Below are 72,089 nucleotides of genomic sequence, written 5' to 3'. Positions count from 1 at the left end.
TTTCTGAAATACTCAAACCTGCCTGTTTGGCACCAACCACCATGCCACGTTCAAAGTCACTTAAATCACCTTTCATTTCCCATTCCGATGCTCGGTTTAAACTGCAGCAGATCATCTAGGCAAGTCATTGTATAATAATGGTTTGTTCTGTCGACAATTGAAAAAAAAATATTGCGTAAGAGGGCTAATAATATTGACCTTAATGTTTTTTTTCCATTTAAAATTCCTTTTATTCTAGCCTAAATACAACAAATAAAACTTTCTCTAGAAGAAAAAAAATATTACAGGACTACTGTGAAGAATTCCTTGTTCTGTTAAACATCATTTGGGAAATATTTGAAAAAGAGAAAAAATTCTCAGGAGGGCTAATCATTTTGACATATTATATATATATATATATATATATATATATATATATATATATATATATATATATATATATATATATATATATATATATATATATATATATATATATATATAGTTGTTTATAAGTCATATTTTCCAGTAATGACAAATAGAACTGGACAAGTTTCAGTCAATCACAATGATTTATTTACTTCTTTTTTTAATTCCATGTTAGTGTAGCAACTGATTAACCTGCTATGACCACAGGGAGCATTTCTACCACTGCACAGCACATTTACTCAAATTAAAGAAAGAACTCCTTTCTGCAAACCCTTATAACATCAAACTACAGGAGCCCCTCATGTGCCGACCTGGTCCCTCTGTCTTGCTCCATCATCAACCTCTGGGTGAAACAAGAGCGGGGCGTAATGGGCGGCTCTCAACAAATGAGCCCCTGGAGGCAGTAAGCATATTTACTTATCCACCGTTTTGAAAAAGGGATGAAATAACCAAAACACAAAGAAGGAAAGGGCTGAGAGAGAGACTGAGTGAGTAGAAGGAAAGAGCGTATGAGTTGTCATGATGGCATGCCAAGTAATTTTATGCGCCACCATTTCCTTGTGTTTTTGTAGAAAACAGTGTGAATGTTACCCACAGGTCATGGTGTCATTGGAGTTGCAAAGAAGTGTTTTGTACAGCTCGCTGCTGCAGTAATGCCACCCGCATGTTTGGAGCGTTTTAACATTCCCAGCGTTGTTTGTACTGTAGCTCTAATTAAATCCTCATCCATTGCGCACACTGCAAAAAGTGCTTTTTTATCTTTTTTTAGTCTTATTGATTGGTGTTAAGTCCAAGTATCTAAAAATTTTTTACAAATTTTTTTTAAAAGTCTTGTCATCAGAAATAATACCAGGTTTTTGCAGAACATTGTGGGCAAAATGATATTTAAGAGTATGCAAGGATCAGCACTGCGGATTTCTGTCAGAGGTGGTACACTATCCTGGAATACTTTAATACCTTATTTAACCATACTAGCATTTAGGACACAAGCAATCTATTTTTGAAAACTGTTTAGATAAGATTGTATGCAGATTGGGATGCAGCATCAGTTTTACTCCTATCTCAGTCACATGCTATGCAGCGCCATGCATTTTATAATTTTAAACACAGGTTTCTGTCAGGGTACGCAGACTGGTGCCGCAAGTTAGCGGCTGTCTGTGGTGCCCATCAACGACTCAGGACACTAATAATTTTTCTGCCTCACCACAGAGCGCCGTCTGAATAGTTTAATTTTAAATAACATGCAAATGTGTGCAATACTTCCAATTATCATCATTGTGATCACACCAAATGTGCGTTTTGTGCTGAGAGGCACCTTTTCTAAATGGTTTTCTAATAGCTGTAAGCGTTTTGCTTCTGCGCCCTACGCTCTTCACTTTTTAACCGCCTGCTGCGCCTCAAATTTTTGTCGTTGAGGCTGTGTGCTCACTGTTGAAAAAAAAAGTAAACTCTGAGCGGAAAAAGCATGTTACGTCAGTCGCAACCTTTTCATTCTTCAATCAAATAAAAGCATTGGACGGGTTTCTGTTGAGGTGCCTGTAGTGTTTGTGTTAAGACGACTGCAGAGATTTTTAAAGAAGGAGGAGAGACTTGTGGTTGCTAAGTTTTCCGGTGCTGTATGACTCACAAATCTTAAATTTCACAATATTATTAAATTTTAAAATTATAACAATATCAGAAGCAACATTCGGGCACAATTTGCATCTGAGTCAGTCGTTGCCTACTAACATAAAGTGCACTGCGCTTCTTTTTTTCATATTAATAAAAAAGGCAGTGTGGTGAACTTGCTTTTTTGGAACGTTAAATCGCATTCTATGTAATCGGCCCATAACACGTACTGTAATATCAACATATTTATCACATCTAAAATATGTTACGTGACACAGATCTAATAATTAAATAACCTTATCTGAAATTTTTAGAAACAAAGCCAAATCTTCACATCTTGTCTGAGCCACTCATGTAAAAATTTGTATTTAGTATTATTATTATTATTATTATTATTATTATTAAATTTTTTATTTTTTTGCCAGTATATTTTCTATCAGGTCAGGTGTGGTTTTGATATCATTTGGATGTCACATTCAGTACAGAAGATGCTGACTAAACAAAATCTGATTTCAGTAATCTACATGTTTACAAAGCCTTTATGATTTATAAAATATTCAAGTGCAGAAATACTATTAGTGTCACAAAGTTCACCTGTTGTTTTTTTGTTTTTTTTTCCGCTTTTAAAGCTTCAAATGCTGCCAGTACATCATATTGCATTTTTGTGTGTCAGTCCAAAGGTAGAACAGCTGATGTAGATGTTTTACTAATGAACAGCTATGCAATCAAATGAGATTTTGCTGAGACACCGTCTGCTGTAGTGTTCTTGTAAATGTGGTCTGCAAACCATACATGTGCCCTTTTTACCTCTGGTTAAGCACTATATAGTAGACGCGTTGACTTTGAAAAGAAAAAGTTGGGTCTTGATCAAAGAAAACATGTTTCTTTTTTCTGTTGTGCCAAACATAAATTTGATAGAAGTCACGGAGAATAAAATATGTAAGGCTGAGGCTAAAAATTGTCTGACTTTCTGAGCCCCGTATACCCTGACATGTGCGGTTATGATTGTGGGTAAATAGATGAAGCAAAGCCAAACTGGTTTCATCACTTGGAAAATGAAAGTTATTGTACTAGGCACGTCTCCCTGGAGAGTTAAATTGCAGCTGCTGAAACTTTCTTGCCTCATATATTGAAGATTGTAAGTTTAGTTGTTGCTCAGAAAAGAATGTCTAAAACAATTGATCACAAAAAATGTCTTCATGCAAATTGGTGGCAGTGTTAATTATGGCACATGATACATTTGAAAGCAAATCTCTGCTTTAAGAATCGTGGATTAAGCTTACAGGAATCCTAGTTGCATTTAAGTTAGTTAAAGTGAAACTACAACCGAATTTTGGAAAAATTAAGTATACAAAGGGAGGCACTTTTTGCGCACTTTTAGCATGTTTTAACACACACACACACACAGACACATAGCTGTTTGACACTCTTTGCACCTACCAAGTCAGTGCAGATCACAGACAGCATCGTGAAATGCAGAGTTTTTTTCTTCTATTCAGCATGCATTATGAACTTCTATTAAATCAACAGTCCTCCAGCAGTTCATAGTTGCATCCAATATCTCGTTTGTCACGGGGGGCATGCCCGAATGAAAGTGCCAAACCGCAGTTAAAGTCGACAAATTAATATTGAAACACCCAAAATTACTTAAAACTCCGGAGGAAATGCAGATAGCGCAGTGATGCAATGATATTCATCTAAATATGTGCTATAACATGTAAAACGGGATCATGAAAGAAACATTCAAAAAGCAGATCATAAACACCGTAATCTTATTATTGTCTTAATTAGATTAAAGCAAATAATTTGATTACTGATGTCAATGTAAACGTAGTTACTTTAAGATCTTAGCTGTCATAATGTCAGACTGAATGACAATGAAGACGCGTCAAATACCAAGAAAGCTCTCGGAGTTTGACATCATTCATCTGTGACACTTTTACTAACCTGCACTCTAAAATGATTCCTCACAACAATTTTAAACAATCTGTAGCGGCAATTTTGCACACCGCATGTTTCAATAATAAAACCAGGAAGGTAAAAACCCATTTTGGCATTTCCCCACGATCATTTAAATTATCGCATGGATCGTGTCATCATTTGGCGCCCCTATTGTTTCGTAGACTGACGCTCATTGCAGTAGTTGTCACATTGCAGGACAGTGTCTGAAATCTTTTGACACTGCCAGAAAATCTAATCACAATAGACATTAAGTGGCTGTATGTGAACATGTCAAACCAGCGATCAAAGACCACAGATTTTAGCCCAGGATTTTAGGAATATTTTAGAATTTTAGAAATCGTCTCACATGACAAAATCGAGGCTGAAATCCCAAAGTGTGAGCAGGGCTTAACCGGTAACCACTGCCATCCCTAATAGGAGAAACGAATACTACGAAAGTCATTGTGTACAGGTTTCCAACAAGACAGAATTTCATTTCATACATTTCCAACACTATCACAGAATAATCTTTGAGTGAAGATAAATGATCAATGCCTTTAATGATTATTAAAAAGCAAGTTGACAGCTACTGGGAGCATTTTGAATCAAAAAAAGTCCAAATATATGTGTTAAAAAAATAAAAGGCACCAATGCATTGTCAGCCGCCACGGGTATTAAGTTTTCTTTGCCTCCAATTGTTAGTTTTTTTTACTTTGAAAGTGTTGTTCGTTTGCAAAAAAAATACCAACAATAACAGTCTAAAAATAAAAATATATATAAATAAATAAATTTCATTAATTTTCTTTTTGGTTAGTCACTTTATTAATCAGGGGTCGCCACTGTGGAATGAACCGCCAAATTATCCAACATGTTTTATGCAGCGCATACTCTTTCAGCTGCAACCCATCACTGGGAAACACCCATACAATAAATTACAAAATATAAATAAAATAAATTAAGAGCTCCTGAAGAAAACCCACGCGAACACGGGGAGAACATGCAAACTCCACACAGAAATGCCAACTGACCCAGCCAAGGCTTGAATCAGCAACCTTCTTGCTGTGAGGCGACAACGCTAACCACTGCACCGCCTAAATAAATAAAATCATATTTATACATAAATCAGAGAAAAATTCACCTACGTATAAGCTACAAAATGTCTTGCATAAGTCACACCAAATTTCAGATGATTTAAAATAAATTGCAGGATACTTAGGATAAAATTTGCATATACATTTGCATTACTTTAGAGTTGCGTCTAATGTCAAGCTGTTCTGTTTGAGCTACTGGAATTCTGTTTATTTGTCATTTTATTTGCCAGTGAGTCGGAACTATTTACAAGTCCACATTTTAACGGCAGCAGTATCCACATCTGTTTGTTTCCACTTGGTCCCTCTGTATACAGTATTTAAATGCCTGATGTGTAGTAATGATCTCTTGGAGTGTTTGTGAGGCCTGTATTTAACTCAACACGTGGCATGGTTTTTGAATCCACGGACAATTAAAAACATACATGTATGTCCACATTCCACTGAGGTCATCGGTCAACATTGCTGGCACCTTGTATACAGATTTTATATGTGTCCGCAAGTCCTTCGGAAAACCGTTTGGGTGACTTTTAGAAGTTATAAAGTGTCCCCCGTATGCAGTGTTCCCAAGCTGTTAAGACCCAGCAGATGTAGAAAGGCGCACTGTATGGCTGTGTACCCACCACCACTTCCACCGCAATCATTAGCCACTAGTGCACCACTAGAGTTTTGAAACCAGGTTGGAATTGGGTGGGTATATTCTCCACAGATGGGTGTTGATGGGTTTGCTGAGAAAATATTGTAAAAGGGAAACTGCCTGTTCATTATGGGTGGGGTCCATGTGATACTTGTCATGGTAGTCTGGTTGGGAATCTGGCCTTGGTCTGTTTTCCCTTAGCATAAAGGTGCTAGTGTGTTAAAACTAGGGTCAGCACTGACAATGTGGTGCTGATGTATGAAGTCTTACAACTTACAACTCACTGTGATGCCCTGCTGGAAAGCGTGTTGGGGTGACTGTCAGAATGAGGCGCTGATTTGATTTCTTTAGTTATTTGCTTATTTATAGTAAGCTTATGACTGATGTGTTGAATTTTTTTTGCGAATTAATTACTGAAGCATTTATCACAATATATTATTTTGGCACAATATTGACCTAAGCTCCTAAATTGTACTTTTGAAAGGTATAATAAGAAAAAATACTTACAAAAATATACATCTAGTGTAAAAAATGTTTCAAATTAAAGTACATCAGGTTACACTTTACAATAAAGTCCAACTAGTAAACAGTATTTAATGGATAAAAATTAAAAGTTAAAAAGGCATATTCAAATAGTTAATTCATTGTTTTTTAAGCATTAGCTCGACATTAATAGACGTTAGTTAGCAGTTTATAATGGCAGATACAAATACTCTGTTCTTGATCAATGAGCACATTTAAAATGTGCTTAATAATTGTACTTTCATACATTGTTACTAATAATTATTTTATACTCTATGTATTGCATTATTTAAGAATCATTTGTATTTAGAGTAGTTGTTTTTTTAAGATCATTCAGAATGAGTTAGTAAATGATTAATAAACTATTCAAATCAACATTTATATATTATTATTCTGGCATGTACTAATAGTTAATTTGTATGTTAAAAAATGCTTTATTAACTCAACCTTATTCAGTTTTGTGACCTAATCTAAAGTGTTTACTGTTTATGCTTCATTAATCCCTAATAAATGACAATGAAAGGCTTCGTATCAAGTGAACAATACATCTTTGCAATTCCATCTAAAAAGTTAAATTACAATAAAGTTTAAACATCGGTAAATAGCAGGAATGTCGAAATACAACATAACAATAAAATAATTTAACAATACATTGATAAAACATTTCAATGTTATTAAGTGACGTTTTAGCTGTACAGTAATTATATTTTAGTTAAGATTGCAAAGATTTATATGTGAGTCTTAAAATAAATAGCAATTAATTAAGTTGTTTATTTTCTCTTTTTTTCCTGTTTAGAATATAACTGAACCTTTAATTGTCATTTATGAGGAATTTGTAAAGCATAAATAGTTCACACATTAGGTCACAAAACTGGATGAATTTAAAGTAATAAAGCATTTATTAACACAAAATTAAACTATTACTATATCCTTGAATAATCAGATATATAAATGTTAAATTAAATAGTTTATTCATTTTGAAAGATCTAAAAAAAACAACTATTCAATTCAATTCACCTTTATTTGTATATGGCTAGATTGTGTCAAAGCAGCTTCACATAGAAGATTATAGTAAATTGAAAAAGTGTCAGGATTATGGATTAATAACTACTCTCAAATAACTGGTTTGTAAATAATGCATTTGTCAAGAATAGGTCAAGAATAGAGCATTTGTAAATGCAGTTAAATATGCTTACTAACAACTGTTAATGTAGAGTTAATGTTTAGCAGATAATAAATTCACTATATGCGAATGCTTAATAAATAATTCATAGTGTGTATTTATTATAAAGTGTTACCCTGCATTGTATTAGTTTTTAAATTACATTTTATGAAATGATTCCCTTTTATGGTCAGATTTCAGGCTGCACGGTGGCGCAGTGGGTAGCACGTTCGCCTCACAGCAAGAAGGTTGCTGGTTCGAGCCTTGGCTGGGTCAGTTGGTGTTTCTGTGGGGAGTTTGCATGTTCTCCCTTGTTCATGTGGGTTTCCTCTGGGTGCTCCCATTTCCCCCACAAGTTCAAAAACTGAATTGGGTACATCGTCCGTAGTGTATGTGTGTGAATGAGTGTGTATTGATGGTTCTCTTTCAGCTTGAAGGACATCCACTGCGTAAAACATATGCTGGATAAGTTGGCGGTTCATTCTGCTGTGGCGATCTCAGATTAATGAAGGGACTGAGCCGAAAAGAAAATGAATGAATGAATCAGATAACAACTACAATTTGTATGTTATTAGACAAATTCATTGAATTATTCACAGAAATATTATAAACTTATTGTACAGTATTAACATGAAATAGCCCTATAAATATTCACTGAATTTGTCAATAAGTATTTAAGCATGTAAAGTCAAGGCCCAGGGGTATGAAAAATTGCAGGCTTGACTGTAGTAGGGCAGATTAATGTGTAAAAATGTGAATATTAGAACTATTAAACTAAACAATCAAGTCTTTAAGCATTTTGCGCTATTATGAACACTACTTCATACAATGTGAATATTCTTTAAAAGCAATGTAAAAGTTGGTATTGGTATTTTAATATTTGATATCAATATTGTTCCTATTCAATAACACAAATATTGTATTGTATTGTATTGTATTGTGTTGTGTTGGAGTATTGTATTGTTTATTCATACTGAGGTAAAATTAACCAAAAATGACACCTTCATGCAACATATCAAATTTAAGAATTTGATGTGATTTCTACAAAATATGAGGTTTTACTAACTTGTATAATACTGATAATAAAATAAATAACATATATATTCACTTTCACTTTATCAATTACACATATATTCAATAAAATGTAGTAATTTTAGTCTGCCGAATTTATAGAAAGTGTAAATTGGAAATTAATTTAATCTATCATTTAGTGCGACGTTTAAAAGGGTTACATGGATGGAAAGATTAATAAATTACAAGACTTGCACTTTAAAAATGTGAACTTTTTTATAGCTTGAATCATTCAGTATCTGTTTCACTCGCACTGTACTTCACCTCTTTCCTGTAAACTGACTTCATTCATATCCATCCTGTAAGGTACTTCTTTGCATTACTCATTTTCAAAACCTCAGCTCAATCTGTTTCTGGTTATCAATCCAAGATCTTATCTTTTCAACTTTATAATAAATAACACGTGTCTGCAAATTAAATGCTTTTCAAGTGAACAGCTGGGCTATCTGTGATCTTAATTAAACTGAAAAGACTGACATAAACTTCAACAGTCTAACATTTGCTCTGTATTTCTTGTGTTTTGCATTGTGCTTCCAAATGGACAAACAAGTTAGGACAGAGGGTCACATAACAGCGTAGGAATGCAACGTTCATTACTGAGCACTGCGCTAAATATTAACACGTACATAAAGAGGAAACAGATTTAGAGTGTTTTCTTCAGAAAGTCTTTGTGAGCTGCTTTTACAGCTCCGAATGTAGGCTGTGGCTTCGCCTTTGGATGACCTAGCTGGCTTTTGTCATCATCTGTGATGGTTATGGATTCCCCAGACCTGAAATCTGGCCTAGTGCATCAGAAATCTGCTAGTGCACCTCTCTTGAATTTACAGAGAGCTTATTGGGATAGACCTGGCGTTCCCATTCTAATCCAGGCAGGGGACAGACTTTACACATCACAAATGAAGATGAAGGACTATCTGTGTCCCTGTGCGTGTATGTTTGTGCTTGTGTGTATTTAGATCATGCGTAACATGATGAATTGACCAGCTGGGACACTCGCTGAGACCCAAATGAAATATACAGGGTACAAACTTTTGGAGGGCTCTCAAATGAAATAGTTTATGGCTTAAAAACCATTTGCAGATCAGTCATCTGTAAAAAATTGGTTCACCCATCTGAAGTTACCTAACAAATCTTTGTGTGCTTAACTTTTAAAATTGAGTCAAATATTTCACAACATAAAGCAGCAGGCGGCCAGTTCTGTTTTTTTAAGTTCCATTTGGAAATGTCAACATTTTCTTATCAAATGTAATTAAGTATTTGTTATATTATTTGAATTTTCGTAACAAAGGGACTTTTTTTGCAGTTCCAACAACTATGCCTACTTATTGCCATGCACTGAAGGAACTAGGATTTTTGTTTCAGGAACACCTTTTAGGTGTACTAAATTAATGATTTAAATTGTATTAAAGGGCACTTATTTGACCTCTTCTTTTTTAAGATGAGTCTTTTGTATCTCCAGAATGTGTTTGTAAAGTTTCAGCTCAAAATACCTATCATTTTATATATTATTCCTTATATATTATATATTATATTGGGATTTTCAGCGCTGAACACACTGCAGGTGTTTTTGTTGCCTATGCTTTTTAAGCAAGCGAGTTTTCCCCACCCACAATTCCCACGTGTCTGTCAGAGCAATCTGCTCCTGTGTCAGATAAACAGCACAGTGACAGGCATGAAGAAAGTTATTCTTATTACGAAGACATGCTAATAAATGGCTGTCAGTCAATTCGGTGGGTGGGGAAACCACACTCCCACGTCATGTTGTGGTGGGGCTTAAAATGGGAGGGATTTGAATCCTATTTTAACGTCAGGAAATTTTCTATTACTTCAATTTTAATGTGGAAACACTGTACCTACACACAGTTCTGTCCAAACAGCTTACAAAAGATGATTTTCATCATAGGTGCCATTTAAATGTGCTATTTTCATGTGCTTTCAGATGTAGTTACATGTACTGTACTACAGTGAGCCGTAGATCGCTAAGAAGCTACCCAAACTGCTGTCATTATCACAGAATTATTGTCTTTGACTTCATTAGCGTCATTTTATGAACTGAACTACACATCCCAGAATCCTCAGCACTTCACACCTGAACCTTATGAACAACAGGTGTGATGTGCTGAGGATCCTGGTATGTAACAGTTGACAATTATAAGCTGTGACAATTATATGACCCTTTTTTAATGAAAGACAATTGTGTACATCTAATTTGAGCAGATGAGTTATGAAATTCAATAATAGCAATAGTTGGATGCATTGTGCTTTTGCCGAGTTTCAGACCAGAGTATGTTAGTGATGCGGGTGTTGAGAGGGCTTCATGTTTTTGGATCCAAAGCCTGTGATTATCTTAATTGGTTGGGTTTGGGCTGATATGATTATTTATTTATTTATTTTTTTGAATAGCTTCATTCCATGTTATGGCTTCTGGGGTTTATTAGTCAGTGCTCAGTCATTGTGTTGGTTATGTGTCACAGGAGGTGGTCATACTGTCAACAAATCTTGAGATTTCTTAACAGCACCAGAACACATTGTCATGAAAGCTGTTTGTTAATCACAGCTGCATCAGAGTTGTGGGAATGAACATGAACACTGACTGACATCCAGCAAAATTTGTAAGGATTTTGATTCTAGGTCATTCAGATAATTCTGCTTACTGACACTGGAGAAAAAAAAGGAAGAGTGAGAGATTGTAGTGTGGAGAGTTCTAACCTTCATGTGAACTCTAAGATGAGTAGAATCACAGATATGTCCTTGGCAAAGGTTCTCGCATCTCCATGTGTGTTGCATTTGTAGGGTTATGTTTGTTGAAAGAACCTCTCCTTTGTTCATGCTGTTGAACGACTATGCATCTTGAAATGTTGATGGTTTCTCTCACAGCTTCTCTAAGCTACATGTGACAGCGACATCCTCATTTATTAGTAACTTCGTTAAAAATAGCTACTCTTCATATAATATCCCGATGGCCGATACATATGTCTCCACTCTATTTTTAAGTTTTTTTTCTGTCGTCATAACTTTTTACCAGAGTTACCAGAAAAGTGTAGCCACATTAAGGGTCTTCGTCCTGTCTTTTTTTCGTCACTGCAAGATCATTTATTTGTTTTGCCTAACATCTGAAAGACATCCTAAGATTTGGTCAATCTGACAACCACTGAAGGGGAAAGCCTATTGGATCTTTCTGTCACTGTTGGTAAGGGGATTTCTAATGAACACAAGGTTCCCGTTCAGTGATGTGCTGTAGATGGAGTTAAAAACATGAAACTGTGTCATAGAAAGGACAGTCCGGTAGTTTCCTGCTGTTACACACTGTTGCTAGGAAGCAAGCTCATCTGCGGTGCACATTGTCAGTCTCCACTGCTGCACTTGGATGAATGTTTTTTGGAGCTTGACTTCTATAGAATTGGGTTTGGCTGAAGGCCATGTGCTACTGATAAGCACAGAACTCTTTCTCAAGAAATACATCTTTATTTCTGAACTCAAATGCATAAAATGTGGTATGATTTTCATGCAAATCAGAAAAGGATTTGTGCTGATAATTATCTGTCAGATATTATGGAGAGTGATTGACTGGTTCATGATGAGTGTGTTTCTGTTGTATAAGAATATACAGGTTTTCATTTAATTGTGTAAAATAAATAAATAAATACAAAAGGTTATTTGAACAGTAGCTAGTCTGTCTGTCTGTCTGTCTGTCTGTCTGTATATATGTATATATGTATGTATGTTCAGTATTATAATTTACAGTTGTACTGTATTTTTATGCAGTGGATGCCCTTCCAGCCGCAACCCATCTCTGGGAAACATTCACACACACTCATTAACACATACACACTCATACACTACGGAATTCCATAATACCAAATACCAATTCACCTTTACCGCATGTCTTTGGACTGTGGGGGAAACCGGAGCACCCGAAGGAAACCCACGCGAACGCAGGGAGAACATGCAAACTCCACACAAAAACGCCAATTGACCCAGCCGAGGCTCGAACCAGCGACCCAGCGACCTTCTTGCTGTGAGGCGACAGCACTACCTACTGCGCCAATGTGTCGCCTATAGTAAATGTATTAAATAGAATTTAAAATGATTTTATTTTCGTAATTCGTCGTAATAGCTGACAACTTTATTGCAAAAAGTGGTTTTAAATAAACAGAAGCATAATGTAGTGTACTTTGTGATTATGCTTAGTCTTTCCTTGGTGCTATTAAAACCACCACATCAAATTTTAAATTGCAAATTGCAATTTCATTATTAGATGATTAAATAACCCCTGATAAAGCCGAGAATAGAGTGGGTGAGCTTTGGTAATTTTATAATTTGATAAAACATTTGTAAACTATTTGATGTGTGAACAAAATAACAGCTTTCCTAATTGCAGACTTATTTCTTTTGATTGCAAATTTAAATCTTGCAAATATGTTGTTGCAGTTGTTTAACAAAATCACATCTTTCAAAATTGCAACTTTGTTGTCCCTGTTTTATTTCTTGTAATTGTTACTTTGTGTCTCACATTATAACTGTATATAGACTTTCACTTCACAATTACCTGATTTATTTTGAGTGAAACAGTCTTTTATAACATCCTTGTTCAGTACAGGTGAACAGATAAGAATGATTTTGATCTCGTTCTTCTGCTCAGTGACAAATCATAAATGAAGTGGCACAATTCTAGCCATACTAGCTGGAAAATGAGCCAATTATGAGTTAGCTGGGGGTAATTGTACATCCGCTGAACCTCGGCAGCTTCGGAAGGCAACATGCAGAGATAACTTAGACTTTGTCAGATTCTATTATCGATAAACCCACATCACCCAAGCATCATTCCGAAAGAGAGCTGCTCTCCGTTTTAGCCAGTTAAATCATTTCTACAGTTTGTTGTTTCAAACATGACCGTGACGAGGTCAAAACAGTGACTGCGATTGTGTGAGATCATTTGTGTTTTGCTTCGCAGAGTAAAGTGGGGAACGAAATCACTTAATGAACTTGAACTCTAGCAACCCTTGACCTTCTCAGAGGAGGCTGGACAAACAGAAAGGGTCAGGGATGTGCCGGTTGCAACCCTGCTGTTTTCTTTATCAGCGGGGAAGAGTGGAACAGGGGTCATCATGTCAGAGGTCGCAGTTCGTCGAAGAGGGAACAGCAACACATGTAAGCAGACATTAACACTCAGGCATATTAACTCGTGCACACAGAAACTGAAACTCGTGTAGGAGAGCAAAAGAAGGAACCAGAAAGAAACAAGTCCATAGGCCTGCATCTGGAGACCAGATGGCAGTTGAGTCATGCCTGGGTTACCAGGGGTTGGGAGCTGTCTGTAAAGAAGGAGAAGGGGGGCGAAAACACACACATGATTTTTCTCTTTCATATATGAGCTCTCGTTCTCCTGCTTTCCCCTTTTCCCTCTCTCGCACACCATCTCTGAATACATAAGAGCGGTGTTGTCTCAAGAGAGAGAGCCCCTGTGGAGAGGCAGATTGCTCCCAGGCGCTGCTGACCCGGGGCTAAACCCGACACCTGACTTACTGTGCTGCTGACGAAGAGTTCAGCTGGAGGGTGACACATACCACACTCCTCCATACAGAAAAAAAGAGAGAACGAGAGACTCTTTAACATGCAAGTACCTTCACTCAAATATAAAAATGCTAGTTTTACTAAGTGACTCCACTTTAATACTTTGGCATTTATTTGCACATTTGATTTGAGCAAAAACTTTAGAGTCCATGATTGGATGACCTCTCCACGATGGACATCCAGTGTTCTCCAGCCTCCGGCCCCTAGACTATAGCTCTGTACAAGAACTTTTTCCAGAGGACAAATGATCGTACCTAACTGAGCCTGGTTTCTCTCAAGGTTTTTTCCTTTACTTTCGTCAATTGGTGTAGTTTTGATCTTGCTACTCTCCCCACTGGCTTGCTTGGTTTTGAACTTGTGGAGCTGCACATCCATGGATTTGCTCTTCAGTGTTTGGACTTTCAGCAGTGAAAATTTCACCACACTCAACTGAACTAAACTGAACTTCAACTCTGAAAACTGGACTGACACAGTTTTAATTCACTAGAACTTTTTTGTGAAGCTGCTTTAACACAATCTACATTGTAAAAGCACTATAGAAATAAACATGAATTTAATTAAACCTTTGTGATGCTTCTCATTGGCAATACTTTTATAACCATTCCTGATGCTGTGTGTAGCTTGTGTATTTCTTAAAAGAAACATGTCAGAAAATGTTTCTCAATGCCATTTTTCAGGATCACAATGCCAATGCCAAAGGAATACAAGATCAGCAACCGTGGCCTAATGGTTAGAGCAGTGGTCCTCTACTGTACCATGTTCCTGGACCCCCCCAGCAGTGCACATTTTGCATGTCTCCTTTGTCTCACACAAGCATTCAGGTCCTGGAGTCTCTGCTAATGAGCTGATGATATGATTCAGATGTGTTTGACTAAGACATGGTTCTGGAAAACTGGGTTAGAGAGTTGCACTTGTCCTTGTAATCCAGAGAGTTGGACTTGCCTTCCAAAGATTGCAGGTTAGAGTACCTGCATTGACATTGACTGCAGGTGTTGGGAGTAAATAACCATCACTGTCTTCCTCAATACAACAGCTTAATGTATCTCTTCAGCAAGGCACTGAACCCTCCACAACCGTTGACACTGTGGTGAGTTGCTTTGGATAAAAGTGTATGATTAATGTACTGTCTATGTGCACAAGTTGACCTGAATTGAAAGTGTTTGTGAGTTGGTGGAGTATATTTTACAGAGTGACTCCACAGAATCAGATAGTTGTCATCTTTTTTTTTGATGATGCTTTTTCAGTGTGGCATTTTTTTCAACAACCTTTTGCGTTGCTATGATGCTATGTATTCATTATTGGCAAGATATTACACTGATAATAGGAGCACATCCACTACAGTATCAGCCTGTGAGTTGAACCAGTCTGTAAAATCTGCTGCAGCACATCTAAAACATTCAGTGGGACTCTGGTCAGTTGGTGGTCAATTAATTTTTTAGTATGTGAAAGTGAAACCTTCTTTCACAGTTTAATTCTAATGAATGTATGCAGGGGTGTCATGGTGGCGCAGTGGCTAGCATGATCGCCCTTTAGCAAGAAGGTTGCTGGTTCGAGCTCCAGCTAGGTCAGTTGGCATTTCTGTGTGGAGTTTGCATGTTCTCCTCTGTTTGTGTGGGTTTTCTCCAGGTGCTCTGGTGTCCCCCACAGTCCAAAGACATGTAGTATATAGGTGAATTGGGTTAGCTAAATGTAGCACATGTGTGAAAATGAGTGTATGGGTGTTTCCCAGTGATGGGTTGCAGCTGGAAGGGCATCTGCTGCGTATAACATATGCTAAATAAGTTGGCAGTTCATTCTGCTGTGGCAGCCCCTCATTAATAAAGATACTAAGCCGGAATGAATGAATGAATAAATGTGTGCATTGTTATCTTTGATATGGGATACGTCTTCCAAAGTGATTGTTCAACCTGCACTGTCCAACTCCTGCACTGTCTCACCTTAGTATCTGTACAGAAATGTGATGAGCACTGACATGTTACAGTATGTCTTCAGCCTTTTTTTGTTATGAAAGGCTTGTAAAAAAGACTAAGATTAATTCAAGCAAAATGAGCCCACCTACATATCACTGAACATGTTTTAGAATAGAGATTTTTTTTTGCAGTATAGACAAGCAGTGATATGGGGATTTGAAGGCTCCAGGGTGGAATATTTCAAATATTGACAAAAAATTACAAATACCTATTAGGCTTGTGGCTTTATTTATTTATTTATTTATTTTTATTTTTATTTTTTGGTATAAATTAGTTTAAATTTGTATAAATAATTTATATTGTAGTATAAATATGTAAAAAATACCAAACTGCGTTTGTAGCTCAAAGGGTGGTGAATCTACAACCTGTTTACTGTGGGTATGTTAGGGTCATGAATTGTGGCTAAATAAGGCTGGGTGCTGCAACAGAAAAACACTGACATCAACATTCCCAAAATTAAGATTAATGAAATCATTGTAGCCATAGGAGTAGGCATTTTGTGTGTTTGGGAAATGTACTGTAATAGTACAGCCTCTAGAAGAATCATTATGGTTTGTGATTTTTACTTACAGTACACCACATCAAGAGCACACTCTTATTGTGTTTCCATATTTACTTATACAGTGTGCATTTCATTTAAGGTTAATAACATTTAAGTAAAAATAATAACAATAATTAATAATAATTCCTTACCTTTATATAGAGATTTTCTGGACACTCAAAGCACTTTACTCCTCATTAACAACTAGTGTGTAACATCCACCTGGATGACACAACGGCAGCCATATTGCACCAGACCTCACACCAGCTGATCGGTGGAGAGGAGACCATGTGACCATGTGTGACCATGGGGATGGTTAAGACGCCACGATGGACAAAGAGCAGTGGGAAAATTTGGCCAGGATGCCGGGGTTAAACCTCTACTTTCAAAAAAAAAAAATTAAGGATATCCTTGGATTGGTCATGACCACAGAGAATCAGGACCTCGGTTTAATGAATCATCCGAAATTCGTCCGGCCCTCACTGAGCAGTATAGAGTCCCCATAAATATACTGGGACTTTAGGACCCACACAGAGCACAGGTTAAGCACCCCCTGCTGGTCTCACTAACGCAACTTGTGGCAGCAACCTAACTTTCCCATGTGGTCTCCCATCCAGGTACTGACTGGTTGCAGCCCTTTGCTTCAGTGGGCAACCATATGAGAGTTGCAGAAAACTAGCTGCTGGCAATAGCCAGGTGCGTGTTGCAATATTTTGATATGTAACATCTTATTTATTTCTTATATAGTTTATTATGAGGTTATTTTCATTTTTTTACAGCAGATCTGGCAACACTAATTAGTCTAGATATGCATGTGAATTCTGAGTTTGTCCTGCGTAATCTCTACACTCTTCTTTATGATCGTGCATTTGGTCTGGCTTCTACTTCAGTTTTCACTATGCTCCGCTTAGCATACTGTAGCTTATTCACTTGTTTTTACCTAACCTAAAAGATATCTTTTACTGTCGGTACTGTAGGTACATACTGAACCGGGTGACATAGGTCACAACCTGACATTAAAGAAGATCAAATCAGAAGTCTGTGGACAAAAAGTTTGTGACCTCTTTTGATGTTGAGCTGCATGCAGGAATATTTTGTCTAGTTTCTTTTGGCATGCCGTGTATTGTTCAGTACAAAGGTCAGATAACAGACACCATCTCAGTGTGTGATCTGATATGAAACTGTTTTATGAGGGAATAAGTCTAGGAGATAAAGTAATAAAGCATGAAAGCTTGCACAGAGACTCATACCTCGGCTTCTTAAAGGAACAAAATGAGTCTTTCAGATCCAGACTCCAGAGTGGCTCTCTGCTATTTCAAAGAATTGGAGAGGATTACAAGTGGTTTAAACAGTAATGTATTTCAACCTTACTTTTAAATGACCATCAACCAATGTGCTGCCAATATGAGAAAAGTTCATAAATTACACACTGGCTTTGACAAACTAAAAGAGACAGGGGAAAAAAAGCCTTATGATCATTTGGTTTAAAGCTTGGAAAAGCAAAAGAAAAGTCCGATAAATTGATTCAACATCACCAAAAACTTATTGATGGTGAAATAACTTCAAAGCAGAAACATTTCTTAGTTTTTTTTTGGTAATATTTCATATTTATGGAGAAAATGTGGAATGCTAACGATTTGCATAACAGTTTAAGTCAAGTAGCCTGGTCTAAACCATAAGGTTTCATAACTTGACCACAATACGTTTTTTCCTCATTCCTTTTCCTTTGATGTGTTTGATCTCAACTCAATTAGCAGAGCTGTGATTAACCAAATGCTATTGTCTGTTTTTTTTTTTTTAAAGGAAAAGGAGCGCTATGTCCCACCCTCTCTTTGTGTTTTATTTTAGATTACTTCAAACATCGAACAAAAATGTACGTTTCAAAGCACTTCATGGTACCTTTAAGCATTTCAGAAAGTTTTGTGATCATAATTTAAATGGATGGTAAACGTTTTCCTGGTTAGGCTGTTTGTAAACTTATGATTGCATTACATATTTAGAACCACCAATAAAATTAAACAATAACTGTCTCATAAGTTTCATTTCTAAACATCCGAATCAAACTAAATCAGCATGTTTTCACATTGCCCAAGCTAATGCACATGTGCACTCGAAAAGAACGAGATCACAACACCAACCTCATTTATGGCTGTTCTACAAATTATCATCCTCTGGATAATTAATGCTTCATCAGACTGCACTGGTCTTCAGAAGTAACTGGTAACTGGTCAGTTCTTTAGAAATGACAGCAACTCTTTGTTTACAAGTTTGTGGGAATTTGAGTAGGTGCTGTCATGTGATGTGCATTTGACAGGACAGGCTGCACATTGCATTTGTTTGTTGCAGATTACAAAATTAAAAAACTTTTGTTTTCAAGTGCACTTGGTTCATTTAAAAGTACAGATTTCAAACTTTATGTGGATATATTTCTTATGTCTGTAAAGCAAGTTTTCAATAAGATTCCAGTGTGTTTGTTGACCACCAAGCTGTTGTAAAAGCCCACGTCTGGACCAAGCTTTTGCTCTGAAGCAATCGGTCTAGTGATCGACGATTGGCTCCTGTACGAGTAAGCGGGGCTTAATTCACCATATTGACCATTACACTTTTCCCTATTCAAAATTATATGAGTGGTATATCTTGTGCATCCTATAGTCTTTGTTTACAATTACAATTTGAAGTAGTACTACTTGCCGTTAGAAGTAGTACTGTAGTTTTGATTGAAATCGGTATCTGAGGTTTCTGTACTGAATAAACTTAATTCGAAAAGTTCATTCAAAAAATAATAAAAATTCCAGAAATGGTAAGATCAACTTTGCTTTTTAGGTTTAGCATCTGTTGTGTCCCCAAAGAGCAAGAGGAGAACAAAATGTCCGAATCTCTTAAAAGAAAGTAGTAATCAAACGGTGGACAATTTGGTAGCGTATGCTCTGAACCGGCTCCTGCTGGACTGGCATGTTTGCATTTGTCAGCTCCTCAGGTCCAGGTATCAGTCATGAGCGGTACTATGCCAAAATCAATACCTGCTTCTTCTCCCCAACCAGCGATTCAGATTCCATATGGCTCAACCGTCTGAGACATGGCGAGAAATGAGAAATAGTTTTGTGCAAATATATAAATATATGTACACTTCTGTTCAGAAGTTTGGAGCTTTGAATAAAGTTTATAATGCTTTTGAAAGAAGCCTTTTATGCTCTAGGCTTTATTTATTTCATAAAACAATTGTGTATTAGTATATTTTTCAAAGTAATTTACATTTAAGCTATCTGTAGGATAGGACCCTTTTTTCCCCTATACCAGGGGTCGGCAACCCGCGGCTCTAGAGCCGCATGCGGCTCTTTAGCGCTGCCCCAGTGGCTCCCTGGAGCTTTTTCAAAAAATGTTTGAAAACGGAAAAAGATGGGGGAGGTAAATATATTTTTGTTTTAATATGGTTTCTATAGGAGGACAAACAATCTTAACGTTTTCTAATGCTGTAAATGTGTGTAGAATATTTATTTTCAACATTTCTGTCAACGAAGATTTGCGTCATAGCCTGCGACACACGGAATAGGCAGGTGGCTGTTGTAAACAAACCGGCGGCTGTGTGATGCGCCATGGAGCGTAAGCTGTCTTTGCCAAAGATGTACAGCCTGGCACGCTCTCTCATTTTCCCTCCCTTAGAGAATTCAAAGAAGCCCATTACGATCACTCACTCAACAGTGATTATTTACAAGGTGCGATCGTTGATATGCAAACTGCATTTGGGAGCAGATTTTGCGAGTGGCGAAAGGAAAAAACGAGACTGTCTTTCCTTGTCACACACCCCTGGAGATTGACCCTTCCTTGTTGAGCACATTCCCAGTAAGGGGCACGTTATGCATGTTCATTTTGATGTTGTTTTTTGGAATTCTCAAAATAAAAAACATCAAAAATCTGATTTCTTTACTGCATTTCTTTAATTTCATCAAAGCAAAACATGATGCATTAATATTGTAATGAAGTTAAACTTGAACATTAAACATAATTCATTGATATTGTAATGAAGTTAAACTTTAACATTAAACATAATTCATAAATATTGTAATGAAGTTAAACTCGAACATTAAACATAATGCATTAATAATGTAATTAAGTTAAACTTGAGACGGCATCGTACAGCAGAGTAGTCACGTGGCGCGTCATTCTATACAGGATGCACTGCAGGGAAAAAAAATACATTTAATCATGAAGGCTCAGTATGTATTTGTAGCCAACTAAATCATTTTTATAGTAGGCTAATATAGCTAATATAAATACATACAGCATGTGTTGCCTTCATTATAAGGCTTATATAAGGCTTTTAATTTTTTGCGGCTCCAGACATATTTGTTTTTGTTTTTTTTGGTCCAGTATGGCTCTTTCAACATTTTGGGTTGCCGACCCCTGCCCTATACATATGCAGTAGACACTTTCTTATAAACACTTGACATTTCTGGCAAAACGTTGTGTAATCTTCACACAGGTGAGTGGACCTGACAAAAAAAAAAAAAAAAAACCTGTAGGAGACATACTCCACTTTTCCTCCATGTCTGTGTTTATGTATGTGTATGACAAGCACAAAAAAAACGGTTAATCTTTGATTACTATTTGAAGTGATTTTTTATTTCTCATTTGTACGTTGTAAAATGCTCATCAAGATTAATTTATTTATGTATTATTAATTTGACCAGTGATATTGTGAAATATAACAATTATGATAGCTTTTTAAAAGAAGCTAGATACACTGATGGACTGAAGCCATAGTCACACTGCACTCTTCGCCATATAGACTTCCATTCCATATTAGAATTCCATTCTAGAATGCGACAGACTGGAAACACAAGCTCGACAAATTTTGCAGTTCGCTGCATTGCGGAGTTCAAGCTTGGTGAACTCAGACCTGCAAAATCGCATCACGTAACTGCATGAGACCGATCTAAGACCAAAACATGACCTCTCTGGACAGAAATGTAAAATATGAAACTGTCCCTTGTTTTTTTTTAATGTCCAATAGTCTTTTTTAATTTCGTCCCTTTTTGCAGCGCAGTATGACAGAATTTTTCATGCTCAAACTTAAGTGTGACCCAAAACTGTGAGTTTATTTTTTTCTCTTCTGTTGAGCGATTGATTATTGCCTGTTTAAATCACACAATCTTCAAATCACACTGCCCTGATTGATTGATTGATTGATTGATTCATTCATTCATTCATTCATTCATTCATTCATTCATTCATTGATTTGTATTGACGCACCATTGGGAGCCAGAAATTTTTTGGTCAAACACATTGATCAAAATACATATCCCTTTAATGCTGTAGCAAAAAGGAATATCAGCCAGAGTATAATGGGAAGAAATAACATATATAATAATATTGGGAAGGACTAAAATCCTACCTGTTTCAGAGTTTGATAAAAAAAGATTCACTCAATAAAACAAAGTGAAAATTTGTAGTAATTGGCCAGGAAGAATCACATGGGGCAAATGTTTGAATAAAAATGTGCTATACTTTCCCAAAGTCATGTTTAATAGCATCAGTTTATAAACATTGCGTGTCTGGAACGCGTGTTTCTCAGTAAATAATGGAGTTTAATATACCCTCTAAACGTGTGCAATATGTTCCTTGGTCTTTTACTATTCTGTTCGGTTTTATTTACTTGTTTTTAATTTTTTTCATCTCACCCAGGTGCTTGTAAATTCGCTCATTGACAGAACACTCAGAGCATAAACTGCTGAGCGGCTTTTTGAACTGCTGAGGCCCCTGAAGGCTCCAGATTGGCCGATTTAGACAGGATTTATTTCAGGTTGCTCCAAATTACACCATTTTTACACAAGGATTCAGTAAAGATTATTCCTTAAAAAAATCCATTTAGTAAGCAATCTCCCCTACCAAAGGTACACACACACACACACACACACACACACACTAGCATCAACTTTATTATGATATTAATTTTTTATAGTGTTTTTAAAGATTTTTTTAAATCAAATTTATCATTATTCACTGATCCCCATTTGTTTTTCTCTGCATGCCTTTTGCTGGAACTGCTAGTGAAGAGGAACCGAGTGTGGTCTAATATGACCAGCATATGTTTTCTTTAAAGAGAAGGTGTTTGTGTGATGTGATGCGCTGAGACTCCTGTAAATCACATCTTGCATGTTTGATTTAGAGTGTGGCTTTGCTTCTCAGTAGATTCCCTAAATGGGCCACGATAGATTAACTTATGAGGACAATTTGTATTCTATTACAAACATGATGGAGAAGAGCTGCAAAGAAAGAAAGTGATTTATTCGGAGGCCAGTATATGCTTTATTTAATCATCTGTCTATGGATGATTAGGTGAATAGGTGGCTACAATAAATTAGTTAATAGTTTTGCAACATGACTGCCAACAGTGCAGTATATTAATTAAATTTTTTTTGTAATTCTATGTATGTATGTATGTATGTGTGTGTGTGTGTGTGTGTGTGTGTGTGTGTGTGTGTGTGTGTGTGTGTGTATATACATGTGTATATATAAATGTAATTATAATAAATGTAATACTATTTTATATACTATTAATAGTAACACGATTCCAGCAAATCAGAAAAGTTCACTTTTGCCATTAAACATTCTCTATTGATATTTCAAAACTGTTTATTAATTTATGCAAATAGAATATTTTTAATATATTGTTACAAAAACATTCTATTAATTAGTTTGTCATAATCTGACTACAAAGACTTACTTTTTGACGTTAGTCTGGTGTGAGTTATGCACAATTGAATCAGTGGATTCATAAGAACGTTGTATTCATTTTCACATTTCACAACCATAATAGATTTAATTTTGTTTAACTGAGTAAGATCTTCATCCTAATCACATTGTGAGTTGACAGTCTTTAGCAACAACAGTAAATGAACATCTGATGCTTTTTTGCCTTCATAGCACAGCACTGTGTCTTTATAATTAAACTATGTATGTTTCCAGTATCAGTGATTAAGCTGTTGAATAGCAGACATGATGTTTGGAGAAAGTCACTTCCCTAAGTCATCATGGCCAAATGCTTGCACTTTGTCCATTGAATGGAAAGTTCTAGTCTATGTTATTCTTGCTCACAGGGAAAAGGATAGCTTATATGTTAAGTTATATTTAGGTCTGTATGAGGACCTTTGTGTCTTTTTAAGTGTAGGTGTACTTACTGATCCAAATTTGAATACTTATATTGTATATAATTTAGGAGGGGGAACAATTCCACAAGGAACTTTTCTTAGATGTGAAATTCTAGTTATAAATACCTTATTTGTATAGCATTTTTACAATGTAAATTGTGTCAAAGCAGCTTCACATTGAAGATTATAGTAAATTCAAGCAGTGTCAGTTTAGTTTTCAGAGTTGAAGTTCAGTTTAGTTCAGTGTGGTTTAATTTTCACTGCTAAAAGTCCAAACACTGAAGAGCAAATCCATCCATGCACAGCTCCACATGATTCAAGTCCCGAATCATGCAAGCCAGTGGTGACAGCGGTGAGGAACAAACTTCACCAATTGGCGAAAGTGAAGGGAAAAAAATAGAGAGAAACCAGGCTCAGTTGAGCACGACTATTTCTCATGTAGCCAAACGTCTTGTGCAGAGCTGCAGTCTAGGCACCTGAGGCTGGAGAACGCTCGACATCCATTGGGTAGAAGCTGCAGGTGTGAGTAGGTCACCAGCTGGTGTTACAGGCTGGCCCTTCAGGATCAATGCGAGGACTCGTCTGTCACTGGGGTCTTACAGGAATCAGTGTCATGCTCTCCACTCCTCCATGACCACCACCGCAGCTGTTCAAGATACGGCCTGGTCCAGGATTATGAAAGAAAATAATAATAAAAATAAATAAATAAATAAATAACATAAGTGCAGATGCTGTTCAAGTTATAATGTTTTTTGGGAAGTGGTCCCGGCTCCGGTTTCCCTAAATAATGCAGACTAACAATCCTAAAAGGATTTGGATTTTAAAAGCATTTGGATTTTGTGTCTGTGAATGCATATAGATGTGTCTTAATCTAGTTTTAAACTGATGGTGGGAAAATAATTCTCCTTGTTTTCTAGCTTGTTTTCTAATCCAGTTAACCAATAAATGTTACAAACTCCAAATGCCGTTGGTTCTGCAAAGTTGCAAATTGTAAAGTTTACCGTTTTTACCTTGCTCTTTTATTGGACAGTATTGAACCCACAATTTGAACATAATGTGCAGAATTTTATCCCCAAAGCTTCCACAGCAACAATTAAAAACGTAGGAAATGACAAAACCAACTGCATGGTTTTGGTTTTTCTTGATTATTTCTTTTGAGAACAAGCTGCACCATTGATACTCATGTGGACTATTATTTTTCACACAGACACTTGGTGTACATCCAGTGTCCATCAGCACATTAATTCTGATGTTCGTCTACTCATCAGCACTGTAGTGAGAGCAAGAGTGTAGTGAAGGTTCAGTGCACGAAATGTGGAGAGGTCTTTTTAAGGTGAAATGTATATGATTATATGCAACCTGCCAGATGGCCACATCGTCTCCATGCAGTGAACTTGAATTCTTTTGGGGTTCACCAAAGTTCACCTGCTCTAGACAACACCATTTATATGAATTGAAAAGGACAAAGTACAGGTTCACAACTTTAGAAGCTAATATCACATATCATGTAGAGCAGCTGGAAGGAGAACCGTGAGAGAAGGTGTCATTTTTCTAAGCGAAATGTACATCTATTTGTCAAAATGATTTATGGAGAATTGTAAGGTGTCCGGTCCAAGCGTTTGCCGGAATACCAGATTAAATGAATCCAGGAATGCAGTTTTAGCTTAAAATGGAGCAGCGAATAAGAGAAATGGGGAGACAGGCCGAGAAAGAAAGACAGCCTGCAATTCTATTTGTGGATAATTGACCGTAGGGCCAGAGATGGTGCATTTCTGAAGCTCGTAAAATGTAATATATTGTGCTCTGCTCCGTGGTGCGAGGTTATTCAAACAAACCACATGAATGCAAAGTTACATACCGGTAATCCTTCAGTGTTTTACTGGCAGCCTTTACAGAGTTCTCCAAGGTCATCAGCTTTTTCGGAGCAAACGAAAATAAGTGGTTGAGTTACAGGCAGTGAGAAGGGCAGGCTGGTGGGGTCCTGAGACGGGTAGGGGGTGAAAGGGGGAAAGACACGGAGCAGAATGGGGTCGCACATGAGAATACAGGAGTAGATGTAGTGGATCTATGGATTTTCCATTGTGTTTGTTATGCGCCTAGCTTTTTACCTGTCCAAATATGCAGATGAACTGCCTGATAAATCTGTTGCGTATTGTTTTAGCCCCACGGAAAAATGTGCCTCTGGAGGTAAGAGCAAAATAATGCTTGTGGATTTTTGCTCTGACAGATTTACCTCAGCGGACTAGGGGACAGTTCTAAATGCATAGAGCGAGCCAGACCCCCCAACCTCCAGGGTCTCAGAACCAAACCTGATATTCCAGGAGACGTTATTATTGTGTGTTTGCCAGCACTTGTCAAACCACCTAATTATATAATTATAATCATGCAAACTTGAAGTTAAACAAACAGTCTACTGGAGCAAGGCTCGAGAAGGCCAGGGAAAACGATTAGAATACATCTAACCAGCTCCCCTGCTGTGCTTCCTCTTTCTTGCTCTCTGTTACTCTCTCTCTCTATCACTCTCTCCTCAAGTATTCCAACAATGTGACAGTCTGAAGGTATTTATATCTCATTCTGCCTCTGATTTTTTTTCTCTCTTTCACTGCTCTCCCAGAATATTGTTATGATTGGCGTTGTGGTACTAGTCTTAGTGCAGCGCAATAACCACCGCGGTGTGTGGTACCGGGAAGTAGACGTGACACGCAGCAACAAGCTTTTCTTCACGTGCTTCTCCATTAGACACATAGAAGATGCTCAGAGATACTGGAGATAACTACATTTTTAGGATAGCTGTTAGGCTTTAGGGTTTTTTTGGCAATTTCTGCTCCTTGATGTCTATCAAATATGTGGAAGCTGTGGTAGAGCCAATGTAAATTTATTGTTGCGTTTTTTTGCTCCAAATTTATCTTCGTAGCCAGGATTTCAACAATATTAGATTTACATAAATAATTCAGGGTTCATAGGAGACTTCCTGTACAGCAGTAGCACTTGGGTAGAGATAACAATGCTGAACAGTTATTAGATATTGTGCATTACTGCATTTAGGTGATACTGTGACTTGGGGTCAAGACCAAAAGGGATTTAGGATACGAGTGTCCAAAATGAGCTTCTTTCAGATAATGGCAGGGTGCACCCTTGAAGATATGATGAGGAACTCTGGAGGTGCTGGTCCTTCACATTAAGGGAAGCCAGTTGAGGTGGTTTGAGAAACAGTTTTGGATGCCTCGTGGACTTCTACATACACTGCTTGACAAAAGTCTCGTTATCGATCCCAGTTGTAAAAGAAACAAATATAAACTTAATTGCTAGTTGATCCTTTGGTTAAAGGGGCAGAAGGTAGAAACCACATGGACCCAAGATTCTCACAGAAGTCAGTCACATTTGGTAAAGGAAAAATCATGGTTTGGGGTAACATGGTTTGGAGAGTTCTGCAACACTTTCTTTGGCATTCCAGATGACTTTATTGATAAGTTATTTGAGTCATTGCAGAGATGTGTGGATGCAGTCGTCCAAGCTCATAGGAGTCATACACAATATTAATTTCTATTGCACCATGACTTTATATTCTATACTGTACATTATTTCTGTTAAGTGACAAAACTTTTGTCTAAGCAAAGTCAGACCTTACTGTCCTAATTAAATAATTAAAAACCAAGGCAGGATCATATTTTATTTTGGTAAAATTAAACGTAATCTAGAGGGCTTTGCCTTTCATATAAGCCACTTCTGTACCAAATGATCAACAAGAAGTCAAATTATTATTTGTTGTTCTTAAAGCTTGGATAGGCGACAAGACTTTTGTCAGGTAGTGTAGATAGGCTGGTCCCACCAGGAGGAGGCCCAGGAGAAGACTCAGGACATTCTGGAGAGTCTCTCAGCTTGCCTGGAAATGCCTCAGAGTCCATGCTTGAAAAGATGTCTGGGGAATGAGAAGTCTGAAATTCCCTGCTAAGTCTGCTGCCCCCACGGTCTGGGCCTGAATAAGTAGCAGAAAATCAATGGGTAAATGGGTGGATGTTACTCACCAACCTGTATTTGGTACACTGCCTAGTACTTAATTTTGCCTTTAGAATTGTACAATTCGTCTAAAATAGAAGTTGTCATTGGATGTGACTGCTTGGTGACAAGTTTAGACTTATTGTTTTGAAGATGGTTTTAGTAGTTTCTCTATAATCAAAGGAATGGTTTTCATTACAATTGCCTAATTCACTTTAGCATATTGTGTGTACCGCTGTTTAAATCACAGTTGTTATGGGAGAGGCTGGCTGTACACAAAGTTATCTTTGTTATGAGGATATGACTACTTTGTTTTTTAATCTATTTATTGCCTTAGAAAAGTGACCTGTAGAGACCAGCAGTTTAAGGAAATTACAAGTTCTGGGAAACAGTTGTAGATGGACACATAGCTGGCTGTGCCAAACAGTCCAGTCTACCATCATCTCTGCAACGACTCCAACACAAATGTGTCTGTTTAGTTGCCGGAGCCTGTACGGCTAATAAAACTAACCTTTCCAGTACATACCAGTCTGCCTCACTTTAGGGCAGGCAGCTGCAGAAATCATTTTCGTCTAATTAAACCACTACTCTCTGAGGACTTTACAAAGGAACAAGGCGAGTGGATCCAACTCAAGACTAGCCGTATCCAAGGGAAAGAAAAAAGACTGAAAGGGGAAAGGGTGAAGAGGATTTAACCACACGAGCCCCCAGACAAGTACAGGTGGAAGCACCACAACTGGAACCTGGAAAAAGTCAAGATTATTTGGAGAGGAGCGATGACAGGAGACTGGCGTAATAGTGAGAAATGAGGTCTACAGCAAATAAAGTTAAGATGTGGTGCAGGGCTCTAAGCTCATGAACACTGTGGGCACAAATAAGTGAGCGTGTGTTTTTGTGTTCATGTGTTTGGTATTGGTTAGAAATGGAGCAGAAATGCTTCCAGTGTCTTGCTGCTTCTATCCAGTTATGAAATACAGGGAAATGAAGGTTAATTAAACTAAAAGGTTCAAACTGTGTGAGACTTAAACTATGTACCACAGACTGAGTTTCTCTGCCTTGTTTCCAAGTCGTTAAGCTCGTTTCCTTTGCCCTACTGGAATCATATGATGACCGGAGTACAACAAAAAACTGCCCATTTACCAGTCCTGCTGTGCAGAGTGCTAAGAGGTCAAAAGTAACATTGCGGTTCAAAGGTTTTTTGGATTCAGAAATTTCGAATGATCTCTGAAGGATCGAGAGACAAGTTCTTTGAACATTTCTATAAATGTACAAAGCACATCAAAATTGATACTAAGGCCCAATCCCAATTCTGTTTTTGTACCCCTTTCACTTCCCCTTGGCCCTTAAAACCGACTGTGAAGGGGAAGGGCTTTAAAATTTACAGCTAAAATCTACAGCACCTGCACACGTCATCATACAGTGTATGTCTTTGCGATCTCCTGCTTCAAATGAGATCAGACGATTGTGACTGCTGTAGTTATTCTGCAGATTTTACGCAGATTCTTAGCCCATCATTAATTCTGTTTATTTAATGTGTTGTTACGAATTAAATTAAAAATCCTTAATCAAAAAGAGTTTTAACCAAAACGTAACAAAATAACAGGGATTAAATATATAATCCCTGGTAACCCCGCACTCTCTCTCCCCAAAATATAAACCAAAGACACAACCACTGAGAATTAACAAAGAAAATATTATTTATTTACAGAAATAAGGAGCAAAAATAACATCAGGAGGGGTTCAGCCAAAATAAATGATAAACCAAGCTAACTAAATTAGATGAAACTTCCCTAGAAAACAAATAATAAAATAAAATACAGAAAGCTTACCTCCCTACTAACAAACACAGGAGAAAACGAAAATAACAAATAAAAGTCACCAAACCTCCCTACCATGCTCTAAGCCCGACAGGAAGACAGAAAACTGGGCTTCAATCTCCGGTTAAAAATTATCACAAAGGCATCTCGCAAAGCCACAAAGAGATACAAGCAAACACTCACTTTCTCCACTGAGTACAGGTGGGGAAATCGAGAGAGAGCGGGGAGCCATCGAACCCATCTTCTCTGCAGGTTTATATATAGCAGCCGCCAGTCCAAGCACCAATCATGATTCGTCCCAACCTAATCCGCTACACCTGCGAATACTTAGAGAGAGAGAGAAACACCACACACACACACACACACAAGCCTACACTACACTACAACTACTCGTAACAGTGTGTAAATCTATATAGAGTTTTTAAATTCATTTTAGTAACATTATTGACTAATGTAAAAATGCTCATCTGATTTATGTACAATGCAGTTTGTACAGTAATATTTTCTGTCTTTTACTAGATATATTATATGACAAACTTTCTTTATTTACCAAATAAAGTTTAATCTAATTGGATTTGCATTGGCGAAGCAGTGGCGCAATAGGTAGTGCTGTCGCCTCACAGCAAGAAGGTCGCTGGTTCAAGCCTCGGCTGGGTCAGTTGGCGTTTCTGTTTGAAGTTTGCATGTTCTCCCTGTGTTCGCGTGGGTTTCCTCCGGGTGCTCCGGTTTCCCCCTCAGTCCAAAGACATGCGGTACAGGTGAATTGGGTAGGCTAAATTTTCTGTTGTGTGTGAGTGTGTGTGGATGTTTCCCAGAGATGGGTTGTGGCTGGAAGGGCATCCGCTGCATAAAAACTTGCTGGATAAGTTGGCGGTTCATTCCGCTGTGGCGACCCCAGATTAATAAAGGGACTGAGCAAACAAGAAAATGCATGAATAAATGAGTGAATGGATTTGCATTTTAAACATTAAATAAAACTTTAAAAGATTTTTTTTTAATTAAATGTATTAAGGTTTTAGTTATGATATTCCCAAAATAATTCAGCAGAAATCTGCAGACTTTTACCATAATTCTCCGCAAAAATAGCAAAAAACGTCAGCAAATTCCATCTGGCCCTACCCATTGTGTATGTGTGTGTATGGATGTTTCCCAGTAATGGGTTGCAGATGGAAGGGTACCTGCTGCCTAAAACATACTGTATGCTGTATAGGTTGGTGGTTTATTTCGCCGATTAATTAAAGGGTCTTGGCCGAAAAGAAAATTAATGAATGAATGTATCTCGTATATTATTTATCGTATATTATAAAATCCATATACACTCATACACTAGACAATTTAGCTTACCCAATTCATCTGTACTGCATGTCTTTGGACTGTGAGGGGGAAACCAGAACACTCAGAGGAAACCCACGCAAACACGAGGAGAACATGCAAACTCCACACAGAAATCCCTTGTGACCCAGCCTAGGCTCGAACCAGCCACCTTCTTGCTGTAAGGCGAACGTGCTACCTACTGTGCAGGCGGGCATGTTTACATTTGAACATTTTCATGGTACACTACTGCGTGTCAAAGATGCCAGGTAAAATAATTTTAAGTAAAATAATAGATTTTTTGTCTTGAAATTAATTGTTTAGGTTGAATAATTCATCAATTAAATGTTAATCAATAGCAGTGATTTTTGTCATTAATAGCAGTCCTACACATTTATTATTGCAGCCATTTCTCACAGTTGGACATCACAACTGGATTAATTCACTACAAAATGAAAATTGATTTGCAATACGCCATGTTCATCGATAAACTTGTTTGTTTGTTTTTTTTTTTTGTTTTTTTTTTAGATCTTTTTAAAAAATTATCTTTAATATATTTTTTTCATCAGTACAAATTATAAATTTTACATATGTATACTTAAAAAACTGTTGTAACATCATGTTAAAATTATATGTATAAGATAAGTAAAAAATAGAGAAAAAATAAAGGGGAAGATGAAAAAGATAGGAAAAAAAAACTAAATAAGGGGGATTTGAGGTGTTTCTACTTGGGTTCAATTCCTACACTCTTGTTAAAGTACTCAATAAATGGATTTCATATTACATAGAAATTCTTAGTTTTATTTTATTAGTTTTATTATATTATTTTAGGCAAAGTCTTAGCTTTTCAAGTGGCAGGCAAGACATTTTTTTATAAATGCGGAGCAACAGGGAGGATCTTTTTGTTTCCAATTCAGTGCCAAAAGGGTTATAAATCTGATCACCGTACGTTGATTTCTAGCATCTAGCATTGATTCTGCATCATCACTGACACCAAAAATAGCTAAAATAGGCCCAGAGTATATTTGTTTTCCCACCACTTCTGATATTAACTGACAAACCAAAATCCAATAATTAAATTATTTAGGACAACTCCAAAACATGTGGCCGAGCAATGCCAGAGTTTGACTGCATCTATAAAATAGTGGGTCTACGGAAGGAAACATCTTAGAGAGCTTTAATATAGACAGGTGGAGTCGGTGCAGGATCTTAAATTGTATTAAGCCTGATACACACAGAACTAGAACTAACTTGTTCTTGTGCTTTCTACCATTGCCAGTTTTCAATTTCTGCTCCGAGATCTTCTTCCCTTGCCATTTTGAGATGCTCTAATGAAACATCACAATCTGACTAAGACAATTTATTATATATAATTGATATTCCACCTTTCAAAAGTAGATTCTGTAGAAACAAACTTTCTAATAGGGAGGTTGGAGGTTCAGAAGGAAATTATATAAAATTATTTTGAGCAAAATGGTGAGTTTGCAGATAAACATAGATAGAAAAAATGGGTATCAGTAGATCAAATATCTGCTTTTAGACCCTTTTTACAGTGTGTTCGGTGTTAATTATCAACTTATTTTTTAAAAAGAACAGTTTTTTTTTTACATTTAAAAAAAAGGGCTGTTTAAAAAATAAAAAGCTGTGGTTAGACACAGTGTAAAAAGCCCAGTAAGGAACTTCATCTTTCACCATGCACTGTTTTGTCAGACTGTCTTCAACCGAGGTAGACAGAGAGGCTATTCTGCACGAGAAGAGACAACATAATAACAGAGCACAGAGAAAGAGAGAGTGAGACACGGTGAGGGAGGAAAACGTACAAGACAATTATTCAAGAGCAAAGTTGTCCCTGTGGAACCTTCTCTGCATGTATGAAGTTTCACTTACCATCTGTCCCGCCTTCTCAGCCTGAGGTCCAGCTCCATTCTTCTCTTTGCAAAGAGTACCTCACACACGTATACAAACACAGAGACACGCATACGTACCCTCAAGAAAAAGGATGCTCCGTTTAGATTTACGAGCGTTGGCTACTGGTTTTCTCATCATCAACAGTAGGATGATCAGGGAGGTGAGGTCTGAAATAATCTCACAGCACACTTGCTCTTCATTGAGTCGAAAGGATGGCAGTTGCGCTCGCCAAAGGAGCCTCAGGAACGGCAGACGCATCCATCCATCAATCGCTGCCGACGGATGTCCAAGAAAAGCACGACTGAGCGTCTGGACAGGCCCTGGAAGATTAAGTTGGAGAAAGAAGTGACATGGGAGATGAAAAAGATGACGGCTGACATACAAACTAAAGCACTAAAAAAAGTTAAGCAGAAGATGAACTAGTTTTACTGGAACTCGGTTCAGTGTGTTATGATTCAAGCAGCTACTAAGTCTTACAAAACAGGCTTGTGTGAATGTGTTACCATAGTTTTTTCTATTTGCTAAATGTTCATATTATCAAAGTTGTTGCTGTCTGATTGTCCTGTTTTTTGTATGGAGAAAACAGATGAAACATTCTACACAATACAGTTTTGCAGATGAAAGTCAGAGATTTGGAACTCAATGAGAGTGAATAAATGATAACAGAATAATTTTTTTGAGCAAACTTGCTTCTTTTCTTGCACACAGTACTGAACACAGTAATTGCAGTTTAGATTTCCTTCGAGAAACCATCAAAGTCCAGCTCCACACTAGCCCAGCTGCCATTCCAAACATTCTTTTTAACAAAACTAATAACAAACGTCCTCTTTTCCCGTAAGCTGTGTAGACAGTTCAAACACAAAAGCACACACATGCTTGAGCCAATAACTTTCACTCTGTTTCTTTCTGCTGCTATAAATTGTTGCATTTTGCTTGGACTTTTAAAGAGCCTTTTTTAATTACTAGTCAAGTGTCTTTGGCAGTCTGTTGCTTTGACAGTAAGGAGCTAAAAATGTCCCTTTTGTTGATAAGCACAGTTATCCTGTGGTTTAACTTTTGACAGTCACATTTTATTCGAGAGAGCTTAGCTGAATTACCAAGAAAGAATTCTTTTTTTTTTTTGGACAAAATGTGCATTACTTGCAATTTTTTTACTTGTGACTTTTTTCCTCAAATTAAAGCCATGATTAAAGTTCCACTGCACATTTAATAAATATGTCTTGTAGGGCTGCACGATTCTGGCTTAAATGAGAATAACATTTTTTTTTTTTTTTTTTTTTTGCTTAAAATCAAGATCACGATTTTTTTACAATTTCATACATGTGTAAAATAAAGGTAATATGAGTAGGCTATTATTATTGTTAATTCTCAAACATATGGTAAAACAACAACAATAATAATAATGATAATATTAGGCACATGTGTAGGTCTACTGTTGGTTAAAATGTTACGTTTTGTACAAACTTCGAATGGTAGACTTAAATGGACTTTAAATTTGTCCTGGTTGTTAATGCACTGTAAACTGATGACATCAGAATACATATTCATTTTATACATATATTCATATATTCAAAATTCTAATGTTTTGTTGTTTTTGAGACATATGCTAGCAAACTGCCATTGACAAAATAATTTTTCTCTTGTAAAATGAAACTTTTGTCATTTATCAGATTCCTACGGAGACCCGTAAAAAAAATGTGAGAAAAAAAGCATAAAATAGGTAAACATTTTTTTAAAGTTTTTACGTTCCCTCGCAAATATGTTTTGCAATATCTCGCAAAACTGTTCAACAAATACTTCACTTTATACATGACAACACTCCCGTTTTTGCCGGGATTGTCCTGTATTTTACCATTATATGCTATTATTAGGTATTTTCCTATATTTCTCTCATAATTTTAATCTTGAATGCATGTTGAAATTAATATAAAAATGTCTGCATTCACTTTCTTTCCATTAAAGCTGAGCGTTGATCAGCGCCCGTCATATGCAACCTCTGAATCAGTAAATACATGTATAAGCGCTGACTGACTGCCAGATCAGCTGTACACGCCATTTAAAGAGGAGCTAAAATGCAGGACAATTTGGGATTCGGGTGTGTTTAAACAGACTAATACTCTTAATAGTATGTAAACATGCCTGGACGTCTTGCGTGTTTTGTTTTAAACACAACTAATTTCCTCTTAAATTTGCACAAACAGTTAAAGTATGCTTCCCCTTCAGATGGGGAACTCCAATGCAATTTGAAAACTTCCACTATGGGATATTTCATCAGATACCAATCATCTGAAAGAGGATCGGGCCAATGAAATGCCAATGAGTTGGCGCCGTCAGCATGCACAGCATGACAATCAGTCGTGCTATAAAGACACGGCTAGCGCAATGCTCGACATCCTTTTCGCTTTCAGATCCTTAGTGGAATACTCCATAGTGGAAGTTTTCACATAGCATTTCCGTTCCTCGAGGAAGGGTTACTTTAGTAACAGTAGCGTTTCGTTATGTATCAGTGCGTTCGTAAAGTGATACCTCTGTTATCAAACAAAACAAAATGAGAGATTCATTTACTGTTCACTTGTTTGATAACTAAATGGCGTGTACAGAAGCTGATCTGGGATCAGTTTATCAGGTTATTTACAAACTTTATTACCTGTTATTGACCGCCAGTTTCTGTTCACTAAAGTAGACTTTATTGGTGGGCACGCGGCCATCCCTAAACAGTGTTTCAGCTCACGTGTGATTTTGCTGCCGCAAATACATAATTGCATTTAGACAAAAAAAAAAATTGGCTGAATTAAACTTTATAAATACAGTATGGGACACTTTTAACACCAATTGGAGGTGTCCATGTTGCTGAGCAATGAATATAAAACAATGCTAAAAAAACTATTTTAAAACAATCTTTTCACTTTGAAAATATAATTGGTTGAATCACAGAATAGCTGAATAAAGATGTGTGGGGTCGTGTGTAGGGTCGAATCGCAATCGCAACTTTTTGATTAATTGTGCAGCAATAATGTCTTGTTTGTTTATTAAAATTGTTGTATTAGAATGTACATTTATTAAAATTTTCGTAATGCACATGTAATGTTTTCTTTACGGTTATGGTTTTAGATATAATAGTTTAGCAACAATGAAGCTTTTCTTTGAACAAAAAAACAACAACAAAACGTTAAAGTGGAGAAATACATTACAATGTCCTTTAAATTAATAATAAAACATGGTTCAGTGAAAAGGATCAAAACCTTCTATTTTTGTTCTTTACATTACAATAATAAAGTACTTTTTACCAAACCTTGTCACTCAAAGAAAGCAAATTCACACCTATTTCAGTAATAGTTTTACGCTTGAGACTAACTCATAGCTTCTCACAGTATGGGATTTTGTAACGTTTCATAAAGGAACTTCAAAGCATGAGGTGAGTATCCTGGTGTAATTTGGGAGCTATAATTGGCACAGTTAAAAAGTGAAAGCTGCAAGAAAACTAATCTTCAGAACATCCTAACAGCGAAGGCCCCAAACAGCCTATTTTGCCTGTGTAAATTCTGTTCATTACTCTTTAAAACCAGTGTGCTGTTTTATAAGTTCATTCTTGACCTCGGTGAATGCAATCAAAGTAGATATTAAAAACTCTTGTTAAATTACAACATTTTTCTCACCAAATATACAAATACAGTCAGTTGAACTTGACAAAGAATGAGGCACTGAAAAGCAAACTAGAAAATAACCAAAGCAGTGTGTGGTGAAGACATAAGGCAGCTAACCTTGTACTATATTGTGATTTAATGACTTCCAATGGGATTTGGTTGTTTGTAAGCTGGACTGATTGATAACCTTGAACAACTCCATTTTTGGCCAAATGAAAACCCTTGACAAAGAAAATGAGCCTCACACTCCTTTTGAGCATTTATGCTCAGATGCTTAAGTACTGTATAGCCATTAATTTGAAAAGACGTGTTTAACAATAAAACTAAAATCACCAGGTAACTCAATGAGTGCAACACAGTGAGCACAGGCTGAAAGGATATTTCTTTTAACCATAGCAGGAGAAGTTAGTCATTTCAAATCTGTGATTGTTAGAACTGGATCTTTGCAATGCCACTTAATCATTCAAGTCAAAAACAAATTAATGAAATGACTTTTGCTGTTGAGTTAGCAATGATGAAGTTCTCTTCATCGATTTTGCTTATTGTCTTTGGGATGCCAAAAGGATCTATTTTAGATCAGCTTCTTTTTAATATATGCAGTTGAGATCAGAATTATTAGCCCCCTTTTGATTTTTTTTCTTTTTTAAATATTTCCCAAATTATGTTTAACAGAGCAAGGACATTTTCACAGTATGTCTGACAATATGTATTTTTTTTCTGGAGAAAAAAATCGTATTTGTTTTATTTCGGCTAGAATAAAAGCAGTTTTTAGTTTTTTTAAAAACATTTTAAGGTCAAAATTATTAGCCCCTTTAAAGGTATATTTTTTCGATTGACTACAGAACAAACCATCATTATACAATAACTTGCCTAATTACTTTAACCTGCCTAGGTACCCTAATTAACCTAGTTAAGCCTTTAAATGTCACTTAGCTGTATAGAAGTGTCTTGAAAAATATCTAGTAAAATATTATTTACTGTTATTAGAAATGAGTTATTAAAACTATTATGTTTAGAAATGTGCTGAAAAAAATATTCTCTGCGTTAAAAGAATTGGGGGAAAATATAAACAGTAACAATTCTGACGTCAACCGTATGTCTCATTCCACTTGTTTGTAAATCCCAGCTCTTCTTGACATAATTGTCTTTGGTTCCCCTAAGCTGAGAGATGCTTGACAATCATTTTATTTTAATCTGACTATTGCTTGTCCAAAAATTCAGTTGTTGAGCAAAAAAGATTTATTTATTTTTAATCAATTATGGATCATCTTGTGATTAAATACATGTTTGTCTTTTAATGATTTTAAGAGAGTAATTCATGCTTTTAGTCTCGCATTGACTATTGTAGCTCACTATTGTCACTATTTTACTGCACGCTTACTGATGGTACAAATACTGCTGCGAGGCAGAAGACCAGTGCAAAGGAAGCTGATCATATTTACTACTGTTATACCCTTGTTTCAATGGCTTCCTGTTCATTTACGAATTCAATTTAATTTTTGATTGTTTGTTTTTAAAGTTCTTAATGGTCAAGCTCAATCATCTTGCAGATCTTCTTACTCCCTCTTCATCTTCTAGATCTTTAAGATTCCTGGACAGGGCTTTGTTAGCTGAGCTTCTCCCTTGTTTAAAAACTAAGGATATTGGGGCTTTCTCAGTTGCTGCCCGTCACCTTTGGAATCAGTTGCCTCTGGACTTCAGCCTTGCATCTTATACTACAAATGTTCAACAGAAGCTCCATCAGCAACATGTAGTTTCTCCCCTGTGTTTATCAACCAATCATCCAGCAACTTTCATTTCATTGAATATATTTAATTCTGAGAGCCTTGGATGTTTTGTTTTTTTGATTTTATTAACATGGCATAGCCGTAACTAAAATTACATTTAGAATAAGTGTTTAAAAATAAACTAGTTTTAATCTTCACTGTTGATGTCTTGTTGATAGAATCTTTTTTTTTTTCCATAATTGGCAGGACATACCTGTGTGCATACTTCAGGAATTTAGTAAACATAACAGTTCATACTGCATTTATTCCCAGGTTAAATATTCATCATTATTCTTTTTCCCCACAATCGATATTCAATAAACCTAAGGAGAGAAATAGGGAGAATGTAAACTGCCAAAACTGAAAAATGCCTTTTATTGCATCCCATAAATTAGGTTTAAACTGTCAAAACAGTTTTCATTTTTAGGAGCAGAAGTATATACAACGTATACCTGTACATTTTTGTTTCATCCATCAAAAGATCGTAGTGCGACTCTATAGGAACTTGTTGGAAATTCGAATATCTGTTACACTGCCTGAGTGTGTACTACATTTCAATTTAAACTTACTTCACAACTGTTATAAAAGTTAGTTCTAGTATGAACTAGAATACACTACTTCAGCCGTATTAAGTATAAGTTGTGTAAATGGAAGTTGGACATACCACATCCACCCCATTGTCATGATCTTCCAGCAACAATTATTACTTCTTCCTGTCATTTATCATTCTTCTGTCTATTGGATGAGCATTTCAGAATGTCAGTAGGTCATCCAGGTACTTCTTGACTTCTGGTTTTAGAAAATTATGCATTTCAACAAGTTATTTAAAAATTAATTATAAAATAAAATTATTTTATTTTTTCAAATTTCCTAACATTAGGTTTTTTTGCTATCCATTGTTGACAGAAAAAAAATCTCTGTGATCTTAAAAATTGTAGAATTAATCTACAAAAAAAAAAAAAAACATGATATTAAACCTTGGATCACGTGCATGCTGAATTTGGATCTGCTCAGATCATGCATAAATTACTTTGCATAGCACATTTGTCATTTTCTATAGACTCGCTCTGTCCAGATAATCTGAATCGGTAAATTGTTGACTATAGAATAGATAAAATCATATCACCTGTAAACTGATTTATTAATTAGTTAATTTAACAAAACACACTCATTCGACTCAAGGCAAGTTTATTTAAGTAGCGCATTTTATGCACAATAGTAATTCAAAATGCTTTTGCATAAATTCACCCTGCTTTGATTGAACTCTTAGAATTTCTTATTTACCTGATTCTAATAATCCAAGTGTTCTGTTAGGTTTGTATTCAGTGTGCATATATGTAATGTATTGAGGTCCTAGGTCATTTAGTGATTTATAGACAAGTAATAATACTTTAAAATCTATTCTGAGTGTAACTGGAAGCCAGTGCAAAGACCTGAGGACAGGTGCGATGTGCATTGATTTTCTGGTTCTGGTCATAATTCTGTCAGCAGTGTTCTGGGTGAGCTGCATCTGTTTGACTGTCTTTTTGGGAAGGCCAGTGCAGTAATCCACCCTGCTGCTGATAAAAGCATGAACAAGTGTCTCTAAGTCCTCACTGGAAACAAATCATTTAATTCTTGCAATGTTTTTGAGATGATAGCATGCTGATTTAGTTACTGCATTCAGGAATTAGACATTGTAGTACTATCACTGCTGTTGGTGAAATTTTCTGCAGAAAGCAAAATTAAAGGGAACTTTTTTAATTGCTGTAAAGTAAAACATAGAATAGTGTGCTTGGGAATGTAGTGAAGAAAACATTTACAAAAATAAAAATTGTACCTAAGCACTATACTTAAAAACAGTTTCTCAAATGAATATAGAAATATCATTCTTATCCTTGGAAAGCCTGGCAGCTTCTGACAACTTTGAGTCCAGAATGATTGAACGTTTGGCTAAAGACAAGCTTCCGCGTTACCCATAAGACACGCATTTCCCTTTTCTTTGCTCCAGATTCGCACAGGCCCAACAGTAGCCCTTCTTTCGCGAACTCATTTTGCGTTCTATGCACTGAAGCGGGGCAATTTCCTGCCTGCTAAACTTTTCTTCCATCCTCGCTTTGGCTCAGTCTGGCCCGGAGATGTGGAGTAAGGGTCACTCGCTGCGAGACTCCTGTTTGCCTTGGAGTCCCTAGGAGCGGTGAGCTGAATATTCAACCTTGTCTTCTAGGGGGAATGAATGAAAATACTGAAACAAAGACTAAATCAACAGTTACTCTACTTATTCTCTCTGTGGTACAATGAAACACATTATGTTTTTAGTTTTCCCTCTCCCTCCTCTCCACTTTAACGCATAGCATCTAGTGCTCCGTTGTCTCCTGCCGTCGTCGGACCCATTGTTATGATTGAGATTCTTTTCTCGCGGTGAACCCAGAGCGCAGTGTGATTCTTGGATGCCACGCTGCCAAGAGGAACAAGAAATAAATCTCAGGTCGGGTTTATTTTGTCTGCCGCCTGCGGCAAAAGAAAACATAATGCCTAATAAAAGACTTCCTTCTAGGGGGAGCCTTTGCAAATTTGCAGGTTATGACATATATTTTTTATGAGGGAAGGAGGCCAGGAGATTGTGGAGAAGCATGAGGTGATTCGAGGGGCAGGGCAGAGGTAGTGTTGAATTGCGGGTCTGTAGACTGATATCAGAAGATATGTTACGCTTTAAGATGCTTTATTCACGCATAAACGCTTCACTTTTCTGTTGAATGTGCATGCAAACATAGCACTTTTGATTTTAAAATGAAAGATCGATCGGGATGCACCCTGGGCGGTCTCAATTTTAAAAAGCTGAACTTTAAAACCCGGCAAAGAGACGTTTAGGCTTGGAAGAGTTCTAGCCGTTTATCAGAGTTGAGGTGAGTCTGGAATCTCAAGTCCAAAAACAGTATTCCTGCAATATCTCTCCTTGAGAGTTCACACTTATGAAAAAGGGCAATGAACCAAACACTCCAGAAAGGTTTAAACATGATATTTTAAACATTTATTATACACTCCGGTCTTTAAATTTGATACCCCTTCTCCAAATTCCAACAAATGACAAGGCTCAGTTCAAAAATGGTGCAAATTTTATAAGCCATTTCAATGTCGGGCCACCCATGTTTCCACTGAGAGTCTATTCAAGGCTTCAATCACATATAACGCATCATCAGAAAATGAGGGCTCCGAGTCAAAAACATTTTTGTTTTACATCTCCCCAGGTTGCTATGAACAGGAATACATCTTTCCAACAACCTGGTGGTTTCGTGTCCATGACTACTGACTACCGAATACAGTATTTTGTTCAAACATCACTGCTGTATGCAAAATTATGCAAGTGCCAGGAAATATTTGATATTTATGTCATGCTAATGTCCTATGTTTCTACATTTTGATGTCATGTAAAACTCAATGTAATTCATTCATAAAATCATCTTTTACCTTATTAAATGTAAAGGTGGTGCAATTTTGTGATTTTTTTTTTTTTCATTCTTTCTTTTTTTTAACCACAAAAAAAAAAAATCTTTATTTTTAATTAATACAATGCACTGGTAAATACCAACATTTGAATTAGAATAACACACGCAAATACTGTGCACAAAATTAAACATTGACTTTCTGATGCAACATTTTTTATTTATTTTTGCAACTTTATTAAACATCTAAAAATGTCCTCACAATTGTAATTGCAAATCTTTCATAAATGCATGCATGCCTACAGATTTTTGTTGCTTTTCTTTTACTATCCTTAGTCAAAGTGATGTTGCATCTCTGTTAGAATGATAAAGCAGCTAGGATTAAATAGCTATAGTCTTTATTTGGACCTCCACCAGCAAAGCTCCATCCAAGTGCTTTTTCTACCCTGCAGACATGCAGTAAGCCTCTTGTCTTTTTTAAATGTCTTACCCCTACTGCCTGCATAGTCCATTAGCCGATAGTTACCCTCTGGTCCCCCGGCCCCCAGAAAAAAAAAGAAAAGAAAAACTTTGCTGTCCACATTGTGGAAACTCTTTGGATGTGTAAAGTCTGTTCACCGTGCTATGGTTTTTCTCAGTGGAGAAGAAGTGGCCTGGATATGCATGAAAGCAAAGGACAATGTTTAAAATAAACATTCAAAATAATCATTTTAATCACCAAAGGTTTAGGAAAGATTTTTGAAATGACTTGAAGAAAGAGTAACTTCCAGAGTTTAGTCCCTAAAGTTTGTGGGGTGCATGTGTATGTATTTGCATTGCCCTAATTTCTTTTCTGTTTAGGCTTTCATTTACTGGTTTCACTAGACCCAGATGCTGTACATTTTTTAAAGGATATATTTATGGATGGAAATATTTCCGTTCTACAACTATATAGGCATCTAATGGCTCACATTTTAATAGCACTTGGCATACATTGTGTCGTTACAGCACAAGAAACCAACCGTGTCACTTCCTGAACAGAATTAAGATTTATTATGACCAAAACATGTCTGTTTTAAGTTATACTGAATGGATAACTGTTATATTAAGAAATTTAATTGCAATTTTCTAGAACTTTTACATTAGAAATTCCTGTGATGTTAAAAGCTGAATTTTTAGTAATAATCCTGTTTTCTTTCACTTGATCCTTCAGAAATCATTGCTGATTTTTAATGTGCTTAACATACAGATTTAACACACTGTACTTAAATATTAAAATATTGATTCATTTTTCTTCGGCTTAGTCGTTTATTAATCAAAGCTCCCCAGAGCGGAATGAACCGACAACTATGTTTTACATAGCGAATGCCCTTTCAGCCGCAACCAAGTACTGGGAAAATATTAAGATATATTCAAATGTAACATTTCCTAAATAATTAAAAAATTCATCCTGACAATTTGGTAAAACTTAGGGCTAGAAGGACAATGGCAAAGTATTAAGATGTAAAATGACAGTTAATTATTATTTGGATACTGTGATCTTTAAATAATAAGACTTTTGGTGTCATCAAATGATTCTTGTTTTATTATGCCCGACATTCATTCATTCATTCATTCATTAATTTTCTTGTCGGCTTAAGGCTGATTTATACTTCTGCATCAAACACCGGCGTATGCTACGGCGCTGACGCATAGCCCTTTGCCGTGGCCGTCGGCGTCACTGACGTGCACCTCTCAAAAAATTTAACTACACGTCGCAACAACGTGTAGCACAAGCTCTGTGATTGGTCGGCTTGGTAGCGCTGACGAGTCTGGGCGGGACCGAGAGCTGCGCGAATGGCGCGAACCCAATGTAGCGATTGTTTACAAGTGTGGAGTCCCGTGAAGGAGCTCCGGATGGAAAGTTTTGTTTTGTGTTTACCTCATAGTTAAAGTTGTTGCACGTTGCATGCGCCGTGGGTTACGCCGGTCACTTGACGCAGAAGTATAAATCAGGCATTAGTCCCTTTATTAATCCGGGGTTGCCACAGCAGAATGAACCGCCAACTCATCCAGCAAGTTTTTACGCAGCGGATGCCCTTCCAGCCGCAACCGATCTCTGGGAAATATGCCCAACAAAATCTTTGCAAATAAGCTGTTAATTCACTGAATAAAATTTTAGTGATGTATTTAGTGTAAATATTTTGTCAAATTTATGATAGACATTATTATTTGCTAAGGAAAATAAACAACACACATTCAAGTACTGTAGATAACATTTTTAAAAGGCATTTTTAAAGCTTTCTTTAGCAGCCTTACCCGAATTTAAAGTATACAAATGTGCTAATTGGGACAAGTCATTTTTTTTTTTTAATTTTCAATGGGGAGGTGACAGACATATTAATGACAGCACTAGTATTGTTTCATTATTGCTTTGTGTATAAAATTCAGGAGCCAACAAAGGAAATTGAGTGGAGAGAATTCCAGGCCAAAAGTCTGCAGACGAGTCGTGCTCCTGGCCATGTGTTTAGCATTAAGGAGACATTTCAGGACAGCTTTCTCTCTATTGTCACTCACCTACAGCTCCAAACAGGCCACAGGAGACGGGAAGGCTGATGAAGAGGCAAACTGATAACATCATCATTATTGTCTTTATTTAGTGTCCTCCCTTGTCCATGCTTTGTTTAAGGAGGGGTGGGGTGGGGTAGCTAATAGCACAGTGAGACATACGTATATATATAGGGTAGATTGGGAAAAAGGTGAGGAAAACCATTTAAAGTCTAAGGAAAGAATGGTGGCGACGAGACTCATAAAAAAAGTCATTTTGAATAAGATTGCAAAAGCATTTTCAATGTTTTGATGGATTCCGTAAAATACAATTTTTTAAACCTGTCATATTTGATCAGATGAAAGTGTTTAATCACTGCAATGATGTCATAGTCTGGCCGTCTGGTATTTCATGTCAGTCTGAACCACATGACTGTGGTTAAAATGGTTCAAAGAGAATCTTTTTTTATGCATTCTCATTTATATGTGAATATACGTTAGTTTTAATCTCAATTTTCATTATGTTACATTAGTCAACAAGAAAGTAACTCTTGTTGACATTTTTGAAAGCACTATGTTGTGTCAGAAATAATGTATATCAAAATAAGTAAATAAAAATATACAAAATTACAAAAAAAAAAAAACGACTAAAAATGTAAATGAAGTCACTTTGTGAAACTTCAGATGAAACTTTATGTAACGTCAGAGACCCATAATGGAATATGAAAATAAGAGGTTTCCATTACATTGCACTTTATGAGTTCTCACTTAGCAAATGATTGATTATAAAGTATGCTTGGCATGCTGTCCTGGGAGAGAGCCCTCAGGTCATAAAATCCTCGAGCCCGGGGCAGTCTCCTGTTTGCAGGGCAAGAGGGGAGTTTGAGCTCAGGTAGGTCTCAAGAACTTCCCTGCTTATTTATGGCTGATGACAAATTAGGGATTGCTATGGAGAGATATACTGCTGATTAAGAGCTCATCTATAGTGCTGATTTTGTTTGGTCAATTCACCTGCCGCAGGGACTGTGGGAGGAACCCGGGGGAAACCCATGCAAGCTCAGGGAGAACATTTGGTACAGACAAAGGGCAAAAATGATACATTGTAGCCGTTTTCTGCCATTTTGGTTTCTTTTCACATCCCACTGATTGCTTTGGTCCGAACCAGTTGAAAAGAACTAAAATGTAGTCATGTGACAAAATCCACATCACTTATTGGCCAGATATCATCGATCGTATTTCCTAAACTGCTTTTTGTTTGGTCAGAAATAATGTGTGGGAAAATGCCAATAGAACTCTCTCAAGTAAACAAACCAGCAGACACAAAATGCCACTTTTTACTATGGAGGTACGACTGCGCTGGCTGATTGTATCCCTGGTCATAGTATACTATATATTTTTTATACATCACTTAGTACTATACATTCTGATAATGAAGCGAGGCTGCAACTGGAAAACAAGGTTTTAATTCAATTCAGGAGGAGGAGTGAATTAATTTAGCTAAACTGCGACATGGTCATCTTCGGGAAGTATTACCAACAATCCATCAGGCTATGTTTTTCCCTCCCTCTCTTTCTTTCTCTCTGTTTAAAATCTTTGGTAAAGCGCTGTGAACAAATATTTTTACCCCACACCCTATAATGCTGCCCAAACGAACCACACCAAGAGGGAAAGCGAACTTTAATGCGATTCAACTGAACTAAATAAGGCAGGTGTGAAAACACCCTAAAGCTGCAGTCACACTTAACCTTTCTCCCCATGGACTTTCATTCATACACACGCGAATGCGTCAGACCGGAAACGCAGGGTCATGCGTTAAGTTTCGCAGGTCGCTGCGGTGCAAAGTTCAAGCTTGGTGAACTCTGACCTGCGAAATCGCATCACTGGACTGCATGAGACCATTCGAGGATCAAAACATGACCTCTGGACAGAAATTTAAAACATGGCACAATCGCTTGCTTTTTTTAATGTCTAATAATCTTGTTTAATCCCGCCCTTTTCGCAGTGCCGTACAACAGAATTTAGCACACACAAACACACTGCAGCTTTTAGTAAGATACTCTGAATATTTATAGTTAGGAATCATCTGATTGGTGAATCATGTGTCAGCTAATGTGGGACAAGCCATGGTCAATTATAAGCACGTGATCCTCTCAAAATTAGTTTATAAAAAACTTCACTTAAAAATTCATAGCAATGATGATCAATCAATATTCATATAAATCCCCAAAATAGGAGTTACAAATTGCCAGGAGATTGCATTGGTCTATTTGAATCCTTTATAAGTGAATTAGACAGCACAGATTGCTTTGGGTTTTTACTTTGAAGTGCAATACTGAAAACACTGCTGTTAACTGCCTGCAACTAACTTAAAAAACAAACATTTTAACTGCTAATCACATGTTAACCGAATAATAGAAATAATATTGTTTTCTTTTTCTGGCATGACTGCAGCATCATTCTCACACTTTATGTGACCCATAGTTTAAAAACCACTGCTCCATAACAAGCCGGTTGGATTTGAGATCAGATTTAGAAAAATGTACCACCACAACATAGGCTTTTCAGCCGCTCTCAACAGGATACAGCACAGTTAATTCCACTAGAGTCCACTGCGCTTTTTAAAATTTATTGCTTCATTAAGACTGCGAGTCCTCATCCAATCATGTTGCTTTTGTCCCACAATAAGTGTCGATTTCACTAACTCGTGGAAAACTCTAGATGTCCGGGTATTTAGCTTTAATTTTTCTGTGTGCAAGTAATGGCTTTTGCAGAAGTCCAGGACTGTCATTATGGGCAGATGGAAAACCACATTTACTTAGTTGTAGCTGGGTTAGGCCTTTGAACACTGGTCAGGATGCAGATATTGAGGGAACACTTTACCCCTCATCATGACAGATGGATTCAGGGGATTCTCAGTCATGGACCATGTGACCTGAAGTCCGCAGAAGAAAGATGAAATAAGTGAAGTTGAAAAGAGGAATGCTTTGGCAAAAAGAAACAAGTCAGGGCATTTTTAAATCGCTGTCAGCACCTGACAGTTGGTTGGATCTACCGCAAGAGCAGGCTCTGGGGAACAGCTTAGTCAGGCTTGTGAAATAGCTCTGAGAGAAGGAATGGAAGAAAGAATGGCACAGTCACGGTTATTTCAAGAATTCAAATGTGAGACAGGGAGAACGGCTCCAAGCCCACACCACAGGGTGACGAATTTGAGAAGCTCTAATCACAGTCAAAGAGACACAGAGGGGCTGCATTCCCAGTGGTCTGCCTCCAGAGTGACCTCAAGAACTTACGAGAGGAGAAGTTTGGCTTAGTCAGGTAAATCCAATCCATCTTTTGACAAGTGTGATACGTGCTGGAGAACCCTGGCTTGGTTTCTTTGTAGCATCACCGTGTTCATAATTATGGTTGGAGGTGCATTCGAGTCGGATGCCAGAATTTATGGTTTGGTGAAGAGCAAAAAAAAAGCTTTGATAATTGTGTGTTTATTTACAAAGCACTTAATAAAGAACTGGAATATAACAAAGCGACACCATGGCAGCGGTTTCATCATGTTTTACTGGCAGCACATGAAGCCGATTGTATCATTTTCACGTGGCAGAGATGCAGGCCCACATTATACTAATCGAGATTGACCACCTACTGACAGAAGAGGCAGCCACATTGGCTGAAACAGAAGAACTGAGACAGAAATTGTTCAATTCCAGTCAAGCCCTCGGCATTTTGGATCAGGCACTGCCTCTGTTTATTTAAATTTCAAGTCAAATACATCTGTTTCAGAAATCATATTATCTTAGAGTAAGGTTTCCAAATCACTATCGCTTACATGAGGTTATCCAACAATTTTGGCGTCCCTAAATAGTAACAGTACACCCAAAACAAAAGGAATGTCTCATGAATGTCTGCGACTGCTTGCACTCTGCTGAAATCTTTCTTGGCAGGGCTGAAAAGCAAATGTTTTCTTCCTGAGACCCCAAAAATGTCTAGACTGGCAGAAGGTTGATGTTACAAGAACAGGACTGGGGTTGAAAGAGCTCTGCTGAATTAGCGCATAAACGTATTTGCCTTCGCTCCCGGTGTTTGAGGGAACAGTTAAACTGCTTGGTGGGCCGCATTATTATTATTATTTTTTTTTTTAAATTTAAATGTGTTAAATTAAATGCATTTTAAAATATGTATTTAATGACTTTTTAGACTCTTAAAGAGCACTGATGTTGTGACAATATATACTACAGTATATTGTGTTTTTGACATGTAAGACTGATAAAGAAGCATGTATTAATAAGAAATTAAAGCATGGGGTGTACAATAACCTATAAAAAAAAAAAACTCTGTTGCTCGCACTGTTCAAGAATAACCAAAATCAGAAGCTCAGAGCCTTACATCATAGCACTTCACATGCCTTTTCAGTTCTATTGAGCTTTACTGCACTTTAAATGTATGTCTTGACAAATAATGACTTATAGTACAGTACAAGGCTGGAGTGGGATTCCTTTTCAGCCCTGGAGTTTCAAGCCTTAGACGGGCCCACTTGTTCATGACTGACTATATTAAAAAAAAAACGTCATTTCCAATTCAGTTTCTAATGACACTATCACATCTTTAAAAAAAAAAAAAAAAAAAAAAAAAAAACAGCTGCTTTACAACTTCAAATGTTTAACAACCCAAACAGTATTATACGTCTTAACAATAAAAATGAAAAAAAAAAATAATAATAATTACTCAGGTGAGATTTGAACTCAGGTCAGCAGCATCATACCATGTGCTGACCACTGGACCACAATGGCGCTGTTTTGCTAGAGCATTTGGTATAAAAAATAAGCATTGCACTGGTACCTGCAAGACGCTTAACCACAGTTATTTTCTATTGATGGCTTAATCTTTTTCTCCCCTATTTAGATTTCTGATCAAGTTATGTCAGAAAAATTAATGTAGTGAATCATCTGATTTTCATTGAGCAGGTGTAATATTCATAATTATTAATTATTCAAATTGTTATTTTCATTAAGGTGCTGCTGTTTGGGGTTGAAGGATAGTTACAACATCATTAACCTGCACACTGCTTTTTGCTCACGAGGGCTGCAAGAAAATAAGTAAAAAGAGCAGAGCTGCGGCAAAATAATGAATAAAAAGAGTGAGGCTGTGGTCAAATAAATAAATAAGTGAAAAAAGTGCGACTGCTGAGAGTGCAAGCAGCTAGGGACACCGGCCCCTCCGGCCAAAAAACGGACCGGCCCACCGGGAATTCTCCCGATCCTCCCGATTAGCTAATCCGGTCCTGGTACAGTATATGCAGTTGGTTATATATCATGTGAACATAAACTTGTGAGAATAAATAGATCTCTTTTGCATAGAGACACCTAATATACTTAAAATGGAAAGTTTTCATTTATTTATACTCAAGTGGCTCTAAATGTTTATAAATTTTATGTTCTGTTGAACACAAAACAAGATATTTTGAAGAATACAACCACTGGCATCCATAGTAAGAACAAATAATGATTATTTGTTGGTCAGCGGGCTCTATGTTATTGATCCCGGCGCAAAGTTTAAAGCACATGTTGCAAAAGCATTAAGGGCATGTCTGAATCCACTTTTGCTATTTTAGGGATGGAAAAATATGCTCTTTGCCCTGGCGCATGGTGTAACAGGGTTGTGCTTGTTCTCTTAATGAGTTATGGGTGTGTTTTGAGCATAATGTGCATTAAACAGATCGGAGTCTTATCTCCCATTGCCTTTAAGAGTCAGTTTTGTTATTTACATGGCAGACTTTTAAACTGAGTGCTTTGCTAGCAAGAAAACAGTTAAACAGACTAGGTGCAGCGCAAGGATGAAGAACAAGCCAAGTGCAAGTTTGTCAAGTGCAAAGATTTGTTTTTAAACTATTTCTATATTCAGTTTTAATTGTCAGCAAATAAGTAAATAAACAATAATAATGAAGTGTGTTTAAAAAACTGAGTTATGTCCAAACACAAGTCCTATTCTTTTGCCCCATTTAATGATGCATAGGCCTCCAGAACCCGACAGGTGGACAAATCTTGGCTTGTTTTTATTTAAACAAACATGCATATAATAAATAATACTGCTAATAAAAATAACATTATACAAATGCAAATTGTGTTTGAACCCACATACAGTAGGCGTATAACTAACGCGCTCTGCGCTGTACAATAGTGTGGTCCATTTCAGTTCTTTAAAATAGCTACGTGCCCGCGATGCACGTTAACACACCTCTATTTTAGACCAGCTCACCCATGAGTGTAAAGAAATTGCGCCAAACACAGCTTGTGCCTTTTAGCGCCAGGTGTATGATAAGGCCCAGTGGCTGTTGTTTCCCCAACATTCTTCAGTACTGTATATGTTTATTTGGGATCAACACAAGAAAGAAGCTCTAACTGGTTTAAAACAAGTAAAGTGTTATTAAATAATTACAAATTTCATTTTTGAGTGAACTATCCCTTTTATCAACATAAAAAAATTGTTATGATGAACTGATTTATTTATGTAAAAATGTAACAACATGCTATACAGTAACTATTCTGACTTTATAAATAATAATAAGTGATCCTACCAAACATTTCATAAATTCCAAAAACTTCATAATTCCAAAAATTATTTCTAAAAAAGATATAATCTAGTTGTCTGAATGATAGTGGTGAAGTTTAAAGATTTTAAAATACCAGTTACTTAGTACAGTAATCCTTAAAGTGTTTAATGTTATCAAACGATTCTCGATCTAAATCTGCATGACAAGATTTAAAGTGTTCACTGAGTGAAGTTTATTTATAAACAAATTTCGAGAGGATCACGTGCTTATGATTGTTCACAGCTGTTCCAACTTTAGCTAATGACTGATTATCCTATCAGACGATCCTTAACTCACTATAAATGACCAGACTTTTCTCATATCAATATTTTCGTCTTGAAGAAACCCCCCCACCCAACCCTACTTTCCCTCCTTTCAAACGGGATTAGCGCTGTTGCCTCACAGCAAGAATGCACCTGGTTTAATTCCTTTCCAAGCCAGACGGCATTTCTGTGCAGAGTTTGCTCGTTCTCCCCGTGGTCGCGTGGGTTTTCCCCGGGTCCTCCGGTTTCCTCCCACAGTTCAAAAACAAGCGCAATTAATCCAAATACTTTAGCTAAACTCTGAGTACACCTTTCAGCATCCATATCTGACACTTAAGTGGGGGAGTCATCGAGATCTACCTGAGCTCAAACTCCCCTCTCGCCTTGCAACGGGAGGGAGCCCAGGGCTCGAGGATTTTATAAGCTCAGGGCTCTCTTCCGGGACAGCATGCCAAACTAGCTTTATTATCAATCATTAGCTAAGTGTGAACTCTTGAAATGGCATTTTAGTTGGTTTCTACTGTAAATCTTGTCAAAAATGGATCAAAATGTAACACGGAAGATACAATAAAAGTCAATGGAGCCTCATGTTGTTTTATTTCGTAAAACAGTCCATACAAATATATTTTAGGTTTTACTGGAGATAGTAAATCATACAGTTTTGGAACAACCTGGAAGTGAGTAAATAATGACATAATTTTAATTGATCGTGAAAAGGCCTAAATATCCAATCTGCTTGTATTTCTTCATTTATATCCCATTTCTTGAACCATAGCATTGACATCACTCAGCAGCACAGTCAAATGTTGTATGCTTTTTTTTTAAAGAACTAGTCTTTGACGTTTGTTTGAGATCTTTCATGGGCTCTTTAGAGAGAAGCATGCCTTGCGGTAGTTGTTTAATTATTGTTGTCTCCTGGCTCTTCTGACTTGGCTCTGGAGGAGAAAGATCTGTTCTGGTGTTCACTTCCCGGCAGAGGGGTGAGCCCGCAGAAATAGTCGGCAGCTCGTCATCCAGACTCTGGTTATGCTGTAAAGTGATTCATTAGTCTGTCTAACCTCAGGGCTGCTGGGTACCCAAAGATGGACTATCACATGTCTTGTACATACGCTGCCTGTTTCAGCTTCATTTAGGATCAGGGGCTGACTAACCAATTTCCTCTTAACCATAATCCTCATTTTCTTGCAGGTGTGGTTTTACGGACGCAGCATGACAGTGCTTGTGGTGAACTGGTACTGTGTGACCCACAATCAAGTCATGTTAATGAATTTCATCTGAATATATTCCATTCCTGCTCAAACGTTTTGTGGTTCTTCAATGTTTTATTCAGCGAGGGCACTTTAAATTGATCAATAAGGGATAAAAAGGATTTTACATTCTTTTTACATCATACATTTTCACAGAATGATTTCTATTGAAGTAGTCAACAGTTTTTAATGTGATAATATTGATGAGAAAGTCTTAAATGATGTCTGAAGGACCAGAATACTTGAGTAATGATGCTAAATATGATACAGTTCCATCATAGGAATAAATAACAATCATTGCTATTTATTATATTTTTTTTCCATAAAATAAAGCTTTGTTGATGTTAAAATGGCTTATTTTGTAAAACTCTATGAGGTTTGATTTTAAAACTTTCCTACTTGATTTAATTTTGACCTCAACTACAGTATATGTATGTGCTTGAAGTGTAATTTAAACCCTTCATTGCACTTCATTTTCTCTCGTTCTCTCATCATAAATATATTACAGATCGAAGATTCATTTCATAGCTAAAATGATTTAATATAGATTTCTTTTAGGTAACTACATTAATTGTGGTAGAATACAGATAGAATGTTTGTAAAAATGTCTATTACAAAATATTTAGTTGTGATGTAGTACCTATTTATATATTTTTCTTGACAATTGAAAGATTAGTTCATCTAAAAATACAAATTATTGCATGTTGGAGCACACTTCTTGAAGCTAATTCCAGCAGCGGGGGGTGTAGTAGCTGAAAGTGGATTTACCCTCCTTTGACTGAACTCTTGGAATTTCTAATTTACTTGATCCTAATAATCTGAGTGATCTGTTACTGTAGGTTTGTTTTTAGTAAGCATATCTGGAATGTATTGAAGTCCTAGGTCATTTAGTGATTTATAGACGAGTAGCAATACTTTAAAATCAATTCTGAATATAACTGGGAGCCAGTTTAAAGACCTGAGGACAGGTGTGATGTGCTCTGATTTTCTGGTTCTGGTTAGAATCTTGGCAGCAGCATTCTTGATGAGCTGTAACTGTCTGACTGTCTTTTTGGAAAGGCCAGTGAGGAGTCCATTACAGTAATCAACCCTGCTGCTGATAAAAGCATGAACAAGTTTCTCATAATCTTCACAAAGCATCTAATTCTTGCAATGTTTCAAAAATGATTTTAATAATTACTGACCCTTGTGTCATTTTAATCCCCTGAGGCCTTATATCATCTTCAGTACAGATCTTCTTAGTTTAAATCTTAGAGCTCATCCTCCATAGACAGCAGTGATTGACGTTTAAAGGAAAGTAAAGGAACCAAAACATTAAAACAACCTTGTTTGCTATTGTCTTCCATATCAGATAAGAGTGTCACTTTACAATGAGCCATACAATGCTTGTGTGTTGAGTGTCTGACTAAACAACAGTCATGGTTAAAAAAAAAAAAATTGGGGAACACATTAATGTTCTAGGAGCAGTTGATGAAAATGTTTTTGATTTCTTTTCTGGACTTTAAATGTGTCTGGTACGTTGCCTATGTGGAATCAGGAAGCAGTTTTAATCTACAACATATTTCTATCATGACAACTGAGAGAGTATTATAGTAATAAATATGTACATGGCAATGTTGATGTGTTTGGTCCTGGTAGTATAGATATGCTATTCTGTTGCTGCTGTATTGATCTTTATGGCAAAGTAAGTACAGTCTTGTTACTGCCAGCATATTCATAGACATGCAGTCTGAGAATGTAACTCAATGCTTGTAAGGAAACTTGAAATAATGTGTTACTTTGTTTATGATTTTGAATTTATTTATTTATTTTTTTTATGTTGTGTTGTGTTTTGTATACGGGTTGATTTGATGAATGAATTACGTTGTTTGGGGACTTTAATTATGGTAGTGTATTATTATTTAATTATGAGGGTCTCTGAAAATGCACTGCACATTGCTAGCATAAAGCAGCACTGAGGTATTTAAAGTGATGAAGAGCTAGCCCATTGGCTGCTGAGTCAACAGGAACCAATCACCTGCACCATGTAGTTGATTAACTTTATATTAATTTGTATTCCGAAGATAAACGAAGGCATCGGGGGATTAAAATGACATGAAGGTAAGTTTCATTTTTAGGTGAACTAACCCTTTAATGCTTTTTATCAACCTCATGCTAACAAACCAGCTCCAGAGAATGGAGAGGATAGAAACTAGTTATTTGATTCATATTTTACACAATGTGTACTGTATTTGTGCTTTAAAAATAACAGCCTTGAAGACTAGGTGGCTTGTAATCATGTTTTGAACATATGTATTGATTTATTTATTATTTTGGCTGCAGTAGTACAGTTACTGATTAATTCGCTCATTTATTTGATTGAATGCCAGTACAACTGGTTTCCAGAGGCTTCTGTTTGGTCTGAAAGATTTCGTTTCATGTGGCCACTACTGAGCACACTGGCATATAGATGACATGATGTCATTTAGCCGGAGCTTGTGGTGGTTAAGTCCCGATGTGCTTTAAGCTTAATTGATTTGCTCATTCATTTCTTCTTTTGTTTCATTTAGATGCCCAGAAGTGAACTTTACAATGAGGCATTTTTTATTTTATTTTATTTTTTATTTTGCCATTGGTTTATACTGTTGTAAGATGTGTAAAGATGAGAATCCTGCATTCTCGTGTTCGCAGTAATAGAGAAGCCAGTCAGAATATCAGTGGTGATGCAGGCAGACTTGTGGCGACTTTTTTCATCTGAGCCCTGTTTATGATTTAAGAAGCCCTAAACTGAAGATGACCCAAAGAAGCATGGCTTTACCAGAACCAAATCAAGGGGCTAGATGGAGGAAAAGTTTTTTGAGTAATAAGTCAATGTGAGCACATTTCAACAGATCTGTTAAACTATCCATGCATGTACTGGCATATGTGCTTGTACATGTATTTTACTTATAGACATCCCAATCAGAGATCAAACAGAGATAATAATTTTTATGCACTTTTTTGCTATGTCGGAAATCTTTTTGGGTTATTTTTATCCACCGTCTATAGGTAAATCTGGGTTTTTGTTTATATTAGAGACACATCTGATGCTTGTATTTGCACCAGCTCTGTGATGCATGTCCACAACTTCATGCATAGTGTTAAATTAGGCTTTGCAGTCTCTGTGTTCAATCCTTTACTTTCATTCAGCTGAGGAAACGGAGCCAACCTCATGGGGTCAGACACAGCAATATTTCAAGATGGTGGCACCCTTGTGCTTAAAGCTATAGTAAAACATGCCATTTTCTCCAATATGTTACATTAATCACGTTTGTTCAATGTATTTTTATTAAAGCGGAAACCAATTGACAAAATTATGAAAACTTGACTGACTGCCTCACTTCCACTTTAAACAAATGTCAAATTTAACTTTTGTATGTACTTCTGCCATATGTGGAAATATTTGAGTGATGGTGTCCTTGTTGGCATTTCAAACCATCGTAAACGACCACTTTAAATTCTGGGTAAAGGAATGTTTAGGTGCAGGTTTAGCATCTCTTTTGCACCGATAACCCCACATTGTAATCCCAAACATCCAGCATAAAATTTTGACATATTTTTTAGGAATGGCTACTGGTTTCCCAACAGTTTTCAAAATATCTTCTTTTTGTGTTCTTGTGTTAATTTTTTAGGCGAGCTATCCCTTAGCTCATATATCTACTATTTACAACTATTAATGTCCCAACTAGATGCAAAGTATTTACCAGACTCAAATAGTTATCCATTTGGTTTTCAAATCAAAATTTTTGTGGCTAGAAAATTAGGGAAGAAATAAGTTCCCGCTTACTAGCAAAAACTGATTAAGGGTGGACTGCATATTTTGGCTGCAGCAGTTAATCAGGAAGACTGTGCTTTGTGATTACCCTGTTTAATCTACTTGCTAAATGGTAAGGCCTGTTCATATTAGATGAATGAGAATAGAGAACAAAAGCGTTTTTGTTAAAAGAAAATAAGAAAAAATATTGCTCTTATGGACAGATGACTAGAACTGACAGGTCTTGCTTGCAGTTGTTTGCTCACTAGCTCTCTCTCTCTCTCTCTCTCTCTCTCTCTCTCTCTCTCTCTCTCTCTCTCTCTCTCTCTCTCTCTCAAATTCAAATTCAAATGGCTTTATTGGCATGACTGTAAAACAAATCACAATGTTGCCAAATCAATAACAAACACAGAACATTCATATAGATAAAAGAAATATAAGTAATAATAAACAAACACATATACATATCGTTATATTATACATATATGTTGTCATAATAAACTAGTTAATTAAAAAAAAAAGATTAACAAAAGTAATAATAAATGGTAAGGACAGAGAGCTTTGATAAGGGGATTCAGCCTTTTTCTCTTATATGGTGGGATGAGGACACGTACTGTGCTGCTAGGTGGAGACACTTTTCATTTTCTTCCAAAATATAATGGAGTTTCTCCGTAATTGTGGCTTGCTGGAATTGTGGTAGAATTAGAGACATTTGTGTGAAGTAAGCATCTCTGATGCTATGATATCTGCTGCAGTGAGTGAAGAAATGCAGCTCATCCTCCACAACTCCAGCAGGGCAGTGTGGACACAGTCTGAGCTTTGGGCTCCTCCAGCTGCGCTTGTGTCGGCCCGTCTCCACACTCAGACTGTGTCCACTCAGACGGTACCGGCTCATCAGCTTTCTCTGATTAGGGCTCTTAATGTTGGTCAGATACAGGGCCAGTTCATAACCAGGTTTAATCTGTTTATTTGTTGTATTTTATTTTGCCAGTTGAGTTTATGTTGGGACAGGGTTTGTGAATTTAGTTGGTGTTTTTTTTCACCAGATCGCTGGCCGGATGTGCATTTCTATATATGAGGGCTTGCTGATGGTAGCTCTCTGGGCTGGAGTCTGACAGATGGAGCCAGAACTTCCCTGCTCTCTTCTGGATTTCTAAGAGCAGAGGGAACCTGCCTAGTTCTGCTCTGCAACCAAGGCTAGGTGTGCTTCTGTGAACTCCAAGGATGTTTTTGCAAAACTCCAGATGAAAGATTTCAACTGGAGTTTTTTCCCAAGATTCATAGTCTAATTTAAATGTGGGTCCCCAGAGTTCACAGCCATACAGCAGGACTGGCTTTACAATGGTGTCAAATATTTTCAGCCACAGTTTAATGGGTGGGTTAAACTTAAAAAGTTTTTTTTAAACAATAAAAAGCCCTGCGTGCTTTAGCAGTCAAGTCTTTTAGAGCTTGACTGAAGTGTCCAGAAGCTGTGATTGTCTGACCCAAATAACTAAAATAAATATAAATAAAATAAAAATATCTCTCTCTCTCTCTCTCTTTCTCTCTCTCTCTCTCTCTCTCTCTCTCTCTCTCTCTCTCTCTCTCTCTCAATTCAATTCAAAGGAGCTTTATTTTCATAACTTGCCAAAGCATTACTGATTACGTAAGCAATTAATGAAATCATAAAGTGTTTACACACACACACACACACACACACACACACACACACACATATATATATATATATATATATATATATATATATATATATATATATATATATATATATATATATATACACACAGTATGTAACAATTATAATCCTGATAAATATATGTACTGTAAAATAAGAAAGAAAAGACTGAGGTTTAAAAAAAAATATCAAAAGAGAAAAAATGTATTGTTAAAATGTAAGAAAATAAATACAATACACTACATTCATTCAGATGGTTTGCAGTAGTATTTCTAGCTAGTTCTCTCTCTCTCTCTCTCTCTCTCTCTCTTTCTAAGCAGTTATTCTGCTGTTCAATCACAGTCGTATTTGTGTCTGGGGACCCAAAGTCCACTGCCATGAAATTCAATTAGTGTCTTCAGATCCACAGACCTCACCTTCTTTTGATTATCATTCTTCTTCGATTTCTTCTTCATCTCGAAGCTCTTTTGTTCTCCATTTCATCCCTCTTAGCTTCACATTTGTCTGTGTGTGCAGTCCAAAGCGCATTTGCACAATGTGCTGGGAACTCAGAATTCCTGTGCAGGATTTCGTTTTTTCTGTCTGTCTTTTCTGAAGCAGAGAATGTCTGAAAGTGCTGTTCAACCACATTGTCATTAGTTGGTTACATCAGAACAGAGGGAGACTGGAGGAGATTTTCTTCAATCACGGGCCATCTATACCCGGCAGACATGCTGACTGCAGCTGTGCTTGTCTTCATCTGGGAAGCGTTTTCAAGAGCTCCGCTCAAGCCCTTATGCCCTAATAGGCTGATAATCCATACACGGTTATACAACATGCGATTTGGCCGCTTGCTGTGTGTTTATTATTTATGATTTTTCTGGGAAAGGAGTCACACCGCAGAATGTGTTGTTAAACTTGTGCAGATGGAGGGGTTCCTGTGTTTCAGCATTGATTACTCTTGCATTGATTGTTCAGCACTGATTGAAGTGGAACCCCATGCACGGTGACCTTACACTCAACTCCAGTAAACAAACGTTGCATGTGTTTTTGCAAAGCTTTCAGTCATCGTGCTCTCTGATGATGGAGAACTGATTCTGTCTCGCCGTGATATTGTAGCATATTTCCAATGCCTGTTCGAGCTGTTAAAAAAAAATGTACAGTTACTCATGAAAAGTGCTGTTCTCTCGACTCATGGTTTATAGCATACAAACAATCACAAAAGTCATAGATGGATATATTCATGCATACAAACATACATACATACAACCACAAATCAATAAAAGTTGGGACATTATGGAAAACGCTAACAAAAAGGAAGACTTGTGTTTGTTTGTTTTTTTTCAGATAATACAACAACACATTATTTAATCTGTTCCTCATGATTTTATGTTTAATTTTTAAATAAACACATATTCCGATTTTGGTTATTGCAACTTATTTCAAAATAAGTTGGAACAGTAAAATATTTGTTACTTTTGTAATGTTGCCATTCTTTTACACATTACTTAAAAATGTTTAGGGACTAATGACACCAAGTGATGAAGTGATCAAGTGTAATTTTGTCCCGTTCTTTCTGTTGGAGTCAAGTATCTGTATCCTCTTCCTCTGCAGCCAGGACTTTAGAATGTGTTCAGAAAGCGGTTTTGCATTGTCTTGTTGAAATATGCATGGGTGTCCTTGGGAAAAAAAGGGAGCTTATTGTGCTTTAAAATCTCTATGTACTTTTTAGCATTAATGGTGCCATCACAGAAGTGCAAGTTACCTTTGCCAAGGGCACTGACACAACCCCATATCATGACAGACCCTGACTTTTGTACTTGTTGCTGGTAACAGTCTGGATATAATCCTTTTCTTCTTTGGTCCAGAGCACTCAGCGTCCATTTCTTCCAAAAATACCTGAAATGCTCATCCACTGTGTGATCCCAGATGCCTTCAAGCCCAGAGAAGTCGACGGCACTTCTGGACACTGTTAACATAGGGCATTCTTTTTTCACAATACAGTTTTCACTGGCATTTGTGGATGTAACTGCATATTGTGGTACTTGACAAAGGTTTGCCAAAGTAGTGCTGAGCTCTAGTTGTGATATTGCTTATAGATGAATGATTATTCTTGATGCAGTGCCGCCTGAGCGATCGGAGGTCACAGCCTTGTGCCTTTGTCCTGCATTAAACTTCCTCCAGATTCCTTGAATCTTTTTACTTATGTTATGCACCCTTGAATGTGGAATATACAAATGTTTTTCTATCTTTCTTTGAAGAACATTTGAATAATTTTCTCATGTAATGGTTGGCAACCTGTTGATCTTTGGCCCATCTTTGCTTCTGAAGGACTAGACCTTTCTTGGATGCTGCTTTTGTACCGAGTTATACAGTAATTACAATCACACGTTGACCTCACCTGTTTAAAATCACATAATTATTTAACCAATTTACCTGATTGCTAGCTTTAAACTGCTAATTACTAGCTCTAATCTTCTCCTAAGTGACAGAATGGGATTTATATTTACTAATGAAATGAAGTAGACTTAAAAACTATGAACTGTTTTGTTTAGATTGTCTGCAATGAAATACAAGTCAAAGTAAATTTTGAAATACTACTTTTTTTATTTTGTAGATAGACACTTCTCTTCGCCCCTAAAAGTGGCTTCATGATAAATTAAGAGGTTTCTATGAATAGCAGGTTGACATTTTTACCGCAAGCCCAGGCATTTAAAATCAGCATTTCAGAGCCCCTCGGTGAAAGCCCAAAGACAAACACTTTTCATTTTTCCAGCATACTTTCCAAAGTGCAGATGTTGCAGAAGTGTCACATTACCAAGATTTTACCTCTGTTTTTGGGGATGTTGCAAATTGTGTGTGCGTGTGCGTGTGTATGTGTGTGTGTGTGTGTGTTTTGGTGTATGTGTGAGAGAGGAGGCCAAAGCGAGAGGTCTTAAAAAGTTCACAGCCTGCAGTGGAAAGTGTTTCTCCATCTCCCACAGATATCCTCATTCTCTCCCTCTGTCAGCTACCGAGCTGGAAACAATTTGGTTGTTACTGAAAATCAGTTGACATCTGGGATTTCTGACAGTAACAACACACATATTTCACCCTTCCATGAACTTAACAGACTATACATTTGATCAAGATTCCATTTGGCTAATTTGCCAATTTTGCCATTGACAAATTGGGGCTGTTCACAGTCCATTTAATTGTCCCTAAATATGTAATTATAATATAGCTGCATGGCACTGTGAGAGAGTGTGTGTGTGTGTGTGTGTGTGTGTGCGTGCTTGTGTGTGTGTGTGTGTGTGTGTGTGTGTGTGTGTGTGTGTGTGTGTGTGTGTGTGTGTGTGTGTGTGTGTGTGTGTGCGCGCTTGTGTGTGTGTGTGTGCATCTGCCCATGCGTGCATGTGGTTTTCTTTTTTTATGGTGCGCTCCTACTGATGTGTTTCTCTGTTTCTTTATTTCGCCTGCACTGACATGTTTATCTACGCTGGCTGTTTTCTCCGTACACTATAACCTTTGGCTGTCCCCTCATTCAGTGTTACAGGTGGAAAATGCTGTTTGTGTCTCCGTCTCTCTCCCTGAGTCCCAAAGCAACCTCAGCCAAGCTGATACATCACATTAGTCCTAAGGGCCCCATCTTCTCACTGTCTCTATCTCTCTCTCACACACACACAGACGTATTAACTCCTGTTGCATGACACTTGTGCCCATTTCTTTATATACTTTTTTACAGACATTAAGAACAGCTGTAGGAAAACATATTAAGAAAAAATACATTATTATATTAACAAAAATATTATTTTAAGAATAAATACAGAGAAACACATGAGTAGGCGTGCACCATAAAAAAGAAATTCACATGCACAGGCTGATGCACACACACATGCTATCTCTGTCTCTCTCTGTTTTATAAATAAAAATGTCTTCAATACCTCACAATTAATCACAGCTTTAAATATATCACTTACGATTCTTAATGGTAAGATATAGATAAATGTTTTTAGATGAGAATTCTTTAATCATTCAGTTATCACGCTGTCTGTCTCTCTATCTTCCAGTGAATTGTTCTATTGTTTTATTTGTTTATTGTTCTCTCTATCTATAACATTCTGTTTCAGGCTTCTGCAGGGTGGCCATTGGTCCATATGAAGTCTTAGGGCTCTATTTTAATGGTCTAGGCGCAAAGTCTGAGCATTAAGGGCGTTTTCAAATCCACTTTTGTTATTTTAAGGACGGGAAAATACGCAGCCGCAGCGCATGGTCTAACAGGGTTGAGCTTATTCTCTTAATGAGTTATAGGTGTGTTTTGAGAAGAAACCAATCAGAGTCTCATCTCCCATTCCCTTTAAGAGTCAGTTGTGTCGCTCCATGGCACATTTGCTATTTACATGGCGGACTTTGTAAGTGGAAAAACTGAACACTTCAAAACATTTAAGAAAACAGTTAAACAGCATCTGCAGCAAGAAGAGAATGAGCCTCCTCCATTCAGCATTTACTTTTACTTTCTCTATTTTGTGAATAAGGAAAGGGTGTTTTATGCACTCCACTGAAAACATCCATTAGCCTACATAATTAATTTCATTTGTTAAGCGGAAAGATTTGTTTCAAAATTATTTCTAAATTCAGTTCTAATTTCCAGCAAACAAATAAATGAACAAAAATACTGAAGTGTGGTCAAAAAACTGTATATCCAAGTTATATCCAAAGACACTTCCTTTGCCCCATATGGTCCAAAACCTGACAGGTGGGCAAATCTAAGCTTGTTTTTAATAAAACAAGTATAACTATGCATATAATAAATAATGACAATGATATTAATAACATTATATACAAAATCAAATTTTCATTAATAAACTGAAGAGAGCAGAGATGAAGAAGGCATGGAGGGACTGGTTTTTATTTTTATTGAAAATAGTCATTTTTGTAATATTTTAATCCTTTAATTCTTTTTCACTTGTAAAGATAATTCTGTATTGCTCTACATCCTGTTTGTTTCAAGCAATGTTTAAGCGAGGTGCACAACTGACGCAATCTGCGCTTGACTTTAGACTTTTTGGTCTATTAAGCAGTCTATTTTAGTTCTTCAAAATAGCAATGTGCCAACAATGCACCTTAAGAAACCTCTTTTCCAGACCAGAACACCCATGAGTCTACAAAGTGGTGCAAATGGATTTGCTATTTAAACAACGTTTCGAAAAACAGGAAAATTAGAATTGCGTTGGTCTGAAACTAGCAACATGTCGTGGAAACACGTCTTGCGCCATATTGCGTCGGATGTATGATAGGGCACTTAATGTCTCTAATAAAATTATCTTTAAGAAAGGTTTTTTTAAAGTATTAAAAAGCTTAGAATGCTAAATACTATATAAATAGTACCAGCGTTATTCAGATTGTCATTGCTGTTTATACACAGTCCTGTTGTTTCCGTTTCTGTTTTATTGCTGTTTACGTGTTCTGTGTTTCCCATTTAATGTATGTTTCAAATACAAGAAAGCCTTGAATTGAGTTTGAAAAAGTCTTAAATATTTTTGGTCATCTTTCCCACAAAAAAATAAAAATAAATAAATAAATAAAAACTTCAGTCTGGTTAACATTGGACAAATTAATTTCCTTGGTAGTTATAAATTCATTAAAGAGAATTAAGGTAGCATACAAGTTAAAAAAAAAAAAAAAAAGCTTTTGGGCTCCCATTTGCTGAAGCACAAATCAATACACTGCATTGAAACATAGCTAATGTGCTTGGGTCCTGTTTGTCATAGAATTGACAAAAAGTGATGCTTGTGCACCCAAAGTCTTGCTACCTTCAAGAGTTTGATATAATACTATCTTGTCTTTTTTTGTAAGTGGCACCTGTAGCAGAATTCACTTTAACCATTTATTGAACTGATTTATAGAATCAGATGAACAATCAAAAACCATTGCTTCATCCCATGCACTGAAAACATGGAGCTTTTGAGTTTAATGGAATTTCTGTTTGAAATCTCACTGATGGAGCGTGAGTAAAGGCTACTAGTTGATTTGTGAGGTAAAAGTTCAAATACTGTGCCTGCATGTAAACTAGTCTATGCTAGTTGTGTTCATATAAAACAATACTGCAAATAGCAGAAGCACACTATTTCTGTTGTTTGTTTATTTAATCAAATAATAGTATAAATCATTTTTAAAAGTTACATTAAAGTAAATGCAGGCCCATAGCCAGGGGAGTTAGTGTGGTTCAAAAGACCCACACCTCTCTGACAAAGGTCCAAAATTGGTCCTATACATTAGCTCATTTGTCCTATTTTGACTGCTTTGCCATGATCAATTGTGAAAATAATCTATCGAAGAAGGCTTTAACCTAATCAGAGTCCTGTGTTGGCTGTTGCTTTAGCTTGACTGAGGAAAGTTAAATGTGCTGGCCAGTTTGCTATTTAAATTAATGAGATTTAAATTACAATAAGCTAGTCTTTAACTTAAAACTGAAACAGATTACAGTTTTTTCCAATGATAATTGATGTACTTTTATGTATATATGATATATTAATATATTTATATGTAAATGATTATTTATTTAATTTTTTAGGAAGTGTTTTTGGCACATCAAAAATGTGGTTATGAGGACTATCCAGTAAGCTAATCATGTAAAAATTGTGCTTAAAATGTCATTAAAATCCAACCTATTTAAACCTCATAATTAAATAGAAAGTGACTGCAAAAAGGTCCGCATTTTAAGAAAAAAGAACCACCTCTTTCACCAAGCTACGGCCTTTAAATGTGTATATGCATGTAACTATATTTGCCATTTTTTTACATTATTTAAAGTATGTGGCTTAAAAAAATAACTATTTAACTTTTTTTTTTTTTTTTTAGGCCAGAGAACATTTTGGCAGGATAAGTAAAAAAAAAAAAAAAAAACTTTAACAAAAGGTATAGAGTATACACTACCTGACAAGTCTCGTCGTCGATCCCAGGTGTAAGAGCAACAAATACTAACTTGACTTCTAGTTGATAATTTGGAAAAGTGGCAGAAATTTAATAAACTGCATCCCAATATTCACAAATCCTACAGAGGACTTATTGGAACCCACATGGACCCAAGATTCTCACGGAAATTAGTCAAATTTGGTAAAGGAAAAATCATGGTTTAGGGGTTATATTCAGTATTGGGGCATGCAAGAGATCTGCAGGGTGGACGGAAACATCAACAGCCTTAGGTATCAAGACATTTGTGCTGCCCATTACATTACAAACCACAGCAGAGGGCAAATTATTCAGCAAGATAGCCCTCAAAAGAAAGAACGCTTTCTTTTGCCAATTCCAGATGACTTTATTAATAAGTTATTTGAGTCACTGCAGAGAGGTATGGATGCAGTTGTCCAAGCTCATGAGTCATACATAATATTTTTTTCCACTGCACCATGACTTTATAATCCTTACTGTACATTATTTCTATTTAGTGACAAGACTTTTCTCAGCAAATTCAGACCTAACTGTCCTGATTAAAAAAATTAAAATCAAGGCATGATCATATTTTATTTTGGTAAAATAAGCATAATCTAGAGGCCTTTGCCTCTCATATAAGCCACTTCTGATAACAAATTATGAAGTCAAGTTATTATTTGTTACTCCTAAAACTTGGAGGGGTGGCAAGACTTTTGTCAGGTAGTGTATATACTACAAACAAAAACTAAAACTAGCTTTTTTCCACCACAATCAACAATATTTCTCTTATGTGAATGGGAGCTGGTATTTTTGTGCTGTCATGTGACTGTATTCATGCTTTAAGATTTTGATCATAACAAACTCTTTCATTTATGCCCACACTCACAGAACCACCCACCCCATCTAAACCTCATTCCGGAACTTCATCATTTACAAATGAAACATGTTGTTCCAAATTACGCTTTGTGTATGTTACCTTGTGCTTTCCTCTCTCTCATTGTGCTTTCCTCTCTCTCATGTCTCTGTTTAATAAACATACCTCGGTCACCTATTTTCTTTGTTATAGAACAGAGTTGAGCATTTGCATATTGACAAACAAGTACTACAGTTGTTTCTTTTGAAGTGAGCTGCCAAATGTTGTTTTTCGGCATCTTTTGGTCATCTGTAGTCTTACAGGCCAGTGGTGAAGACCAAAGGTATGACTAAGGTGTTTGTTTATACCCTTTATTTCCTGCAAACATGCTCTTTTCCGCCTTCACTCTTTCAGAACATTTTAAGCCTTCACTTTCATTTAGTGCCCGCGTTTCCTTTCTTCCATATTTCTTTCATTGCTTTTCTCTTTGAGAAGGGATTGTGTTTACGTCTCCTGTCTGCATTTCACTCATTTATACCAGTACGTCTCCAATACCTAAATCCAATTACACAGTCTGAGAAATAAAATCTAATAATGGCCTTTAGGATGTTGGGTCTTTGAGCATTTAAAATGCCCCCCCACCCCCCGTTTTAACCCACACATGGAAAATTAGTTCAACAGACCATTAAAAGCAGAAATGTATGCATAAACTCCAAACAGTGGAAATCAGTAATACAGTGTGAAATGACTTAACACCAAGTACTAAACTCATAAAAATGTATTAGCATTTCATAATAGTCTTTTCCTAATGGTGTGTGGCACTGCCAAGCAGCAAAACTTTCCTAATCAACTAGAGTCGAGGGCAAGAGAGGGAGGTGGAGAGGGTAATTTTTTTTGTTTATGAGTATTTTAAAGTTTAAATATGAAAACTGATTTGTCATGTTTTACTGCGATATTTTATGTGTATAATTGTCTATAAAAAAAATGTATTTATGATGTCTGTTGCTTTTCATTGTTTGACATACATGGTAGAACTATATTCAATTTCTTGTAGTATTTGTATGAACTTTAAAAATATATATTATTTTGTATCTTAATGTTTAATATGAATAATAATATTTAATTTATTTATAACCAGTATAAGTGAAATCTGCCATGAATTTATAATAGGCTACAAATTAGTCTTCAACCAGAGTGTTGCAAGTTTGAAGTAGTTTTCTTTTACTGTACAATACTCTTATTGACCTTATTCTCCGCAGACGAGCGGGCGCTGCCATTTGAATCTTTTTGGCACGAGACTTCCGGTCTCATTCACTTCCATTAATTTTTAGACATTAAAAACTGCTCATTTCGCTGTTTGATGTTGCAAACTGATATTTCCTTGTTATATTATTCTACTTGGTCTGTATAGTCATGCAAACATTTGTTTGTAGAGCAAGTAGTTTGACCGTTTTTGCTGTTTATTATTCCTTGTCATTTCTCCCATAGGCGACTGAAACGGAAGTTCTAAGACAATCGCGAAAACAGGCGCACTTCCGTAAGGTCATAATTACAACCCTGTTCTGTAGGAAAATTGGTGGTTCATTCTGCAGTGGCAGTCACTGATAAATCAAGGACTAAGTCCCAGTAAACTAAGTGAGTTTTCTGAAAAGTTTTCCTGAAAAGTTTTGCTCCATCTCCGGTTAAACGTACACTGTAATAAAAAATAAAAAACTAAAAAATTGAGTTAACTGAAAATTTTAAAGCAACTGGCTGCAAGGAATTGAAAGTTTATTAAACCTCATTGATAGAAGTGGCAAATTTTTTTTTAAGTTGACTGAAAAAGCTGGTTTAAGTCAAATATACTTTACAGAATAAGTCGATTCCACTCATATTTCAAAAAATAATTTGGTACAACTGAAGATTAAAAGCTAAATATTTCTTTGCAGCAGGTTGCTTCAAAGTTTTAGGTTAACTCATTTTTTTATGTTTGATAGTACAGGAAATTTTCAACGGATTTCATTATTTTCATTGAACAATTCATTGAACAGTTGTCATGAGTAAACTCAACACTGAGCTCAAAAATATGCCCACCTAACTTAGTTAACAGTTTGTAAATTAGATTTTTTTTTTTACAGTTCACCTAATTCAGCTAATTAAGGTCTTTAGACTTGAAGATAAACTCTTCAGGACAGTGGCCCTTCAGGACTGAGTTTAAACTAGACCACTGGCCTAGACTGTAATTTTAGGTCATGCAGAAATAGAAAAATAACACTTGATGATATTTTCTGTCCTGATTGTCTTTAATTAAAACGTGCCTTGTTTTTACAAAGTTTTTAGCAGAGACAAAACTTGCCAATTTATTTATTTATTTTTCTTTTCTTTTTTTGTTTTTTTTTTTGTTTAAGAATTAAAGCATACTACAGTTTTATGTTGTTTTGGCAGGACTACATTTTAATGTTATTTTGTTATTCAAAAATGCATATTTAGTAAATTGAAATTACATTTTTCTTACACTCCATTTGTTCCTTTTAAAACTAAAACATGGAGCAGTTGAAATTTTTTTTCCTTAATTAAAATATAGTCAAATGTTTCTGGTACAATTTCTTCAAATGAAACCAAAGTTCTATTTTGACAGGCTTTCACAAATATGCTCAGGTCTCTCTGTGTATAACATGGCAATAGTTTTTCTTCAGACAAACCAGCTGAATACTCTGGAATACACTTGTGAGGTGACTTTCAGATCAGCTCTGGAGCTGGAGTTCATATGGTGACACAGCAGATCCTGAAAACGCTAATATTTGTGGAGTAAATGAAACCTTGGAGTTCGTTCAAACAGAAACATAAATCATGCAAACATTTTGTTTGAATGTTTTTTTGCTATACAATAATTTCAATCATTAGTCCACTTTGCCTTTTAATTAGGTGTGCAGCACTACTTTGAGATTTTCATCCAAGTGTGTCACTGATTCTGACTGGATTCTATAAATCCTTTTAGGTTTTCTGCATGATGGAAAACGTAGGGCCGTATTTGACCTTTGTCATTTCAATTGGAGAGCCGCTCATTCAGACAGTGTGGTTTTTGTGTGACATAAGATTCATGTTGTGTCTCGGTCTCCATCTCTTTTATTGTTTGTGGAGTTCCACCAATCCCCTCCCATCCCAGCGTCCCCAAAACCCAAGCATCTGGTTGTACCTCAGCACCCACTTCCGACCACAGCTTTTCAAACAGGCAGAGAAGAGCCTTCATTCCCGAAAATAACTTGGACAGAGAGAAGAAAGCAGGCAGCTTTCAGTGGCTATACCATTTTCTGTTCAGACGCTACTGTAATGTAAAGAATGGATATTATGAAAGGTCACAATGTGGTGTGGTTCTTACTAAATTCTTTGATATAAAGTAAACGTTCTTTTCATTTTGCAGAACGTGAGGCAAAGAAACAAACAAAGAGAAAGTTCATCAGCAAAACTCTGTGATCTTGCTGATGGTTTGGGTGTAGTCAGAGGCCTAAACACAAAGTCTATACAAACATAGCAAAGTTCAAACTAACATAGATTGATATCCATAAACCTTTTTCTCTGTGACTTCATATGTAGCTCTCTTAAAGTGATTTATTTTATCTACATAAAACTTTCAATGGCCAATACATTTTTAAAGCATCATGGCTGCCAAGCAACTCAATCCGACCCCAAGTCTCTTGAACAAAAAGAAATAAACACATATGGAGAAAACTCTCTGCAACGCTAGCTTGTTTATTTGGTTTCTGAAATCAAAAGAGTTGCACAAAAATATTGAGAGTGGAAATTTCTCAACCATCTCTTCATCTGTGCTGTGTCATCTAGTTGGAAACGGCTCATGTGTAACACGCACATGTTAGCAAATATTGATTGTATTCTTCTTAAACTCTGTAGCTTAGTCCGCGGAAACCATCCTCTGAGCAAAGTGTGTCTGTTGCACACCCATATAGAGCAGCTGTAACTAGCACTTAATGTGAAATTGATAGAACCCAAACCCTCAACCAGCTATTCCCATGTCGGTCCACTCAATACATCTGTCCCTACCACACGGTCATTAGGGCTTTCATTTACTGTTTCTCCAAACGACTTTTCCTTAGGTCAGTCCGGGGCCAATCCAATACTCAGCAGAGGCTGGAGGAGAACTGGTGTGGATCTGAACGGGTAAACCAGATCAGATTTCAGTCACTCTACTCCACTTCCCCAGATCATCAAGTACCCCTGGAGAATGAGGTCAGCACAGAACACACACATATATATTTAACTGTTTCTTCAGCTAAAAAACACTTTTGACCTTGTGGATTTTAAGACAATATAGTCTTTTAACACTTTACACATTATAAATAGTTTATTATTATCAATGTAAAAAAAATGTTTTTTTCAAAGTTGCAAATGAAACAAAGATTAAGATCTAAAAAATGTTATGTTGATCTTTCTACTTAAAGTTCCACAAATAAATTAATGTTATTTACTGTTCTTTTTTATTTGAAAATCGTTTTTTCAGTATATAGAGCATACAGTTGAAGTCACAATTATTAACCCCCATTACATTTTTTAAAATTAATTCATTAAATTTTTAAATATATTTCTTACATGATGTTTAACAGAGCAAGGATATTTTCACAGTATTTCTGATAATTTTTTTTTCTCCTGGAGAAAGTTTTAATTGTTTTATTTTGGCTAGAATAAAAGCAGTTTTTAATTTAAGGACAAAATCATTAGCCCCTTTAAGCTATATTTTTCCTGCTAGTCTACAGAACAAACCATAATTTAATCAATAACTTGCCTAATTACTCTAACCTGCCTAGTTAACCTAATTAACCTAGTTAAGCCTTAAAATGTCGTTTTAAACTGTACAGAAGTGTCTTGAAAAATATCTAGTAACATATTCTGTCATCATGGCAAAGATAAAATAAATTAGTTATTAGAAATGAGTTATTAAAACTATTATGTTTAGAAATGTGTTGAAAAAAATCTGCTCTCCGTTAAACAGAAATTGGGAAAAAAATAAACATGGGGGCTAATAACCCTGACTTCAACTGTACATCACTCGATGCCTTATTTTGAAGGTATTAAAATGTAGGTCCCACCAGAATATGATTAAATGTAGTAGAAATAAAGTCACAAATTTTGGACAGTCGCAATTTTGTTGCAGTTTTATCATTAGCTTTAACACAATAGTAAAGCATTTAATCTATCTGTTTAGATTATAGCTTATGTCTTTGAAAGTGTATTTTCAAGTATGGTCATGTATTAAGATTGAAACTTTGCAGTGTTTTTAATTGAGGGTTTTGATTCCTTCAACCATTCTGAGAAAACAAAGTCAGAATTGTGAGTAATAATCAATTATCTATAATAATATAATAATCTTTTATATTTATTTTTTTATTCATTGGTGGCAGTATGGATGGTTGGAAAAGGTTTTAGGGTAAAGGGAAAAAGCGTAAAATCTCTACCTAATAGTAAGTAAATTAAATATTGCTTGAGACTTCTAACAATGTCAGTAAATGTCTTATAATGCAACTTGTATAAGAAAACATTAGCCACAAAAAAGTGATAGTTGACCTTGGTTTCATTTCTTATTTCACACTTATTTTTTTCTGTTGAACACAAAAAGATATTTTGAAAAAGGGTTCATTACCCATTGACTTCCATAGTAGGAAAAATAGTCAGTGGGTATCATCAACTAGCATTCTTCAAAATATCTTCCTTTGTGTTCAACAGAAGAAATCAAATAGGTTTTGAACAAGTGAAGGGTGAGTAAATGATGACAGGGATTTCATTTTTTTGGGCTGAACTGTTCCTTTAAACTATAGAGTCACACTTGAGTAAAATAAATGAATTTAGTCATATCCTAAAACAAATGTCCAAGTTAAAAATAAAAACAAGGATCATAAACAAACAAACATCACTTGACTGCCAGTAATACTGCTATTTTGGTGTTTGCAGAATTCTGCATGTTCCCACATAATATTGCGTTTTGTAAAATCCCCATTCTGTGGTCAGATATTCCCCTCCCTTTCAGAAGTTTTAAAAGGGAAATGACTGGTGTTTATAAGGTGTTAATGGGCAAATTTGTTTTTGCCCAAGTTTATTCAAAGCAGTCTCATTAAACTCATGTACAGTACGTCCACGAAAGGGCATTATAGTGGGGTGGAGTGCGAGATTTTAGTCTTGGCATGTGCGCTCGTGCTTCTGTGTTTTCTCTGGCTTCCTCAAACAGCCACTTGTCCTTCACTGCATTGTTATTCGCGCGAAGTTCAGGGCCATTGTTTGAACTTTAAACAGTTTCTGGTGGCATCGCCCTGTGGCCGACCGAGCCCTGGGTCTAATTTCAAACCTCTGCTCGAACAGGATGATGTAGTAGCCTTGCTATGTTGCGGTTTTGCCCTGTGCGTTGAAAACACAAGCTCGTAAAAACAACAGAAGTGAGAAGAAAAGAGCTTCCTGGAAGGAGGACAATAGTTACCTTGAAAGAGTCCCAGTGAACATGCATAAGTGTGTGCGTGTGTGTGTGCGTTAAAGTCTGCAGTCATTTCACAGTTTTCTCTCCTCTTTCTCTCCGCCGCCACCACTCTGGAGCTTTCTGGTTATTTTACTGGGAAAGAAAAAGTAAACATGGCAGCTGTGTGTATGTGTGTGTGTGAGTGCAGGACAATTGCAGTTCTCACAAGGAGCAGCCAAAGGTAGACATAATGACTCACCTCATGGCCTGGTCAGGTACGGGTGAGTGACGGCTGCGTCAACCAACATACACACACTTCTCACTGGCATG

At 36.5% G+C, this 72,089-nt stretch overlaps 1 long non-coding RNA gene across 1 annotated transcript; it reads right to left on the bottom strand.

Moving 5' to 3' along the window:
* Positions 1–31,321: 31,321 nt before the first annotated feature.
* LOC141375365 (uncharacterized) lies at positions 31,322–58,320 on the bottom strand. The gene is made up of 3 exons (XR_012383291.1): positions 57,996–58,320; positions 32,682–33,022; positions 31,322–32,538 (listed from the first exon to the last, which is right to left on the bottom strand). It is a non-coding gene; the product is annotated as an uncharacterized lncRNA (long non-coding RNA).
* Positions 58,321–72,089: the final 13,769 nt, after the last annotated feature.

The sequence above is a fragment of the Danio rerio genome, chromosome 7 (genome assembly GCF_049306965.1).
Source record: "Danio rerio strain Tuebingen ecotype United States chromosome 7, GRCz12tu, whole genome shotgun sequence".
Taxonomy (NCBI): domain Eukaryota; kingdom Metazoa; phylum Chordata; class Actinopteri; order Cypriniformes; family Danionidae; genus Danio; species Danio rerio.
Note: the sequence above shows the minus strand (reverse complement) of the source record. Positions and strands in the feature narration are given on the sequence as shown.